The sequence below is a fragment of the Amphiura filiformis genome, chromosome 12 (genome assembly GCF_039555335.1).
Source record: "Amphiura filiformis chromosome 12, Afil_fr2py, whole genome shotgun sequence".
Taxonomy (NCBI): Eukaryota; Metazoa; Echinodermata; class Ophiuroidea; order Amphilepidida; family Amphiuridae; genus Amphiura; species Amphiura filiformis.
The window spans coordinates 45,806,254-45,878,342 of NC_092639.1; the positions used below are offsets into that span (position 1 = coordinate 45,806,254).

Consider the following 72,089-nt stretch of genomic DNA (forward strand, 5'->3'; position numbering starts at 1 on the left):
ACACAATACACAGTGCTCTCACCATTGACGCGTGACCCCTACAAATGATGTATGTTGGGAGAATGGACACTTGCCTAGTTAACATCACTGTGTGAAAAATAACCAGCCAATATTTTATTTATTCTCCAAAACTTCTAGCAAATATATTTCTCTAACATGACCTAAAATTACAGCTAGGTTAGATGTTCAGAAATGGTCGTACTTTTGTAAAATATGAGTGAGGGCAAGGCATAGCTAGCCAACTCCCCGTGTTATTTGAATGGAGATTTGACCGAAAATATTGGTATCGGACCGCTCACTTCTGAAGGATGCCACAAAAAAACCGGTATAAGCTACATTTAAATTATTCTAAATAGGTTCTAGAAAATAAAGTTTTGTAACATGTCCTAAATTTTAGCTAATTTAGGTGTTTGGAGAGGGTCGTACTTTTGTGTTTTAGGAAGGACATGTAAACGACAGATAACACCAAAAATATGAAGAAATTATTTCTAAACCGTGTTAAGTCAAAAATCATTATGTTGCTCATTTTCAAGAATGCTGGTTTACAAAAAGCACGACATTGTCTGATTTCGTGAACAAAGCCACACATAACATTGTTTCCTTTCGTTTCCTTTGTAATCGGTTACCCAACTGAAGCTATGAATACCAGCTTTATTGCGATATCGCACATGAAAACAGTCACTTGTGCACAACCAGAGAAGATCCGATTTAATCAGTTGAGCTGTTTCAATGAGTGTTATCTTGGTTTAATAGCTTTTAATGGGGTTAAGTCCTGCAAAGGTCGAGATGAATTCTACTGTAGACATGACTGCATCATGATAAACGTTAAGTTACAGTTAAGTTTAGCCTGTGTTAAGCGACGGACCACGCTGAATGTAACATCTCCTCTAGGGGCTTTCCTGTAGCCAAATATCATTAAAACTACACTCTTAAGGGGCTCACCATTAGCAGATTAGATTTCCAGGGGGTGGCATGGGAGCTTTTTGAAAAAAAACCCACTTCGCCCACTAGTGAGCAAAAAAACCAAAATTGCCCACTAGTGAGATGAAAAAAAAAATTGCCTCCATGATTAGTAAAAAAAAAAAGAATCTCCACCTAAATCTGTATAACGGTATACATTAAAATTTTTTAAAAAATACCAAACGTTGTGGCGTCGACTTTGCAATGCGCCGTTGTCCAAATTCTACAACACGCGAAGAGTCTGACAATGGTGTTTTACCGTCGCAGAACCATCTGTCGTGGAAATCGAAAACTCCCTATTGTATGTTCAAGAACTCAAAAAGTCCTCTATAAAGCCAATAAGGGTTCTAAAGACCTTTCGCAGAACCTTTAATGGTTCTTTGAAGAGTCTTTAAAGGTTCCCCTAGGAGTAGGAGGGCAGCCTAAGAACCCTTGTAGCACAATTATTTTTCTAAGTGTAAGCTAGTGATACAATGTTATATTTTAAGAGCCTCTAATCTGATTCACTTTAAGATACGCATCCCATTACGTCAAAAAGTACCGTGCACTGAGGCGAAGAGTGATCAAACAGGTAACAATCCATTGGTTCCAAACGAACTATAAGAGCAACGACGACACGCGGGAAAAGTACCTGGACAGGAGAGTTAGCATTGTTCCTACTGTTGCCTGTAAACACCATCGGTGGCTCATCACAACTGCTCCTGATATAATCTATCGAGCTCACATCAAGGCCCGTTTGGATTGTCAGTTTTGATGCCCAACACGGTGCCGAAGTCGGACCATCATATCCCTGAATCACTACTCCATGAACATAACTGATTTCGAGGAGGTTTGCTTGAATCCAAGGATTAGCATCTTCTCGGGCGTTTCGCCAATAGTTGCCGGAATCAAGTTTGCTGAATTCGGCATTATGAAAGCCATCAGCCGACGATGCCTCTATATTCTGATCCGGGATCAAATCTTCGTCACCGCCGAGTGCAACTGTTTGATTGCACTCGACGGTTTCTTCAAAGTTATCAACGCATGTTGTAGTTGCTAGTACAGCTGTGACAATGGGTGACATCGATGGTGTCAACACCGTTGTCGACAATGTCGTTGTCGACAATGTCGTTGAGTCAGCTCGGTCGACTGTTGAGAGCTGTGCTTGGGTTGATTGCTGTGAAGAATATCCACCTACGTCGGTAATGTAGGTACTGGTTTCTTCTTCACCAGTTACAGCCAGTATTTCAGTAACATTATGCATTGAACATCCAAGAAATTCTCGCAATCTTTCTGATCCCCAAACGGAACGCTGAACGAGCAACCCAGGCATATCTGTAAACCAAAGATTTCCCAATTTTGGAGCCGCAAAATAGTCGCATGCTTTCTTATTGTCTGTGGATGGTGAAGGTACAATTTTAGTACATGAACAACGAATGGAGTTATCTGCTGGTAAACTCCAGCTATACAATCCGCTTGCGGTATTCAGACGTTTATCTATAAAACATAAATGACCTACAGCCAAGTTAAAATAAGTAAGAAGAAGAAACCACAGTACGATTTGTATTTTGTCTGCCATATTAATAGTCACTGGGTTGCGGCCCGTTCTTAAGAATTTGGAACAGACAATTAGATGCAATGCATATGCATATCTCGTCGTTATTTTACTCCGGTGAAGCTGCTGCATGTGCGCAATGCCAGTCTTTCAAGCTTAAATTGTTGCTTCTGTATATTTCGTTTTTCATTAAATCAGTGCTGACTTTGCGCCAATTTCCGATCAGTGAAAGAGTAATCACGAACTCCGTGAACAATGGCAGTTTTATTGCCTGTTATTATTATTATTATTATTATTATTATTATTATTAAGGGCACACACGTTTTCTTTCCCTTTCTTTTTCTATCGCAGTCTCTCTCCTGCCTCGGTTAAGTTGCTTGCCAATTGAGCACATTTGCTGATTAATTAACTATTAAAATACTATTAAAGCGGTATTAAAAAAATTAATATGCGGTATTGTCTCCCAAGGATTCACTAACCTAACCTTATATAACCTGAACACTAACCTTAACATAGCCGCTAAATCTTAAACTCAATCCATAGCCCTTATCCTAACACACAAGGTGTGGTGCAGATGGTGTTGTGTATTTTAGCTGTCCAGTACCATGAGTACTGTGCATAGGAAGTGTATGGTACTGCGGTCATCCAGTACACCGTAAAAGTACCTTGTTTTGTAGTTTGCTTTCCTTTTTTAGACAGTCAAAATTTGACTGTGAAATCTGAAATTTTTTCGTCATTGTTTTATATTGTATGCAATATTTTGCCAGGAGGGGGATGGTCCATTCACTCATTCCCCGCAATGTTGACGCCTGTATGTGGGTTTTTGACCAAATTAACCTCATATTTGGCCATTTAAGCCCCAAAAGTGCCAAATTTTGTGCGCTTCGCACGAATTTCTTCCACTTTTCAACCATATTATACCAGTTTTGCTATATGGCAAATTTTTTCCCGCGCATTTGTACCATAAACTTATTTTGTCGCCAAAAGGTGCGAGATTCGCATTACTTCAAGAAAATCCCCCATCCCCCCTCCCACCAATGTCAAAAGAAAATCTACGCCACTGGCACAAAGTAATAGCCGGCGTGATCATAGCTGATCATGTCAAATTTTGATTTCATACGTTCGGTGTAAATTGTCATTCATTATGTAATTAAATAAGTAATTGCTACCACGTTACCACGAAGCCATAACTAGTATTATGTAAATAAAGCACATTCTACATGCAGCACACAATAATATTAATATTCTCCTTATGTATCAGGCAGGGTTTGGCTGATATTGATTATTTTTTAACACGAAAGAAAGGAAAAGAATTTGATATTATTACAAAACCAGTTGTATTGACATTTTTAATACTTACTTTCTAACATGTGTACCAAATTTTCAACTGAAATAGCAAACAAAACAGTACGATCTGCACATTGCGATTCCGCATTTGTGTCAGTAGCAATGGGAACCCTTTGAAAAGATACAGATTCCACTTATTATTAACCCATTGTTTGTTGGTAGAAGGGGAATACAAGTCTTCTGTCGACTTGCTGAAGTCTGAACGCATCTGTCAATAAAGTGGATCAGTACAGAAATAGACCGTGTACTAAACAAAGGGAGTGATTGGTGAAAGCAGCACCATTTTGGAAATGTGCGAGGATTTTGTACACAAAGGATATATAAATTCAAGTCTTCAGTGGACTTCGCTGAACAGTGATCTTCGCAGGACAGTTTGAATCAGGATTACACATCAGTCGTCTGGAACACTGAGTGGAACATCAACAAGAAGACTGTCGTTTAAGTAGTAATTATTCGTGTGATCTATACTAAAAGTGTCAGCTTTTATGTTATTTTGCAGTATCATCGAGCATATCTAGGCATTAACAGTTGAAATTTAGCCGATAACGCTGACGAAACTTCGGCCATGCACAAGTGACCTGGTGAAGGGGGTCACCGTAGATAGCTGGTCAGGGTATTTTTACAGGACAGGCAAGTGTATCCGACAATCGCGGGCGTTACCCTGATCGGAACCGACTCTAACGAGGTCTTTTATCATGAATCATCTGCCCCGCCATTACCAGATGAACCACGGAGATTTTCATTAAAGCTTCAGATTTTGTTATCTTATACAAACAGTGTGTTTTATTGTGCATTCTGAAGCGAATTAGGGTAAAAGGTGTTTTTTTTTTTTTCTTGGATCGTTAACGACTCGTAACACCTTAAATGAATAGGCCTATAACAAAATAATGTACTGCGCTATAGACCACTTGACATGTGACGTCATTGCCCGGCAGTATGCGCGCGAATTATGGCAATTTCCATTGTTCTTTGCCCTGCAGCGTGCGTATCGTAGTTTGCTCAGGGCACGTGCATTTTAAATCGCCCACCACATTTCATATAGTACAAGAATGCAATTGAACAGTGTAGCGGTTCGTTCGAGCATATCGATAGACGAGTCCCTCGCCTTTGTCGATAAACAATCATGTCAAGTGGTCTATACAAAGCTACATACCTGGCAGCATTGATACGGGAATCTATCGGTGGTAAATAACTGTACATTGACGCTAAAGTGTGCTTGTTTGTGCTTGCGACGACACACCTTTGGGCTGTGTGAGAACAAAAGGTGCCACTTTCTCAAGTGGGCTCTTTCACATGAATTTCTTTTGATCACTTATTGACAGTAGCTATCGGTAGCCTGCCTGGTAAGGCGTTTTGCTAGTTAACAAATAAATGGCGGAACCCCTTTGTCCGAATCAAAAGGCAAAACTTTATAGCTTGTCGACAAATCAATTCGGCATAAAGGAACAATGCGTTATGTAATATATGTTTTCTTCGTGTTTATAATATCTCCTTGGCCCCCCCGTCATCAAAGCCAACTTTGGAATAGGCCTAAATGTTTCACTGGAGCATTATGAGCTACCAAAGTGTCCAGAACAAAAATTGGGCTTCTTGCCATTTCATGCTGAAATGCAGGTGCAGGTTTGAGTAGTGGTCTTTCAAAAAGGGGGCGATTATACTTTTGTCACACGTTGGAGATGCATTTATTACCGCATATTGACGACAGACTATAAACAGTCTGCACTGACCACTTTGTATGGACTACAGAGGGCGCCAGTGGTCGTTACCTGCGCTCGTCGTCGAACAGTTTTGGGAGTCGTCGTATGCGGCGTTCACAGCAACATATTGAGTACAACGAATTACCTACTACACTCCACACCCAGACAAATTCACAATACAGCATCATTTCGATTAACAATAGTACAAGATTTTTATTTCAAAAACAATCTTTGAAAATCAAATCAAAACATCATGAGCCGCATGAGCTGAAAATTTGTAATCAACAAATTGCAAATATAGCTACCGATACCAAATTTGTGAACTTATCATTGATAAAATAATTCTTTTAAAAATCCATAATATAGAATGCGGAAACTAGCATCATAATTGCAGTCTTCTTTTCTTTGGATAAACCAAAACGATTCTAGACAAAAATCGGGTCAACTTTATATTATAACATGTATAAGAATCTATAAATGATAATGTAAAGAACATGGAAAGATCAAAATCCTTTGGAGCTTGGGACTAAAGTAATTTGAACATTGCTATAATAATATCATTAATGTCCTACAATCTTTGTAGAAAAGGTTCTATCATTGGTCGTGATCAATCATGCAATAACATTAGTGTACATCCATATCAAAAGGAAGCACTTGTCGGCTGCTACGTATGTCTTGTTACATAATAGCTAGGAATAAATACCAGACTAATCTCAAGTGGAGGTCATCCCCAAGTCATATGGTTTAGGAATGTTCTAACTGTGTGACCTCCACTTGAGATGAGTCTGGTATTTGTTGATCCTAGCTAGTTATGTAATAAGACGCATGTAACAACCGACAAGTGCGTTTTGACATTCTCTTTGCTTTTCCTGAAACGAGTGAAGAGAAAGCAATACTTCCATACCTGCATGTTACATTTCCAAATTCATGTCACGCGTCAGTGAATTGTTTTGAATTAGAGAACAGAAGATCAAGACCAGTGATTTAGCCCCAGAGGGCATATCAATTTTGTTAAAGGTGATCAGCGTCGACCGTGCTGCGTTGCACCGGTAGCTTTCCCTGTATGTCGCCCTCTTTCGCTACTTATCACATTGAAAACCGTTAAAAATTGGTGATGCCCTTTGGAGCTACAGCGTGATCCATTACTCTCCGATTAAAAATCATTCATGCGTAACATGAATTTACGAAAATGACGAATCCGGAATCGGCCGCCCATAGTGCAGTTATACTGCACAGCAAACATGATTCGACCTTTACAGTACTTAAACCTGGTTAACAGGAAATTACTCCAGCAAAATCAATCCGTTGATAAAGTCTAGCCCATCCTCCACATTGAATGGTGGACTGCACTTATGCCCAAATATGGCACTTGCCAATCAATAATCACCTACTTAAATCCCCTGACTCGCTCCACTGACCAAAGTTATGGACAGATATGGGAGTTGTTTTGCATTTATCTTTCATTTACATATCAGTGAGGTACGAACATATCCAGATGCCCCACCTACTCAGTTTTTAGCCTGCATGTAATGTATACATTATTCTTGATTGACAGGAAGTACAAAAAATATCTGACAAGTGGTTTAGCCTTAATGCCCTTCGGAAGAGAGCGGTCCACAAGTGAGTGATAGTCGCCAAAAGTTGCATTCAATTTACACAGGGAATTTTGCAGGCCATGCCGTGCCCTTCCTTACTAAAACACCAAAATGCGAATATTTCCAAACATCTAAATTAGCTAAAAATTTAGGACATGTTACAAAACTATATTTTCTAGAATTTCAGAACCTGAGTACAAAAATATTAGCCGATTACTTTTCTCTCAGTGATGTTAACTAGGCAATACCCTATAGCTCTAACATACACTGTTTGTAGAGGTTACACGTCAATGGTGAGAGCACTGTGAACAGTAACTGCAGTTAGTCTAGTCCCCAGGATGGCTTCCCATGCACCCAATAATATGAGATTTTACTCAACTTGCGTATTATTAATTAACTCAACAGAAAGAGCAGTTCTTATTATAAACGTTAAGTTACAGTTAAGTTTAGCCTGTGTTAAGCGACGGACCACGCTGAATGTAACATCTCCTCTAGGGGCTTTCCTGTAGCCAAATATCATTAAAACTACACTCTTAAGGGGCTCACCATTAGCAGATTAGATTTCCAGGGGTGGCATGGGAGCTTTTTGAAAAAAAAACCACTTCGCCCACTAGTGAGCAAAAAAAACCAAAATTGCCCACTAGTGAGATGAAAAAAAAAATTGCCTCCATGATTAGTAAAAAAAAAAAAGAATCTCCACCTAAATCTGTATAACGGTATACATTAAAATTTTTAAAAAAATACCAAACGTTGTGGCGTCGACTTTGCAATGCGCCGTTGTCCAAATTCTACAACACGCGAAGAGTCTGACAATGGTGTTTTACCGTCGCAGAACCATCTGTCGTGGAAATCGAAAACTCCCTATTGTATGTTCAAGAACTCAAAAAGTCCTCTATAAAGCCAATAAGGGTTCTAAAGACCTTTCGCAGAACCTTTAATGGTTCTTTGAAGAGTCTTTAAAGGTTCCCCTAGGAGTAGGAGGGCAGCCTAAGAACCCTTGTAGCACAATTATTTTTCTAAGTGTAAGCTAGTGATACAATGTTATATTTTAAGAGCCTCTAATCTGATTCACTTTAAGATACGCATCCCATTACGTCAAAAAGTACCGTGCACTGAGGCGAAGAGTGATCAAACAGGTAACAATCCATTGGTTCCAAACGAACTATAAGAGCAACGACGACACGCGGGAAAAGTACCTGGACAGGAGAGTTAGCATTGTTCCTACTGTTGCCTGTAAACACCATCGGTGGCTCATCACAACTGCTCCTGATATAATCTATCGAGCTCACATCAAGGCCCGTTTGGATTGTCAGTTTTGATGCCCAACACGGTGCCGAAGTCGGACCATCATATCCCTGAATCACTACTCCATGAACATAACTGATTTCGAGGAGGTTTGCTTGAATCCAAGGATTAGCATCTTCTCGGGCGTTTCGCCAATAGTTGCCGGAATCAAGTTTGCTGAATTCGGCATTATGAAAGCCATCAGCCGACGATGCCTCTATATTCTGATCCGGGATCAAATCTTCGTCACCGCCGAGTGCAACTGTTTGATTGCACTCGAAGGTTTCTTCAAAGTTATCAACGCATGTTGTAGTTGCTAGTACAGCTGTGACAATGGGTGACATCGATGGTGTCAACACCGTTGTCGACAATGTCGTTGTCGACAATGTCGTTGAGTCAGCTCGGTCGACTGTTGAGAGCTGTGCTTGGGTTGATGCTGTGAAGAATATCCACCTACGTCGGTAATGTAGGTACTGGTTTCTTCTTCACCAGTTACAGCCAGTATTTCAGTAACATTATGCATTGAACATCCAAGAAATTCTCGCAATCTTTCTGATCCCCAAACGGAACGCTGAACGAGCAACCCAGGCATATCTGTAAACCAAAGATTTCCCAATTTTGGAGCCGCAAAATAGTCGCATGCTTTCTTATTGTCTGTGGATGGTGAAGGTACAATTTTAGTACATGAACAACGAATGGAGTTATCTGCTGGTAAACTCCAGCTATACAATCCGCTTGCGGTATTCAGACGTTTATCTATAAAACATAAATGACCTACAGCCAAGTTAAAATAAGTAAGAAGAAGAAACCACAGTACGATTTGTATTTTGTCTGCCATATTAATAGTCACTGGGTTGCGGCCCGTTCTTAAGAATTTGGAACAGACAATTAGATGCAATGCATATGCATATCTCGTCGTTGTTTTACTCCGGTGAAGCTGCTGCATGTGCGCAATGCCAGTCTTTCAAGCTTAAATTGTTGCTTCTGTATATTTCGTTTTTCATTAAATCAGTGCTGACTTTGCGCCAATTTCCGATCAGTGAAAGAGTAATCACGAACTCCGTGAACAATGGCAGTTTATTGCCTGTTATTATTATTATTATTATTATTATTATTATTATTAAGGGCACACACGTTTTCTTTCCCTTTCTTTTCTATCGCAGTCTCTCTCCTGCCTCGGTTAAGTTGCTTGCCAATTGAGCACATTTGCTGATTAATTAACTATTAAAATACTATTAAAGCGGTATTAAAAAAATTAATATGCGGTATTGTCTCCCAAGGATTCACTAACCTAACCTTATATAACCTGAACACTAACCTTAACATAGCCGCTAAATTTTAAACTCAATCCATAGCCCTTATCCTAACACACAAGGTGTGGTGCAGATGGTGTTGTGTATTTTAGCTGTCCAGTACCATGAGTACTGTGCATAGGAAGTGTATGGTACTGCGGTCATCCAGTACACCGTAAAAGTACCTTGTTTTGTAGTTTGCTTTCCTTTTGTAGACAGTCAAAATTTGACTGTGAAATCTGAAATTTTTTCGTCATTGTTTTATATTGTATGCAATATTTTGCCAGGAGGGGGATGGTCCATTCACTCATTCCCCGCAATGTTGACGCCTGTATGTGGGTTTTTGACCAAATTAACCTCATATTTGGCCATTTAAGCCCCAAAAGTGCCAAATTTTGTGCGCTTCGCACGAATTTCTTCCACTTTTCAACCATATTATACCAGTTTTGCTATATGGCAAATTGTTTCCCGCGCATGTGTACCATAAACTTATTTTGTCGCCAAAAGGTGCGAGATTCGCATTACTTCAAGAAAATCCCCATCCCCCTCCCACCAATGTCAAAAGAAAATCTACGCCACTGGCACAAAGTAATAGCCGGCGTGATCATAGCTGATCATGTCAAATTTTGATTTCATACGTTCGGTGTAAATTGTCATTCATTATGTAATTAAATAAGTAATTGCTACCACGTTACCACGAAGCCATAACTAGTATTATGTAAATAAAGCACATTCTACATGCAGCACACAATAATATTAATATTCTCCTTATGTATCAGGCAGGGTTTGGCTGATATTGATTATTTTTTTAACACGAAAGAAAGGGAAAAGAATTTGATATTATTACAAAACCAGTTGTATTGACATTTTTTAATACTTACTTTCTAACATGTGTACCAAATTTTCAACTGAAATAGCAAACAAAACAGTACGATCTGCACATTGCGATTCCGCATTTGTGTCAGTAGCAATGGGAACCCTTTGAAAAGATACAGATTCCACTTATTATTAACCCATTGTTTGTTGGTAGAAGGGGAATACAAGTCTTCTGTCGACTTGCTGAAGTCTGAACGCATCTGTCAATAAAGTGGATCAGTACAGAAATAGACTGTGTACTAAACAAAGGGAGTGATTGGTGAAAGCAGCACCATTTTGGAAATGTGCGAGGATTTTATACACAAAGGATATATAAATTCAAGTCTTCAGTGGACTTCGCTGAACAGTGATCTTCGCAGGACAGTTTGAATCAGGATTACACATCAGTCGTCTGGAACACTGAGTGGAACATCAACAAGAAGACTGTCGTTTAAGTAGTAATTATTCGTGTGATCTATACTAAAAGTGTCAGCTTTTATGTTATTTTGCAGTATCATCGAGCATATCTAGGCATTAACAGTTGAAATTTAGCCGATAACGCTGACGAAACTTCGGCCAGGCACAAGTGACCTGGTGAAGGGGGTCACCGTAGATAGCTGGTCAGGGTATTTTTACAGGACAGGCAAGTGTATCCGACAATCGCGGGCGTTACCCTGATCGGAACCGACTCTAACGAGGTCTTTTATCATGAATCATCTGCCCCGCCATTACCAGATGAACCACGGAGATTTTCATTAAAGCTTCAGATTTTGTTATCTTATACAAACAGTGTGTTTTATTGTGCATTCTGAAGCGAATTAGGGTAAAAGGTGTTTTTTGTTTTTGGCCTTGGATCGTTAACGACTCGTAACACCTTAAATGAATAGGCCTATAACAAAATAATGTACTGCGCTATAGACCACTTGACATGTGACGTCATTGCCCGGCAGTATGCGCGCGAATTATGGCAATTTCCATTGTTCTTTGCCCTGCAGCGTGCGTATCGTAGTTTGCTCAGGGCACGTGCATTTTAAATCGCCCACCACATTTCATATAGTACAAGAATGCAATTGAATACCTGAGTGGAAGAAGGGCCCAACTCCATCAAAACTGTTTTTGAGATATTAAGAAAAACTTAATATTTGGAAAAGTTTTATAGACAGAATGTTTTCATCTTCAGGGGACCTTTAATACATGAACATACAATATTACATACATTCGAAATTATATATGATGCTTCCATGGCAACGGTACAGGTCTTAATACGAGCTGGAGTTGGGCCCTTCTTCCAGTAATATACTGCAAGTGCCAGTTCCGTAAGCAGATGTGTTATAAATAGCTACAGAAATAGGTACTTACCCATTAATTGCACAAGTAGAAGCATGTAATATGTTAGCAAGAAAGTTTATTGTAGTAAAAAAAGCAGATTTCATGGATGTACAAAATTCCTCTTTAATCCAATATTTGTGGAAGAAGGGCCCAACTCCATGGAGTTGGGCCTTTCTTCCATGAAAACTCATGATTAAGTGTACGTGAAAGACTATTTAGAGAGTGAATTTTGGCTCATCTTTCACACACAAGGAAGAACAGTCTGCTGCCAATAAAATGCTGGGTCTAACTCATTTTTGTAAAAAATTGGAGTTGGGCCCTTCTTCCACTCAGGTATTCAATTGAACAGTGTAGCGGTTCGTTCGAGCATATCGATAGACGAGTCCCTCGCCTTTGTCGATAAACAATCATGTCAAGTGGTCTATACAAAGCTACATACCTGGCAGCATTGATACGGGAATCTATCGGTGGTAAATAACTGTACATTGACGCTAAAGTGTGCTTGTTTGTGCTTGCGACGACACACCTTTGGGCTGTGTGAGAACAAAAGGTGCCACTTTCTCAAGTGGGCTCTTTCACATGAATTTCTTTTGATCACTTATTGACAGTAGCTATCGGTAGCCTGCCTGGTAAGGCGTTAATACGCTGTCAGGCTAGTTAACAAATAAATGGCGGAACCCCTTTGTCCGAATCAAAAGGCAAAACTTTATAGCTTGTCGACAAATCAATTCGGCATAAAGGAACAATGCGTTATGTAATATATGTTTTCTTCGTGTTTATAATATCTCCTTGGCCCCCGTCATCAAAGCCAACTTTGGAATAGGCCTAAATGTTTCACTGGAGCATTATGAGCTACCAAAGTGTCCAGAACAAAAATTGGGCTTCTTGCCATTTCATGCTGAAATGCAGGTGCAGGTTTGAGTAGTGGTCTTTCAAAAGGGGCGATTATACTTTTGTCACACGTTGGAGATGCATTTATTACCGCATATTGACGACAGACTATAAACAGTCTGCACTGACCACTTTGTATGGACTACAGAGGGCGCCAGTGGTCGTTACCTGCGCTCGTCGTCGAACAGTTTTGGGAGTCGTCGTATGCGGCGTTCACAGCAACATATTGAGTACAACGAATTACCTACTACACTCCACACCCAGACAAATTCACAATACAGCATCATTTCGATTAACAATAGTACAAGATTTTTATTTCAAAAACAATCTTTGAAAATCAAATCAAAACATCATGAGCCGCATGAGCTGAAAATTTGTAATCAACAAATTGCAAATATAGCTACCGATACCAAATTTGTGAACTTATCATTGATAAAATAATTCTTTTAAAATCCATAATATAGAATGCGGAAACTAGCATCATAATTGCAGTCTTCTTTTCTTTGGATAAACCAAAACGATTCTAGACAAAAATCGGGTCAACTTTATATTATAACATGTATAAGAATCTATAAATGATAATGTAAAGAACATGGAAAGATCAAAATCCTTTGGAGCTTGGGACTAAAGTAATTTGAACATTGCTATAATAATATCATTAATGTCCTACAATCTTTGTAGAAAAGGTTCTATCATTGGTCGTGATCAATCATGCAATAACATTAGTGTACATCCATATCAAAAGGAAGCACTTGTCGGCTGCTACGTATGTCTTGTTACATAATAGCTAGGAATAAATACCAGACTAATCTCAAGTGGAGGTCATCCCCAAGTCATATGGTTTAGGAATGTTCTAACTGTGTGACCTCCACTTGAGATGAGTCTGGTATTTGTTGATCCTAGCTAGTTATGTAATAAGACGCATGTAGCAACCGACAAGTGCGTTTTGACATTTCTCTTTGCTTTTCCTGAAACGAGTGAAGAGAAAGCAATACTTCCATACCTGCATGTTACATTTCCAAATTCATGTCACGCGTCAGTGAATTGTTTTGAATTAGAGAACAGAAGATCAAGACCAGTGATTTAGCCCCAGAGGGCATATCAATTTTGTTAAAGGTGATCAGCGTCGACCGTGCTGCGTTGCACCGGTAGCTTTCCCTGTATGTCGCCCTCTTTCGCTACTTATCACATTGAAAACCGTTAAAAATTGGTGATGCCCTTTGGAGCTACAGCGTGATCCATTACTCTCCGATTAAAAATCATTCATGCGTAACATGAATTTACGAAAATGACGAATCCGGAATCGGCCGCCCATAGTGCAGTTATACTGCACAGCAAACATGATTCGACCTTTACAGTACTTAAACCTGGTTAACAGGAAATTACTCCAGCAAAATCAATCCGTTGATAAAGTCTAGCCCATCCTCCACATTGAATGGTGGACTGCACTTATGCCCAAATATGGCACTTGCCAATCAATAATCACCTACTTAAATCCCCTGACTCGCTCCACTGACCAAAGTTATGGACAGATATGGGAGTTGTTTTTGCATTTATCTGTCATTTACATATCAGGGAGGTACGAACATATCCAGATGCCCCACCTACTCAGTTTTTAGCCTGCATGTAATGTATACATTATTCTTGATTGACAGGAAGTACAAAAAATATCTGACAAGTGGTTTAGCCTTAATGCCCTTCGAAGAGAGCGGTCCACAAGTGAGTGATAGTCGCCAAAAGTTGCATTCAATTTACACAGGGAATTTTGCAGGCCATGCCGTGCCCTTCCTTACTAAAACACCAAAATGCGAATATTTCCAAACATCTAAATTAGCTAAAAATTTAGGACATGTTACAAAACTATATTTTCTAGAATTTCAGAACCTGAGTACAAAAAATATTAGCCGATTACTTTTCTCTCAGTGATGTTAACTAGGCAATACCCTATAGCTCTAACATACACTGTTTGTAGAGGTTACACGTCAATGGTGAGAGCACTGTGAACAGTAACTGCAGTTAGTCTAGTCCCCAGGATGGCTTCCCATGCACCTTGAATGATGTATTTTTCTATCCTATTTCCTCGTAATCCTTAAAGTCCCTAGAACACAAATTGTGTTATTCCAAAACAAAATATTGTCCCATGGGTGGGGTGAGGGAAAGGTCATTAAACTTTACATGGGGTCAAATTTCAAACTTCGTTAAATTGTGTCGAAAACATTACTAATGTATTTCTCTGGTCATAAGGATTCAGAAATTGTATAGTTTCACCTATCTAAGTTGTACCGTTCTTGAGATATTACCAAAAAGGTCAAAGGTCAACCGTTGACCTCCGAAGGGTCAAAATTTTAAACTTGCTCCGATTTTGATGAAAATGTGGTGTCAAAATCTTCGTTTTGAAAAATGATCTTAAAATAATACTAGTTAGCAATATGTAGGATATTTCATTACCTAGATTTCGCATCAAAATAGGTCAATGACCATAGAAACCCATTGGCCTTGACATGTTTTGATGTGTACATTTTGATGTGTTTTTGGATTGCGCTGCTGCTAAAGACTCCTGAAATTTACCAAGAAAGAGAGTACTGAATGACCCTTGATTTTAATAACTTCAGCTCCAATCCAGCAAATAGGCTGGGCCAATAAAGTCCAATACTGGACACCGGTATTGGGCCGATGTTTGCATACCAACGTTGAATTGGGCCAGTCCTGGTACTAAGCTGGACAAATTGATATTATTTTCTGGCCGAACATCCAGTGTGTGGGTAAGAGAGTGGGAGTCATGAAAGAGTAAGAGAGAAAGGGGTCCAATTATGGGGTCCAGCATTGGCCCAGTTAAGTAATGATTGCTCGGAAAAGACCCCTGAATTGCTCATTCTTTACATTTGTGGTTTTTTCCCAGACAATTTTAAACCACAAACCAAGAAAGACCGTTGATTTTGACCGTTTGCAGCTCCGAAAGGCCCCTTTTTATGGTATGCCGTCAGCTCTCAAAGACCTCAAAATTCCGGGGAGCGTACGAAACAAAACTGATGCCCCGGCTTGTATAATCATGTTAAGCATGCATAACGCACTATTAAATTGTGTCGATATAATCAACACACAAAAGCGTATTGTTCTTTCACAAAAGATGCGCTATGTTTTTACTCCCAACACGATAAAAAAAAATATAAAAAATAATAATGTGGTGTCTACCTGCTTTAAATTTAAGCGCGGATTTTGAGAAAATCATGCGTAACCTTAAGTTAGTCTGCATTATATAAGATGCAGTTTATCTGGATAATCAGAGATTGACTGTATAAATATTAATGCTAAATATTCCATCATGATCAATATTAACAACCACAAATAGGTCGATTTGGCTCGTTTTGGCTCGGCTAATTCCAATCAGGCCGGAATTAGCGAAGCCAGGCTACACAATCATTCCCGCTTTCAATTTTCAGGCTCACAATCGTCCTTGCTTTCAATTTTCAGTGTCGCTAATTCTGGCCTGATTCGATTTAGCTGAGCCAAAACCTCTAAAACAGCATCAACGCCGGGCATCAACGACTGGAAGGTGCCAATTCTATAACCCATACAGATTTCATTTATCGTGTTTATGGTGAAGTATTCTGTTTTAGCAACTCACTGATTGTATCTTTAACATAAACTCAACGAATTTGGTAATCAAACTTACAAATTAATACAGACTCGGCACTTTTCTTATCTCGATTAACGTTGATGAGATGATCAATGCAATGCAAATAATCATATTAAAAATAATTCTGACATCATTAGACCGTATACCGACGTAATATAACGTTATTCCAACGATTTGTTGAAATAAACTGAAACTAAAACCAGGCATTATAATAATAAGCCCCAGGGAAAAAAAGTGAACGAATCTTTAAAAAATCGTAAAATTGGCTAAAATGGCCCAAATCAGGCTAAAAATAAATGAAAACCCAATTTAGCTATAAGAAAATAGGAAATTCCTATTTAAATAGGAACATTATATATCATGCCTGTAAAAACACCAGTCTTCTGATCATTGACTGTTTATGGTTGCTGTTTTTGCTGAAATTAAAACTATAGACGCGGTCTCTTGATCATCATCGACAACGAAACATTCTTTGTATGGGTGCAAATAATGTTCATACAACATTGTTATTGCTGTCACTGTCGACCACCACTATCCTGGGTCTGTTCTCCATCTCAGTGAGAAAGCGACGGGGGCTTGGTTCGATCGGCTTCGGTAGTCTTCGCAGCGTTTCTGCGTAAAACGAAAAGAGACGATACACTTTATCATAACATATGCTTATCATGCTTATCGGTTTTAAAAAAACCCATGCAAGTCGAAATAGCCAATGAACAGAGAATGGCATAAATCATATTTGGTTGCTAAAAGGACTTTTACATTCATGAAAGAAAGTATGAACTAGAAATGCAAAGTGTTTGGTTTTCGCTTTGCAGAAGTTTTTACCATGGATGGTAGATACTGGGTTCAATAGTAGACGGTGTTTAAATAATAACCGATACAATAACAAACATATACGCCATTTTTATACGCCATCGCTGAGGTCAGCGATGGAGTATAATTCATAGTTTTCAACTCCCACGTCAGCTATCAGATTTTCAGTTTTAAATATACTATTTGATTGATCTGCTCTTTCATTAAAAACTGCATTGCACATTCTAAACATTTGTTTTGTGTCTTTGAAGATAACATTATCATAAACATCATTATCAACATCAGCTATATACTGCTCTTGATATGACCATCGTGGAAGGGTTTTTTATCCCCATGTTTTCCCCTCCTTTCAATCTTGATGAACTTATCATCCAAGTCAAGTCTAAGTCAAATTTGCCACTAATTTTTCAAAAACCCTAAGTGTGAATCTAAACCAGTTCCCATGTATGTTTTGGCCGGAGAGTCCGCCAGCACACTTTGGACACAACAGCCTCATGTTGTGTCCATCCTGGGAAGAGCAGATGTTGGTGGGTATCATCTTTCGGACTTTGAACAAGTGTTAAGAGCACTATCACACCGAGTCGACGTGACCATTTTGTGTTGACCGCTGGTTTTCTTCGGCCGTCCACTTTCCCATCAACGGTGGTTTAATACATAGTTTTATTTTCTTATTGCACAATGAACTGTTGATGAACTGTTCAGATTTATTTTGAAATTGTGCTCCCCTCTGATTTGTCTGATGAAGATGTTTAGTACCTTGTCACAGATATAGCCTAAATAGGTTTTTGATTCCAATGGTTTCACATTTACTGACCGGTCAGTCCGCGCTTTAATTCTGTATGGAATACGGGATTTTAAAGATCGCATGAGTCTAAACAGTGGATACTGTAAAATAATTGTGTGTTATGCCAAAACAAAGTGGTTAATGAACATTGTTTGTGGACACATTTCTGTCAGTGTAAGTTCCTTCCATCAACAAAATAACCATCTTTCCTATAATGAAACATTTCTACTCACGAATTCAATGTCTCAACATTTCTCACTTCTTTTGTTTCACCAAAACAAAACAATTGAGAACATTATTCACATAGTATATGGGAAACCAAACCGCAGATCTCTGGGAGAATCTGTTGCCAAAACAGATCTAATATCGAAATTATTTGTAAATCCTTACGGAGGTAATGGGATTCACCATTTACCAAATGTCCCAGAATACATCTTCGTTTCAACCTGTAAATACGTCACACATACTCAACGCGCAATCTTTTCCAGTGACATACCGCGTCGATAGTAAGCATAAACTCAACCCAGGAAGTATCGAAACGATTATAGATGGTCAGATACCAGGAACTGAATTATATAGCAAAACATTATTTAATGTATATAAATCGCAGCTTTCTCCTGCGCATTTGATACCTCTTTTGTTACTCTACGATATCATTTGGTCGAGTTATGGGCGCTTGAGTGGCTTCAAGTCGGATTTTGAACGTTGCACTTAGCTCCTATTCAAGCCAAATGCGTTGTACTGCGACATGTTGCAGCCCTAACCAGAGAGTTCTTGGAAACAGAGCGGTGGATACTCTCGACTGGCCTGCAAAGAACCCTGACCTTAATCCACTAGAACACTTGTGGGACACTCTTATGAGGAAAGCTAACAAGGCAATCAAGCCTGACACCACCTTAGAAGGCCTTCGGCGCATCCTGTTCAGGAAATGGCGAGACATTGGACAAGGAAAGATAAGACATCTTGTTCAGAGCATGCGACGACGAATCCAGGCAGTGATGGTGGGCACACTAAGTATTGAGATGTCAGCAGAAAGAGTTCATGAGATAAGTAAAGGGTAGCAAGTATTGAAGTTGGAAGTCGAAGGGGTAAAATAAAGTAAAGTTCATGGTTAAGTAAACAGAGCAAATCGGTGTCCTCTGTCTTGATTTTTTGTGTGTGTGTGTGTGGGGGGGGGGGTGGGGCGTGTACACGACGAACGCATTTGGCTTGAACATTGTTGAATAGGAGCTAAGTGCAACTTTCAAAATCCGACTTGAAGCCACTCAAGCGCCCATAACTCGACCAAATGATATCGTAGAGCAACAAAAGAGGTATCAAAATGCGCAGGAGAAAGCTGCGCTTTATATACATTAAATAAGTTTTTGCTATATAGGCTATTTCAGTTCCCGATATATCTGACCATCTACAATGATTTCGATACTTTCTGGGTTGAGTTTATGTGCCTAGTAACGAGTTGCACTGACAAGAACGAATTTTTAAGGTAGTTTGTTAAACTTTTTCATTTTTTTCTTTTAATTTACAGTAAATGTAACACAGATATTTTTACAAATATCTGTAACACAGATATTCGTAAATCAGAAGAAAAAAATTAACAAAATTAACAAACTACCCTTAAAAAATTATTCTCGTCAGAGCAACTCGTTACTAGGCACATGCTTATTATCGAATTTTTACGGTTTGCGTGGTATATTAAGAGGTTTACAATCAAGATGCATTTTGGGTAATGGAAAGGCCAGTAAAAAGTTCTCGTGCGTGCGTTTTGGCGTTCCGGAGAACCGAGAATTACCACAGAGTATTTTTTAAAATTCAATTCTCACCTTGAAATTCTGCGAGCCAATGTAGCGTGGGATTTGGATGTCCTGTGCCGGCAATCATTGCTTGTGTAGATGCCTGGAGACACAAAGAATAAGAAAAAAATTGTATGGTAAATGTCATATTGATATAATGGCTTTTCTACTGAATGAAGAGTGCTTTTCGAAACTCTCACACCAAGCCAATGTTACGCTAGTTCGTAATGTTTGAATGTGTCTATGTTCCAGTGAACGATGCGTAAGCCTCTTCCCTTGTTTTAAAACGGTTTTTTTAATGAAAACATTGTACAACATTTATGTTGTCAAAAATGCTATTGTAAAGTATTTTCGCAAACTTTTTGTCAAATATTTTGATAACACTTACGTTAATAACATTATGTTTAATTACGTTAATAACGTTATGTTAGAATATTTTGCGGCAAGTTTTCAAAAAAATGTTTTAAAATGTTATGAAAACATTTTATACCTTCCCGACATTTAAAGGGAGTCTCCGGCAATCATAACATTATGCTTTATATGTTAGAAAAATAAATATCAAACACGAATCACATGGTTTTATTTAAAACAAACTCATATTGACCATAAAAACAAACAAAAACAGTCGGCTCTCAACACGCTATATTCAAAATTCCCGCAAGTGCAATGACGTAATGGTTATTTGTGCTCATTTGTCGTCAGTCTTAATTGTCTTAATTGTCTTAATTGTATTACTGGGACGTCATTGCACTCGACAATTTCGGCGCCCGGGAATTTTGAATATCGCGTGTTGAGAGACGGATGTTTTTATTCCTTTTTATGATCACTGTGAGTTTGTTTTAAATAGAACCACGTGATTCGTACTTTATAAATATTTTTCTTACATATAAGGCATAATGTTGTGATTGCCGGAAACGTCCTTTGACGTTTTCTGCAGCCTTTTCTAACCTATTGCGAATAATGTCTAAAACGTTTTATGTTTGCTGAATATCTAGTCTGTCTCTCCCTTTCTCATCCAGTGTATGTTTTTTTCTCTCTCTCTCCCCCGAGTTTTGTGTCCTTTGATACGTCCATATAAAATATTTAAGTGTGGTTCAATTCTAACATGAAAACTTACATTACTTTTGACACAAACCTCACCTACTTCTATATTCGTCATAAAACACCAATGAAAGACTATTTTTACATCGAACTTCGTTGAAACAATAATTCGACCCAAAACTTAAACATGGTTTAAAAAGTTTAACATTGTGTCATCGACCGGTCTATATGAAACCCCACATAGAAACCCAACTGCCGTATTGACGTAGCGCGCCTGTGGCTCCGAGGACAAAATAATTTTCCTCTCGTTAGCTCTCGTTACGTGAAGTACAACAAGCTAATTTCATCAGCTTGCTCCGTTTTCAAAAAAACTTAAGTGGACAAACCGATACCAATGTTTTAACATCAGGTGAGTTTAATTGTCGCAATTGGCGGGCTGTGTCTCACATGTTGGTGGGCCGGGTTTGGAGTACGAACAGTTTCCCCCGTTACCGTACACCTGGCGTATGCTTAAACTCTAAGGGCAACGAAATTACCGGCTTATTTCGTACAACTGTATTCCTAATTAATGTCAATAACTGACACACATAGGTTTGAACCTGGGTTTTATCGTGTTTATTATTTCAGACCAAAGGTCGGACGTCTGTTCTTGTATATTAAGAGTAATAACAAGACATAAGAGTGTGATCATGTTATGATGATATAACAAGTAAAGTTACATGTATTGTGTTACAAAAAGCGGATACGATTGAAGTGTTCAATTTGACTACTGTATTGCATATTACAATTTGTCAAGAACTCCCGATTATTATGTTCTGTCGATCAAAATACGAGTTCTTTCTACTTCTAGGGTCTATGGTGAAACATACACTTTATACTATTATTTTAACTTTTCCGATTGAATATTCAATCAAAAAGATTGGTTTTTCAATCTTTTGCCGTTTGCAGTGAGGGAGGGACAAATTGAATTTTTAATCATTTTTATTCTCAATCTTTTAGCGATTAAAGTTAGGGACAAATCTTTTTCGATCGAATTTTCAGTAGAAAGGATTGATTTTCATATTTTGCAATCTTTTGAATTAGACTGAAATTGAAAAAAGATTGAAAATTTTCACTCTAAAACAGTTTGAAATCTCATTCCAACCATATGCAACACATGTCATTTGGCTGCAACATATGATTGGATAGTGAAATCAGTCTACAAGAAGAGTAAGAGTAAATCCAAAAATCCATTTCAATCTATTTAGATTGATTTCTGTCATTAATCGTTAATCGGTCAATTTAAGAGAGTAGTTTTCTAACTCATTCCTGGAAGAAAGTGTCTGACGATTCTTAATTCTGCACCCCGGCATCCGCATTGTGCCGGCCTGTACAAGCTGCCAAGCTATGTTTCTTGATCTCTTCATGTAAAAAGAGTGAAAACTCGCTTTCCAAAAGAGTGAGGGAAGGAAAAATCACTCCAAAAGAGTAAAAATCAATGTTAAAAGAGTGAAAATTACTCCTAAAAGAGTAACTCTTTTAAGGTATGATAAAAGGAACCACTTTTCAAGGTATGATATAAGGGACATTACCCGAAAAAGAGTTAAGTCCATTACTCGAAAAAGAGTAATGTCCATTATATCATACCTTGAAAGAGTGGAGTAGGGAGTGGTGTCACTCTTTTGGAGAGTGATCTTTACTCACCTCTTTTGGAGAGTGAGTTTTCCACTCTTTCACATTAAGAAAGAAGACTTATGACGTTCCAGGGTTCGCAGGTTTTTGCCGCAGGTGGAAAAAACCGCGGTTTTAACCACGGTTTTAACCGCTTGGCAAAAACAGTTTTTGCCAGTTTTTGCCGGCAAAAATGGCAAAAACTAAAAAAGTGATTTATAATTCAGTTTTTTCATCTCAAAACAAATTATTAAGTTCCAAAAATAATTTCCTGAGTGTTACAAGACCAGATTTTGTAATTATGAGTAACATTTAAGAAATTAAATTCATGTGTTTTCATTGCTCAAATGCATTTAACCGGAATGTGGCGTATACCAAATTCAAAACTTTTTCATTTTAAGGACTTGATGAGACAAAAAATATGTTGAATGATTCATTAAAAGTTGTGTGTTACTGTTTATGAGCTTTCTGTGTTACTTTTTTAATATTTGAGTGACTATATGTGAGTTTTTGCCAGTTTCTGCCATTTTTGCCGGTTTAAACCGGGCAAAAACTGGCAAAAACAGGTTTTTGCCACTTTGCTGGCAAAAACAGGTTTTTGCCGGCAAAAACCGAACCCTGTGACGTTCTTATATCGAAACTGATTTTGAGACGTCACATTTCAGGACGGTGATGAGAAAAATAGTATCTAATAGGTGATGAGAAACCGCCATTTTGTTCCGCCATGTTTACTAGTTTCGAGATCAGGACCGAGGGACTCATGCTACGTAGGACACCAAGCTATCGAGCCCATACCCTCCCCGTCAAAAAGGATTTGACGTCCTAGCTCATCCTATACATGCTATAGATAATACAGAGGTGTAAACTGGCACTGGCTTGCCTGCAATGTTCATAATATGAACAAAATTGCACATAAAAAGAAAATGATATCTGCCTAATATCAGTTTCCCGTTACAAAACCTCACCTTATAAAGCAGCTATACAAATATTTCAAAAATATGAGGCATGTTCTATTATGTGATCGCCTGGCTTCCCAGCTGCATGTCATGCGTATAGGTTCTTGTTCTATCCAATTACTCCATACCCCGCTCTATACACGAACATTCAATATTGCACTCGCGTTCAAAACATTACAAGATTTGTTCAAAAATATCACAATATTAGATTTGCATCGAAATATCATGACCAATAACGGAATAGAACCAAATTGGTTCAAGCTTTCTATCGACCCTCGATGCTTGGTCGATTCTTATTATTTATAAAATCAATTAATTTACTATTGTTAATTGTGGTAAAATTTATGAATATTTGTACGAATTGCATTGATATTAACCAATCCAAATTTACCATTACTGCTTGTTAATTAGTTGGTAGTTAATTAATTACAAGCATCAAAGCGACATCGATGGTTGATCCAAGGATCGAACAAATTTGGTTCTGGTGCCTGAATGATCATAACTATGACTACGAATATAGCTTTTGGCAAAGGGTTATTGACCTGTTAACATTTTTAAATGCCTTGACGGGTTTTTTTTTTTTTTTTTTTTTTTTTTTTGCAGACGATGACCCTTGATATGTCAAAGTAGCCTCAATTCTAATAATTTGCATAGGCCTAGTTTACTAACTCGTATTTATTAGTCAAATATTACAAGTTGACCTCGTGCATGTCGTGTAATACTGAATAAATGCCAAACTAAGCCCTTCTATGCCATTCCACGACTATGAAGACACTTGGACCTCTGACTTAGACACATATGAATCAAAAGAACTATTATGCCTGGGCATGAGAACTTAAGGCTGTAGTGAATAGAGCGCAGAGTGCAAAAAAAATATTTAGGAAAACCACGCCTCGTCCATGTATAGCACATCATCAGTCAATCGTGGAGGTATCTGAGCTGAGATCTTCAAATGCGCCAATTACCGTCATCGCATTTGCGCAAGTCGTTTTTAGCGTCCACCTGGCTCGCTATTTATTACGGCCATACCATGGTATGATGATGTTATTATTTTGTCTTGTTCACCTCTCTACGGGAGCAAATTACTATTTTATCTTTTCAACTCAGTTCAAATATGTAACTCTGTCCATGTATCATCATGACCATTAGTTTAGGCATATGCATAGATATATCTCTGCATACCACAGGCTGAGGAAGATCAGCGGTAGTATTTTCGAATGCCAAGGACAGACAAAACGAACACGAACATTTTTTCCACGTTTACTGTCTATGGTTTAATGATGAGCTAGAAAGATCATCATAATACGTGATTGATTCTGACCAATGTAATGTTGTTTCGTTTAAATTATTTTTTCTACCAATGTACTTTACAGCGGGGTCAATTTCGTTAAGCTTGGCAAGAGTTGGGCTCTATAGGCGTTAGCAGTCTAAGCACTCAATTTCTCCAGTAAATAATTGTGAAATTGGCCCAGAGAATATCGCTCCCTAAAACTCGTCCAATTCTTTGGGAGAATCTGAATCCGAGTTCTCGACTAAATTATCGCAGATCTTTTGCAAGAATCATTGCGTCAAATTTGAACTGTCTTGTAACAAACATTAATAATATTTTATGGTATGATCTGACAAAAATGACAAATAATTAGCATATCAAGTCACATCAGAAACAGCATAATAAGTCGCATAGATTCTCACAGATCTATTTTGTAAGAATCATTGCGAACGTTTTTCTCGTCAAATTTTAACAATTGCAACAAACAAGGCAAATAAATATTGCAAACAAAACATGACATTTTAGCATATCAAGTCGCACCATTTTCGAATAAATACCGAATTTGACCAGAATGCCCGCGGATTACGGTGACAATTGTGTTGTTTTTTAAACATTATTTACATAAATCGCGTGCCTATAATACTGTCAATCCGAATAATTTCGTCATAATGCTTATCATCATGTATATAGTCTTTAATCCAGATGAACCCAACAAAACGTGACAAATACTCATCAAACTTTGCTGTGATATTTTGTAATTTGACCATCATTTGTACATTTTTAGGGCAGACGACCATGGAATCAATTGAACCTGCTATACCACGAATGCCAGCCGCGCACGTAATGTCTTGTCACCTGACGACGAGTGGACCAATATGGTACTGTAATTTGTTGATGTTACTACAGATGCCTCAGCGCAGTCTGACGGCCTAGCCAGGCCATAAGGAACGCACAGTTTGTTACCCTCAAAGGTTTGACGAAAATCGGATAGGTGTAAATTTTATTCGAAAATAGGTATAAATTATGCAGGAATGTCGAATGTTTGTAAACAAATATGAATTGTGTAATCAGCAATGTTGTTGGAGGTATCTTCGTCGGCGTGATCTCTTTGAAAGGTATGGAGGTTTTTAACATGGAAGGATTTGGACTAAATATCTACGAAAGATATATCACATATGTGACCGTACAGCACGAATGAGCCGTAAATGTCCTCAATTGTATTCTGAGTTACAGTGTAAAATGGGCATGAAGGTCGTATTCATAGGTACCTCAATTTGGTGCTACGTGTACCTCATTTAATGAGATACACGTAGCACCAAATTGAAATACCTATGAATATGACCTTCATGCCCATTTTACACTGTAACTCAGAATACAATTGAGGACATTTACGGCTCATTCGTGCTGTACAACGGTCACATATGCTTCATTAGCTACAAAAATGTATCATTATGGAACTAAATGAAATGTTAACACACGCCTGTGACGCCATGCCATTGTTTCTTCGCTTCATTATTTTATACGAATGAAGCGATAAATTAATAATACGTCTTTACGAATGTCTCAGGGCCGTCGCTAGAGGCACAATTAGAGGCTAAATACACAATTTTGTCGGCAAAAATTGACTGTTGTCTTCAAAACCATGTGATTGTCGGCAAATGTAGTCAAAGCTATGTGTGATTGTCGGCAAATTGCAAGAGTCCATCTAAAATATTAAGGTGTTACCAAATTGTGCTGTTGTTACGTAAGATACGTAATATAGCTATTGTTAATGTGATTGTAGTTACTCATGAATAAAAAAAATCGTCGAAAAAAATTTTGGGCTCCTACGTTTAAGGGCTTTTAGGGCGCGAGCGCTTATAATCCTTTTTTTTTTTTTTTTTGCTCTTCACTTTTTCAAACCACCGTACCGGGAAAAAAAATTGGGTCAACCTTTTCAGGCTGTTGAGGAAGGGGCGGCAAAAATTGATTTCCGTCGGCAAAACATGCTCTACACCACCCGAATCATATTGGTCTAGCGACGCCCCTGAATGTCGTGTTATTATCAAAAAATTCGTTCCAAAAAAACAAGAAACAAGAACATGTACAAATTATGACCATGACTGCGTCCTCAGATCATTTTTATTTAAGAACGGCGTAATCTTTGCCCATTATCCTTATCATAAATGTCCTTTTGATATTGCATGTGTGCCATTAGAGCAAAGGAAGAATTCAAAGCCCACCATTATGTCTAATTCTATAACAATGAAGATTTACAAATTTTAACAAAATACTTGAGTCACTTCACTCTGGTCACTTCATGAATACTAGATGTATAATAGTTGTTTCTTAAATTTCCTTAAGCTTTTAAAGGAAGTCTCCGGCAATCACAACATTATTCCTTATAATGTTAGAAAAATAATTATCAAGCACGAATCACATGGTTTCCATAAAAACGAATAAAAACATCCGTTTCTCAACACGCGATATTCAAAATTCCCGGGCGCCGAGTGCAATGACGTCTCAGTAATACAATGAAGGCTGACGACAATTGAACACAAATAACCATTACGTCATTGCACTTAGAGAATTTCGGAGCGGGACTTTTGAATATCGCGTGTTGAGAGCCGACTGTTTTTATTCGTTTTATGGTCAATATGAGTTTGTTTTAAATAAAACAATGTGATTCGTGCTTGATAATTATTTTTCTAACATATAAGGCATAATGTTATGATTGCCGGAGTCCCCCTTTAAGAATATGGATTATGATTTTTACGAGATTTGTTGCAGTAATATACGCAAAGCAAATGGGTGTTGTAAAACATTGCCTTTAATAAACGAAAACCACCATTCCGTTTTTGTTTTCGTTTGTATATCATAAATCGAAACAGCATACAAAGGTTTGAACCAGTTTCAATTATTAATCCTTGCCAATAATCCCAAATCAAGAAAACGTATTGAGAAATAATAATAATGTACAAATTAAACGAATGTGAATAAACAACTGCATTTTTCTTATCATTTATTTCAAAAACAAACTTCAAAAGACTACACAAATGGCGTGTAACATTTACTTTTCAAACATTTTAAATAATTTTAACAAACAAAACCAGTTTTGTACTTTCTCGCAAACAACATGCAATTTTTAACGCCATAGCGGTCGATTTCTATAAATGTCATGGTTGCTTGCATAGAGTCCCCGCGATGTACATACCACGAAACCTTCAACGTGAACAGGTGAAGCTCTTGGGCGGCTTGCCGTGTATAATTGACTACAGGACACGGGTTATAAAGTTTGCATCTGGCATGGGTCTAGGCTTTCACACCAAAACCAATTGATTTTCTTATCCTGATGGTTCGACCCCACTGCTGGAGCTGTTTAACATGATACCAAACAAACACATTCCAAAGTGCGCGTATTTTGTCAATTTCTTGATACTTCACTAACCATGCAGTGCCCTTTAATCGTGTTTAATAGCCGGAAAGGTTCAGTGTTTCAGATTTGAACTTGGGTTGTTTTCCTAAGTAATTGTGCGCGCACGATGCGATCTGTTTACATTGCATCGTTGTCAGTTTTGAAATTAAGGACCTTAGTACCCAATTGTGGTCGAAAATGGATCATTTGTATGTTGAAACATTCTAAATTCGTTATGAGATGTAAAGTGTCTTACAGCGCCAATATGCACACGCCAATATGTACTTGGGACAGGGAAGAGACGCTAAACTTCCAAGCATACCACCCTTGGACAACAATAATAATAGTAAAAAGAACAGTATACAGATCTAAAGGTCGCGTGTATAATTTCACATAAATAAATCATGTTTTCTTATTATATCATTAGTCACAGACGTTTTATCTTTACACAACCAAGACAACGCATGCAATGAAATTGTCCCCTAGTCGCGGCCGGACACCAAAACCTCCCATCTCGTTACAGCTGCTCCTCCCCGCGTCCAACCGTGCCCGGAATTCGGCACTACAGCGGGCGTCGATTGCATTTTAACAGGCGAATCGGAGACCTCCAATTGGCAAGCAACTGGATTCCTATCACTATGCTGAGCACATCGTCTAACGGCAATTGAGTTTTTGAAAGTGTTTCCAACGATATAGTGACAGCGAAATAAAAAAATAGTTTGATTTCAAATATGCATGTATTTATATATCTAAATGTAGTCACGGAAGACCCAGCTTGTTTAATTTGGTATATGTTTTAGGAATGTGATTGCAAAATAGTTTGCGCATGCCAGTAATAAGTATTGAGACCAGCTTTTAAATTGAATTGAAATTGTACCACTTTATAGTCGAGTTCAACGAAGCAATTGCATTTGGTATCTGTCTGGTAAAATTTGAATTCTCAATCTTTGTCGGGAGACATTTTGTTGCCTCTGTCATCATTTTATTCCGGAATTGTATTACCTCTTGTCATTATGGCCATGATAGCCCGTCTTTTATTTTAATCCAATCTGGTCCTTCTCTTGGACATGTTGGAAGCGTGATGTTACGCTTAGACATTTAAAAATATTGTCCAAACACATTTCCTCTTCAGATCATGCCATATCACATGCTTGGCAATACTAGCAACTCTGTAGTAAATAACGGGACCACATTTGGGATTTTCATAGAAGTATCTAAAGCGTTTGATACCATTGATCACAAAATATTATCAGGTCCTTCCTTTGCAAGCAAGATATTGTGCTTGGACATGTTTGACATTATCCACACACAGTTTAATTTAGATCAAGTCACTCCACGTGCATGGCAATTTTAGACTTAAAGATACGATGAGTAAACTCAGTAGAAAACAACGAAACAAATCTTGGCATCTTCATAGATGTATTTAGAGCATTTGACACCATTGACAATGATCACAAAATATTATCTGGCCCTTCTCTTGGAAGCACGATATTATGCTTAGACATTGCCCACACGCATTAGTTTCATTAAGACCAAACTACTCCACGTTCATGGCAATTTTTGACTTATATAGATACGATTATAGTAAACTCAGTAGAAAACAACGAAACAATTCTTGGCATCTTCATAGATGTATTTAGGGCGTTTGACACCATTGATCATAAAATATAATGTGGTCCTTCTTGGAAGCACGATATTATACTTAGACATTGTCCACACGCATTAGTTTCATTCAGACCAACCCATCAATAAGACATTAGATATACGGAAATAGAAAACAAAGACACCCATCTTGGAATCTTCCTAGATTTATCGAAAGCATTTGACACCATTGATCACAAATATCATACGGTTTTTATAATGATGAGCCTTAGAAGACCTTGCACTGTAGAGGAAAGAAATAGAGCACGCCTACGAGAGCCAAGGAAAATTAAATGTTGATTGGCAGGAATTCGAACAGAATCAAAATCAGGTGCAGTTGCATAACCTAACGTGTTGAGAAAAGTATACATGCGTTGTCAACATTCTGTAGAATGTGTTAATATTAACTGAACAGACCTGGTCCATGCAATGTTAACCTCTCTTCTAGATACGCGTCCGAGGGGTGCTTAAATTATTTTTCTATGGGGGTGTTTGGCTCGAGCTGCCGAACTGTTTCCCATTTCTAACATGTCTACGGGTAACTTTACCCAAAATAGGGAACCAGTATCTAAAAATTTTGGTTCACATAATATGTCCAAATTGTTACCGATTGTATATTTTCCTTTCCCGCGTAGCGCGAGATAAAAACAGACCAGGATTTTAGGTTTTAAATTAGTGATTATTATATTATTTTTAATTATAATTTAATTGAAAAATTCTGACTTATAAAAGTAGATCTTATCAAATTAGATCTATGTCCAAGGTGTTTTGTTTTTGTGGGGTTTTTCTTCTTCAAAATATAGATACACATGTCTACATAATCATACAAAAAAAGCGGCACATCCACGTATGCCACATTAAGCGGAACGCGTGAGGGACCGTTCAATATGGGCGAGAAATTTAAGGAAATACCTCCAGAAGTTTCCGTGTGTCCTCCTCAAGTTTCCCATTCCCTCCCCTGGCGCGGCGTAAATATTGAACGGTCCGTTATGCGGCCCATACACGTTCAATTTATTGATCAATATCAAAGACCCTTGATACAAGATTGGGTATACAAAATCTACCATTGTACACGCACAATGGTAGATTCTGTATCCTCTCCTGCATTTAGGGTCCGCAATATTGATCAATAACATTGATCGTGTATGGGCCGCATAAGTCAGTTTTATATCAATTTAAACTCAGTCACAAAAGGGTGATTTTGAATGTCTTTCTCCGTAAAGGTTAACGTTGAACCCAAGCGTCTGAGACAGAATCACAGAAATCGCAATCTGTGATTGGTTTGTACTGCGATGCTAAATTGTTGTCAAAAGTGACATGGCATTTGTTCACAACTTGACATCGATGTTATCACATTATAAATGTCACGACTCACGTTAAGAGTGTTCGAATGATTGGGCATATACAAATAATATGCGTTGTATAATAATACGTATCATCATCACACTTTAAAAAGTAGGCCGTGTCACAGATGCATCGGTATAATTTGTTATTAGATTAAACTGAAATTGTAATCTCACAATATATATGTCCAACAGAAAATCCCCTGGTCATGTTTCGGCACACCACCGTGTCGATTTTGAAATCCAGATGCGAACCATTCATATCCAATCACTTTGACATAAATTTGTAATCAATTTCTTACTAATTAAATTAATAATTTTGTGCCTTGTTTCTTTTTCAAGAATATCCAAGTCGTGTGCAACCTAAGACGACGGTTCGGTATCAGTACCGGGCGGTGTCGACGGGAACAGACGTCGATCTACTGCCCGCGAAAGCAGCGAGAGAGTAAACGAGTCGTGGATCTCGTTTCGCACCTCGCCAAGTCCCGGTAAAGTATACAACCCCAATTGACAAGTCCTGCCGTGAAAACGCTCAATAAGGCGGTGAAAATATTCTGGAAATTTTAAAATTTGAAATCGATTCACTGAGATAAAAGTTGAGACAATCGGACCCTGCAGCATTCTTTAATTTGTACAATGAAGTGATATATTGAATGTTATTTGCCGTTTAAAACATCGCGTGCGTTATAACGAGCATGCTATGAACTCAGTAAATTACGGGACAAAACTATACGCGGCGCCAAGGCAAATTATACTACCAATGTGCGGTCTCTGTCCATTCTTTTTGATAATAAAAATCCACCAAGACATCATACAATGAAGATGATTGTTATATTAGAAACTTTATATCATTTTAATAGACATTATTTATATAAAGTTTCAATTCAAATTGATTTCGTTACATACCTTTGTTCTTATATAACATTCTCAAGTGCAAGATCCAAATTGGAAGAAAATGCTTATGGGGACAAAAAGGACATCTCCGTGTGGTACAGAAACATGTTGGGTTAGGCAAATCAAAAGCAGATAAAACAATTGAAAAATGATCAGTCATATCCAATTGCCGTCCTCGGTTTATTACAAATAACATCCATTTGCCACACACTTACTACAAACTATAGGCAGTTTAAAGTGCATAAAATTGCTCTCCCGAACAAAAACGTCATACAAGAAAATGCATCTTTGTACAAGCTAATGGGCTCCAAACATAACTGAGATGTTATTGACTAAAATTTATTATGATGGAAAATCCTAATACATTTGCCTCTATGTTATTATGACATCATTCACTTTTTTGCACATCTACTACGGTTTTATGCCAGTAGATCGCGATAAAAGTTCGGATTTTCGGGCTTTGGCAAACTAATGCCAAAGAAGGAAACAAACAAACCGAAGAACATGAAACTAAATCTGCAGCAAGAGCTTTTCATTCCGACCCTTACCATGCTTACTGTGCATGAAATCGATTCTCTCGCCCTTCACACGACAATTGCAACTTTCTGTAAAAAGCATTAATTATTATCTTCAGGGATAAATTGGCCTCAATAAAGAGTACTTAGGCAGTACTGCATAATTTTACCACTGACTTCCGTGGCTACCACAAAGTAGCTATGTAGCTCGTGGCCGCGCCGAATCCTATGCTTAGCCGCTAGAAGCTTTAACACTGTCAAGTATTTATTACTCTAAAGTAAGATTGCACTTGAAATATTTGAGGCTATCATCGACTACAAAGGAAAACTTATTGACCCAACTAGAGTGCTTATTGTTAACAGTATTTGGACATTTTTTTTCGTGACCGCTGTCTTTTAAGTTGAAGGCCGCTAATATTGTAGTGGCCAAATATAGTGGCCACCACACGAGTAAGGAGCGGAATTATGCAATGCTACCTTATACATGTTATAGTACCATTACCGTTACGTTAGTTAATAACCATATTTTAGGTGTAATATTGATATTTTTGTCATTTGGTTTAATGATTGCATATGTCTTGGGGCCTTGAAGTAATCTCCATCTACAGGCAGTATAATCAATAAGGTAAGCAGTTCATGAATCATGACATTACAGCCAAAAAGAAGGTCGATTACGAAAATCAAGGTGATCATAATGACCACAAGGATGTTTTCTTAAATTTGACGGCACAATAATTTGATGCAGAAATAACCAAGTTATGAAACTAAGTCGATAGAAGGTACAGATTCAAAAGTTGCAACCCTATTGATTATATACATCATGCATGCCATGACATTAACCTTATTCAATTACTGTGAGTGCAGCGGACAATGGGACTTGCTACAGTAAACGTTGGCGGAAAGTGAAAAGGGCAATTTTTGAATTTGTACCTTCCATCGGTTTTAGTTCCATAACTTGGTTATTTCTGTATTATTTGCCTTCACTTATATCTCAAATTTATGAAAACATCTTTGCGGTCATTATGGTTACCTTGATTTTTATAATCAATTTTCATTTTGGCTAGAAGGTGATGATTCGTTTAAAGGGGGGTAACCCTATCGGTTTAGGATATGGATTCTCTTCAAACTTACACACAATGTCAAATATTGTCCCCTTTATCAATCTATGTGAGAAAACGGGAACAATTTCAGCATAAATGTGAATAATTAGCATATTAGCAAGCCAATACACTGGTACGCGTGCATTGCATTCTGGTCAGGCATCTCGAAACAACGGCCGAGCGCATGTCCCGGTGGAAACAGGAAGTGTTCGCCTTGGTACTGAAAACCGGCTCGCCCCTGTACACTTTTATACCCTCTATTCATACTGATTAATCTTAAAAAACATTACATATCACTGCGCTCATTATCATTCTTGACAAGATAGCCCGTGCTGTATTTACTTCGCTTAATTATTTCTTTATTTTTAGCTATATGATGCACATTTTCACATATTTATGATTTTTCTTTGTTTTATTTTTTAACTAATTTTTTAATGGGGGAGGTGCTCTCATAATTTTTTTTATATTCCTTGTATCATGCTTGACAATATAGGTTATGTTTCCTTATTTATTTCGCCTCTTATGTATTTCTTTATTTTTGTTTTTGTTTTATATCATTATAGCGCCATCTATAGTTTGACATTAGGGGCCTATTTGATGTATTTTTGCGGACGAATTGGTACTGGGGTGAAGTCTTCCGAATCTATTCCGATTTCATTCTATGACTACCCAAAACTCCCGTGTCGTGTAAAATGCGAACAACTGGTATACCTGTAAAAACCGCTGTGTTTCATGATTTCTCCGGAAATACATCGACTAGGAGCGTCAAATTTCAGGATAGTAATGAGAAAAATAGTATCTATTATGTGATACCAAAACCTCATCAACAATGAAAAAAATCGGGGGGATGATGCTGTCGATCGGGTTACGGACCTTTAACTCCATTCGAAGAGAATAATTATTACATTACAAGTTGACACTCGTTGCAATTTTTTATGCGTATTTCTCCTGAAAAAAGAGAAAATGTGTTGGTAAAATTCGGGCTCGGTACTTCCCCCGTTCGAAGCGAAATCAATTTTCAAGGCAGAGGGCTGAATGACGTAAGTCAATGAAGCGGACACTATAGGGGAGAGTGGGGGTAATCCCGAACACCTTTTCATTTAAGCCTATTGCTACATATTAAAACAACGTAAGATAGAATAAACATACCAATATCAAGAGTGGGATTATCCGCCGTTCCCCTATGTTCACGATAACAGATGAGCCTTGAGCTCTTTTCATGTTCATTCATTTATAAATGCGCGACCTTCAATGGTCAACAAAAGGTTAGCTACTGACCCATTGAAATTCTAAGCTCAAAATATTTTTCTATTTTTTAGTCCAAATATTTCTCATGATGTTGATATATATGAATTGTAATATCACAATTTACTAATATATAATAAAGAAGCGGTTGATTTTATCCATGTTTATAAACCATTAAATTTGTAATACTTGATTAAAGGTTTTTTTCTGAGAACAACAGTATACGTTCTGTGCATTGAGAGTGTGTACAGTCCATTTTCTCAAAGCGGGCACATATCATTTCATGACGTCAAACTTTTTCTAGGTCAAATCTGTCTTGTTCGAAGGAACTCACCGCTTACAGTTGTTTTTTGCGGAATATTAATTTAAACCGTCTTATTTTCTCAAAAGAAGGAGTCATTTTAATTGTCCTCATAATATTAGCTTGCCAATGATATGATGTTGTCCGAGCAATATATATGCCCTTTTAACTTCAAAACAAGTAAGACCTAAAATGTTATCAATCTTGCCTAAAGGTAGAGGTGCTGTAAGCTACATAATATTACAAAAGTAAAATAAAGGTTTTACAAGTTGGATTTCGAAATGGGACATGTTTACATTCAGAACGCCCTCTGTTGTTTAAGGCAAAATAATATACACATCATAAATGATACCAAAATGTTATTTCGCCTCGCTGGATACACTCATATTTTAGATCACCTGGTCGCCTTTTGGGAAGCAACATAATTCGAAACATGCTGATGGGATTTAACACATTATTTTGTTTTGATGAATCCAGGTGTGTGAAAATATTGGATCCTAAACTTAATAATGATAAAATTGAATGCTTTGCGCCCAATATTATTTTATTGGTCGAGCTATGAATTTTAAAATATTGGACTCGACTACCTCTCGTCCAATTTTTTAAAACTCATAGCTCGCCCAATACATATTTGAATAATCTATCCATTTTTATATCAAAATGTATTTAAAAAGCTGAATGTAATTGTAAATAGTGTTAATACGATTTATTTTTCTGAGATCAGTTGCAGTTTATTTTAATACTAAATATTGTATACAATATAATAACAAAATACTTTACAGAGCAAAGCTCAACATAAACGGTCACCTAAAAAGAATTTTAATGCTTACTTGTTGTCTAACTGACACAACAACAAAATGCACTGACATGGAACATCTTCCTGGACCACATTCACAGCCCAATAAATGGCACCCAGTACAAAAAATCTGCGAGTAAGTGGAATAGTATAGAACAAGACCTATTTCCTAAAGAAAGTGCGTGAAAAACAGAAATCAGCCCCGTTCCACACTATTCCACTTATTCTTTGGAAATTGTCATCAGTGTAAGGATCTTATAAGCATTCTCACAGATTTCTTGTGCTTGGTGCCAATTATTGGGCTGTGAATATTGTCCAGGAAGCTGTTCAATGTCAGTGCATTTTGCTGTTGTGTCAGTTACAACTGCTTGGTTACTGACATGTGTTTAGAGTAGAGTATTGAAGTAATCCTTTGTGGTTCATTTCGATGCACAGGATTTTAAGATATGACCTTGTGAAAAATTTTAAGTTTCTTTTTTGGCACAGTGTATATATATTTGCCTTCAAAACGTTGTTTATGTTAGTTTTGTTTGATATCTTACACGCATCCTTAAGATGCCCACGGCTTATCTTAATAATAACTAGATAATAAACCACTTCCATTGTTTTTATCACAACTTACCTGTCCCCCTCCCCAGCGGCTTAGCTTTTTGTGTGGTACCCACAAATATTCCAGGTGCTGCACCTAAATCCACAACTGTATGTCCTCACATTAAATGCACCTTGACAAATTTTACCCCGTATCCCTTGGCATCTAACACGCCGGCCTGTGCATTTGACACGGGTTGAACGCGGACCACCGCGACACTTATAAAACGGGCACAATTGCCCGTAAATTGGCCAGGTACAGGTGTGTTAAAAGGTATGATGTGATCAAATTCGATACCAAAGGTGTGCGCACCTGAGGCAATTTGGACTTGGCGGCAATCTTCTGCCTACCTTTGCATTGGTTAGTCGACATGGTTTGTCATTACCGATACAACACCTTGTAAGGTTATACATACAGTGCCTGGGAGGTGCAGTTACGCGGTGAAAGTGCTATTATCATATCAAACATTTATAGTGGATACAAATTATGCTTTCTTAACTGTAACGGTTTGGCAGGAGGTTGCAAATGTAATCGAGTTACATTGACATCCGTATTAAACTAACAAACATAATTTTTAAAAACTATTTTAAAACGACATTATATGAGGCTTCTTAACTTTTTTAAACATCAAAATTCCCAGACAATAACAAAATATGTCTTCATATTCTAGGCAAATTATTCTAATAGTATGTATTATAGACTTAAAGTACCCTTTTGGGATAACTTGAATGCAGTCTATATAATATTCTGAATTTGAAATGGCACAGGTTCCATTTTGATACAAATAATGTAGTTTGAATCATTAACAGTAGCATGTCACCCTTTTCTAGCATCATTGTCATCAGAAACTTGGGAGATGCCTTTGCCTATCTGTCACTGCTTTCACTATGACAGTTTGCAGATGCACGTACTATTTTTGTGTCCAAAACATCAGTAAGCAATTATGCAAAAAAATAATTTTAGATATTTAAGTTGAAATTCCCACAAATGAAGTCAAGGACCTTTGCGAGAAAAGTCAGATTACGATTTTGCTGTTGGATTCCAATAATTGTAACAATAACTAGAGTGTAGAATATTATACTTAATATGTTTGATGGAGAGACCAATTAATTCAATAACACCATTAAGGTCCGTCTCTCAAATGAAATATGGTTGTCAAAAATATCTAATTCTACCATATTCTGTTGTTATATTTGACTTCCATCTACTATAAAACAATTGATACCAACTCCCTGCTCTTTCATGTGAGTATCCCATATCGCTCGCGTTTAGTAGGATTTCGTTCTGATCATTTTTAGGTTTCCAGGCAAGCTTGGAAAGTATTGAAAGTTAAAAAGTACAAAGGATCTTGTCTATTGCTACAACTATAGTTTTCAGCGGTGACTCAAACGATTTTCTTGATCCCTCGGGAACAGTTTCGCTAATTGTTTTGATAATTAGAGTGTTAAAGTATCGCTTAAGGCCTTTGGAAAACAATTTTCGCGAATATTTCGTGAAAGGTACCTTAGTTATATTATAATACATCTCTAGCGAGGATCTTAAAACAAACTTGTCCATCGTTAAGCTGTCGGTTTATAATGTAAAGGTGCACAAAAAATTTTAGTGGACATCTATATTATGGAAGTCGAAACACTAATTACATAATTCATCGTTTCGGAAATCAAATTTATTATTTCAATATTTGGAATCCATTGTTTCGAACAGACGAAAACAGAATGAAGTTCATTATTCTTTATACGGTTCATTCTTGGTAAAAAAAATAAGACTCATTATTCAGAAAGTCCATTACTTAACTCTCTGGTGTAATGATGTCCCAGTAATACATGATCATGACGTCATTGCACTAAACAATTTCGGCGCGGGAATTTTGAATATCGCGTGTGGAGAGACGACTGTTTTTATTGCTTTTTTTTAATGGTCAATATGAGTTTGCTTTAAATAAAACCATGTGATTCGGGCTTGATAATTATTTTTCTAACATATAAGACATAATGTCGTGATTGCCGGAGACTTGTACCGTATCACGTACACTGGATATGCCATGCTCAGACTGGCTATTCCAGAAAATAAGTGCACACCCCTATAGAGGAGTAACTTTTCAATAAAGGAAATGTCTGGATTTCCTAATTGGCTTTCTGAAAGCGACTGGAATTCCAGTTGCCAATGTTATTGGAAAAAGCTTGGAAATGCAATTAAATGAATGAAAAATCACGGAATTGTCCCAAATAAGTTCTTAAATAAGGATTTCCGATTTTGAACTTATGTTTCTGCTGGATTGTTTTGCCTTTGGACACTTTAAAAGTCTGGATTTCCAACAATCACGACTGGACAAAAAGTCCGGAAATCCGAACTCCTCTATAGTGGGTGTGCATTTATTTTCTGGAATAGCCCACTCTAACAATGCATTTATGAACAAGACAAAGGATTTTTATTATTCGCATTCACATTGATTTCTCAAGTTTGCTTGAAAATTCTTGAATTGAAATTGGAAAAGAAATCCAATATACCTTCATTAAAGATGAGCCCGGGACTGATCCAATTCTGCTCCTCTCAATCTCGCTCCTTTCTGCTGCACCTATACACATGGCTGGTAGTGATGGAGGTGGAAGCATGCCGAACGTCGGCCGAAACTCGACGAACTTGCAAATATCTGTAGTCAGTCCTGGACCTGTCGGTAAAATAAAATAAGCAAAAGGGTATTATATCGTATGCTGGATAACTTATTAAACGATTACCAAATGCCACAACTATTGTTTTGTACCTCCGCATAGCTCCTATAGCGAGGTATCCAATTATGCATGGGTGGGTTAATATAATATAATACCCGTCAACTGGTACTCAATCACCTGTGTTTATGTCTCCATAACATTAGGCGGGGATAATCCTAAGAGTACAGTTGTGTGTGTTTGCTTGGCCTATAGTAAACAAATCAATATCCCAAATGACAGTTCTTATGTGTCATGGTGAATTTTGTACTGTATTAAAAAAAATGGCTCATCGTTTCCCATTGTGTCCTCCACCCGATTTGGACGCGAATAATATGTGACGTGTCATGTCAAAAGCAGACACTTTTGGGCAGGATCGTAAATGGCGAAATAGCCAAAAATCTGTCTGGGGTGATTTTTTTCACAATTTGGGTTTGTTGCGAATTTGTGATTTTATTAATGTTTAAAATATTGTCTGATAGTTTCAGACTGGAATATAACTGGCATCTGGTATTTTTTGAGACATTTTTCCAAGATAATTCCTACTCTTTTTATAATACCATAACTTACGTTGTGGAGCAAAATATCTCTATATTTAAGATATGTAAAAACCTCAAAATTGATAACCTGCCCAAAAGTGTCTGTTTTTGACATGACACGTCACATATAGTCTATAATGTGCTTGGAACAAGCACCGTAACTCTTTACCCAATTCCAAATTATTCCCTTAAAGCCATAATTATTATAACATTTGCTGAGGAGAACGCCCTCAATTTTCTTTTTAAATTCTGGTTTTTACACGATTGTAATGTACTTTAGTCAATAAAGATACTCTGCAAAAATCAAGACTTTAGGTGCTGTAGTTTTGTCAAAATCCGAGATTTTGAATAAAGCGATGGAACCGGCGTTTTATTATTACGATGGAAATATTGGTCGAACACGTATGCACAGTACGTACACGGCGTGCGGGATACACATACACACACACCCCGAGGATCGTACCGTATTACAACCGCGGGAGTAACATGCATGGGCGCTAGTAGTAAATTCCAATTTTCTATGCTTTACCTCACTTGTTCGGCTCAAAATTAAAGGGGACATATCTGACAGTAAAAGCTAACATTTTATGAAAAATAAATACTGATCTATTTTTACAGAAATGTTATAATATGGCTTTAAGGTTACTAGCCACTATTTTAAATTGTTGCGATTTGGTAGTTCACAGCATCTTACGAATGGTAGTGAGCTTTGGCAAAAATTGCATTGATCATTTCATAGCGAGTGTGTAGAAGATTCAAATATCATATACTTTTGTACATGTAGGTCATATGGTTCTTGAGTTATGTTGTAAAGAGGACTGAAACAACAACACTTTTGTAAAACGTACATAACTCATTAACAACAATAAATCAAGCAAGTTTTCAAAGTATATGATTTGTAGAATAAACTGTTGCAAAACATCAAAGTGTTATTTTTTATTCTTAAACACTTGAGAACGTTCCTGCAATCTTATTGGTTCATACCCAGCTTTACCCGTGTGATATGACACGATATCACACGGGTCAGCGCGTGTGCGTCGATGCGATACGCGTACTCGCTATTTGGACCAATTGGAGGCGCACAGCACCAACGGGACTGATCGATTTTAAGCCCTAGGTAATTCCTTGCAAAATGTAGGATTTAACTTGATTAAAATTTGTATGATATTTTTATTTGAATTGCAGTGTTTAAGAATGAGAATAAAGGTATTGTTTTTTAGCCGTTTTCGTGCATCTATCGTCTCATATAACACGGGCGACATCATTATTTTGGGCGTAAAACAACTCGGCTTCGCCTCGTTGTTTTACTTAAAATAATGATGTCGCCCGTGTTATATGAGACGATAGATGCACTCCAGCGGCTAAAAACAATATCTTTATTTTCTAAATAATATGATTTTAGATAATGAAAGTCGATTTCTTTTGGCTGCTTGACCAATAATACATACTCTGCCCTTAAAGCAGGTAACAAAAAGCACTGCCAAATATGTTGCTCATAATAACATATTTTGTCAGTAGATTAATCAATACAAATTAATATATTTTCAGTATTGTAAGGAGCATGGTGGCGGACCGAATAAGTTTTGGAAAGCATTCTTTAATCATGTTGGATCGCACTGGCATATAGGAGGTAGATTGTCGCTGACTGAACTCGGTTCATTGCGCCCTCGTACGTACATATAGCCTTTTAGATGCAATTAAGAGTATCAGTAAATGATGGCTCTACATGTACATGTACATCCATGAACATTCAATTTTCGAGTTTTACTTCGCTACTACAGCAGTGTCGTTTCCACTGATTGATATACACATTTGATAAAATATTAATTTCACAAGTCAAAAAAGTTCTAATCACCAGCGTGCAACACTTTGAATTGTTTCACCGAATGTAAGTGGCCCTACAGACTTTTTATTCGACGTAGAATATTCGATGTAACAAATTTTCCCCCAATACAATCGGACATTCCTAAGCAAAGATATTGAATTCGTAAGTTATGGTATTATAAAATTGGAAATTGAGATATCGGCCTTTAAAAATATTATTGACAATGTTGAGAGTAGGAATTACCTTGAAAAAGTCTCAAAAAATACAAGATGCCAGTTATATTCCGGTCTGAAACTATCAGACAATATTTTAAAATTAATAACATCACAAATTCGCAACAAACCCAAATTGTGAAAAAATCACCTCCGTGCAGATTTTTGGCTATTTCTCAATTTACGTTCCTGCCCAAAAGTGTCTCCTTTTGACATGACACGTCACATATAAAACCGGTGAAATATAAATTTACATAACCCATCAACTTTATACCAAAATAATATGACCTCGCACCTTGCATTTTATACTGTTTTTATGAATGATTGCTTAAAAAAATGTACAGCTGCACCCAACTTCATGTGAAATAGAGGACATCGCATTCAATGGAAATTAAATCATATTTCATTATCACTATCTTAATTATAAATCATAATTAAGAGTCTCTAAAACAAATACACACAAACCAGTACATGTATGAGTGAATTATTTGTCCACTGGTTTGTTGAATTGACCAACTAAAACTAAAGGAACTTGAGCACAACTCCCTCCATAGCTAAGGGGCGCGAGAACAAGCTTGTTAGCAAATGTCATGGAAACGGCATGATTTCACCAATGGGTATTATTAGCATCAATAACATGTAATAAGGAGGAATAATATAGGAATCGGGTTTCTAGTTTAAGGGCATTTACATGGTTGCTTACAGGACTAAGGGACACACCATTAGATTCTCAGGGTGGGGGTAGGAAGTTTAAAAAAAAAAAACTTCACCCACTACATGAGCAAAAAAAAAAACTTTCCCCACCAACACTAAAAAAAAAAAAAAAAACCTTCCCCACCTAACTGTGTATAATGCATGAAATTAAAAAAAAAAACTTAGCCGCCTTCGGCGGCGAAAAAAAAAACTTCAGCCGCCTTCGGCGGCGAAAAAAAATTCTTCCCCGACCCTAACTTCCTACCCCCCTGAGTATCAAATGGTGCGTCCCTAAAGCAAATAATTGTTGCAAAAACAAACAGAAGCACGCGGGCGATAATTAGTGAATGTCACTTGTTAGATTCAGTGTTGATAACCAAAAAAAAAACACCCGAAACTATGAGGGAAAACGTACGCATATAAAGCGATGGTCAACTGAAAAGTTTCTTCTGCACATTTTAATGCATAGCAGAGCCTAACGTCTCACAAATATGCACGTATCATTTACATTATTTGACTTCGAAAAAAAAAAGCCAGACTTCATCATGCACTATTGTTGAAATTATATAGACAAGTCAGATGAAGATTGAAATTGCAAACGCTTAATTAAGACTTACAAATATGATTGCTGATATCATAAACAAATTCAAGAAACATGTCATATCTCCACAAGAAAATACAACTACATTACAATACAAATTGTGAGAGGTCTAAAAAAGGAAGAAGCGACATTGAAAGGCGATGCGCAACAAAAAGGGAGAAGGGATAACGCAATGCACTAAAATGACACCAAATGGCTCAATCTAAACATGGAGTCATCCTATGCGCTCATTATACCCACCACCATTACACCTGTATGTAGGATGGGCAATCAAGAGTAAGGAAGGGGTGGGTCCAAACCTGGCATTATACTCGTATTTTTAAACTGGTGGGTTACTTGCATTATTTTCCTAATACTGTTCTGAAAATGGCATGGGTGTACTATAGTGGGCAAAACAAGTATCTGTACACTAAAAGCAAGTGCCATTTAAAACAAAATTACAACATAAAGTGGTCAATAGATGGAGAATTTTGTTCTACATATTTGAAAACCTCATTCGGCACGATACGACTTTATTTGCCCAACTTATAGCAATTTTAATGCAAAAAAGAGGACTGGCTATTGTGACGGGCTCATTACAGCGCGACAGTTCAACACTCACTTGCCGTGCTCATAATTAGCATATTTTGAAAGAAAAGTCTATGTAAATTGTGTTACTTTAGAAATGCTCTCTTTTTCATTCAAATTGTATAATTTGACAAATAAGTTACATCGTGCCGATTGAGGTATCAATATACGCAGAACCAAATTCTAAATCTAGGTTTAGGTATAGTTTTTTTTTAAATATTAGGCAAAATAAAAAATACTTATGTCTCAAAGCCCATGGCAGTTTCAAAAACAAATGCCGAATGCGGTTTTTTTTTAAAGATTTTTTTAAAGATTTTGATTTTGAATTAAGATGCCATTTTCGAGTGTTCAAAAGTACACAGCATAAAATTGTGGTTGATTTACACAATTGATGTACAAATCTCAATTGTTTTGTACCTAAACAATGCGAGTATCGATTCAAGTAACTTTTCTTCGAAATTTGTCTCAGAATTCATGATTTTATGGCAAAAAACTATTTAATAAAAAGCAAGGAAATAATAAAAAATGAATTTGCCATTTCAGCTGACATGGAAGCGCTAAAACCCAAACACGCGCGGCGGCTTTGAGACATAATAAAACAGGCAAAAACCATCCCTATATGTGACCGTACACGTCGAATGAGCCGTAAATTCCTCCCCCGGTCAATTTTGTTTTATTTCGTGTTTAGAAAATATACATCATAAGCTTTAAAATGATATATTATTTGACTTCAAACGATATCCAGAAGTGGGGTTATGTTTTATTGAACTTTGCCCCTTCAACAAAATGGTAGCTTTTTTCGTTTCTACATGTGCCTCTTTTGTCACATTGCTGGCAATAAATATCAAACAGTCATAATTGGCGGTCATTTCAAATCATCCCCAAGTCAACGAGGTTCAAGAAAGTTCTCTCATTGTTAATTGTTGGTTATACATACCTATACAAAATACAATGCCCACTACTTGACCAGGATTTAGCCAAAGCAAACAAAGACCAGGGCTATTAAAAATTCAATAGCCATCTAAGGTAGAATCTTATTACCCTCTTCAACAATAGGATTATTGATTGGTGTTTGACTATCAAAATGAAATGAGATAGATGTCGCGCCAGCTAGAGGGACCGATGGATACGACCTTCATACACATTTTACCCTGTAACTCAGAATACAATTTAGGGAATTTACGGCTCATTCGTGCTGTACGGTCACATATTAGAATTAAGTTAACCTTTCGGTTTTTAAAACTATACATTAAGAATGCTATATTTTTTGTTGGTAACTTTGTGGAAAAAATGTAAACTAACTAGCATTGACCGTTTCTTATTTATGAACCATCAACCATTAATGTTAACGATACCCATTTTCTATTTTTGCCCACGGAAGCTGATTGAAAATACAATCTACGTAAGATCTTCAATTTCATTAATCTTGATTGGTACTGCAGTAGTACGGGTGGTTCAAGTGGCAGAAGCATTATTTGTAACTAAACTGAGCTCAAAAAGAAACTTATAATTTTTCACAAGGTCATATCTTGAAATCCTGTCCATCAAATTGAACCAAAATTACACACAGATTTACTTCAATACTCTACTCTTAACACATGTGAGTAACCAAGCAGTTATCCAACTGACACAACAGCAAAATGAACTGACATGGGACAGCTTCCTGGACCACATTCACAGCCCAGCCCTGTTTCATAAAAAAGTGTATGAAAAGCAGAAAGCAGCACCGTTTTATCATCTGTGCAAGGATCTTGTGTGCATTCTCACAGATTTTTTGTCCTGGGTGCCAAATGTTGGGCTGCGAAAGTAAAGGAAGTCCAGGAAGCTGTCCCATGACAGTGCATTTTGCTGTTGTGTCAGTTGGACAACTGCTTGGTTACTGACATGTGCTTTGAGTAGAGTATTAAGGTAATTATGGTTGATTTACACAATTGATGTACAAATCTCAATTGTTTTGTACCTAAACAATGCGAGTATCGATTCAAGTAACTTTTCTTCGAAATTTGTCTCAGAATTCATGATTTTATGGCAAAAAACTATTTAATAAAAAGCAAGGAAATAATAAAAAATGAATTTGCCATTTCAGCTGACATGGAAGCGCTAAAACCCAAACACGCGCGGCGGCTTTGAGACATAATAAAACAGGCAAAAACCATCCCTATATGTGACCGTACACGTCGAATGAGCCGTAAATTCCTCCCCCGGTCAATTTTGTTTTATTTCGTGTTTAGAAAATATACATCATAAGCTTTAAAATGATATATTATTTGACTTCAAACGATATCCAGAAGTGGGGTTATGTTTTATTGAACTTTGCCCTTCAACAAAATGGTAGCTTTTTCGTTTCTACATGTGCCTCTTTTGTCACATTGCTGGCAATAAATATCAAACAGTCATAATTGGCGGTCATTTCAAATCATCCCCAAGTCAACGAGGTTCAAGAAAGTTCTCTCATTGTTAATTGTTGGTTATACATACCTATACAAAATACAATGCCCACTACTTGACCAGGATTTAGCCAAAGCAAACAAAGACCAGGGCTATTAAAAATTCAATAGCCATCTAAGGTAGAATCTTATTACCCTCTTCAACAATAGGATTATTGATTGGTGTTTGACTATCAAAATGAAATGAGATAGATGTCGCGCCAGCTAGAGGGACCGATGGATACGACCTTCATACACATTTTACCCTGTAACTCAGAATACAATTTAGGGAATTTACGGCTCATTCGTGCTGTACGGTCACATATTAGAATTAAGTTAACCTTTCGGTTTTTAAAACTATACATTAAGAATGCTATATTTTTTGTTGGTAACTTTGTGGAAAAATGTAAACTAACTAGCATTGACCGTTTCTTATTTATGAACCATCAACCATTAATGTTAACGATACCCATTTTCTATTTTTGCCCACGGAAGCTGATTGAAAATACAATCTACGTAAGATCTTCAATTTCATTAATCTTGATTGGTACTGCAGTAGTACGGGTGGTTCAAGTGGCAGAAGCATTATTTGTAACTAAACTGAGCTCAAAAAGAAACTTATAATTTTTCACAAGGTCATATCTTGAAATCCTGTCCATCAAATTGAACCAAAATTACACACAGATTTACTTCAATACTCTACTCTTAACACATGTGAGTAACCAAGCAGTTATCCAACTGACACAACAGCAAAATGAACTGACATGGGACAGCTTCCTGGACCACATTCACAGCCCAGCCCTGTTTCATAAAAAAAAGTGTATGAAAAGCAGAAAGCAGCACCGTTTTATCATCTGTGCAAGGATCTTGTGTGCATTCTCACAGATTTTTTTGTCCTGGGTGCCAAATGTTGGGCTGCGAAAGTAAAGGAAGTCCAGGAAGCTGTCCCATGACAGTGCATTTTGCTGTTGTGTCAGTTGGACAACTGCTTGGTTACTGACATGTGCTTTGAGTAGAGTATTAAGGTAACCCTGTGTGTAATTTTGGTTCATTTTGATTGACAGTATTTTAAGATATGACCTTGTGATTCACAAGTTGTAAAAAATTATAAGTTTCTTTTCGAGCTCAGTTTATTTTCACATTGTCATTGCTTCAGTGATGTTTATTGTTTATATTCAAAGTGTACAGAGTGGTTACTATATGTGGGGTTTTTTTCAAAATACCGAAAGGAAATGCGTGTAGATTGAAGGGGAGTTCATTACGAATAACAAAATAAATTATACACTAAGCCAAAAAAGGAACTTAGGCCTATAATTTTTCACAAAGTCATATCTTAAAATCCTGTGTATCAAAATGAACCAAAATTACACAGCACAGGATATTTTTTATTTTTGTCTGGTACCAATAGTATTTTAAGACAAGTGCGATAGCAGAAGCCATATTTTTTCCAAGTATGTTTCAATGCATGCGCAAGATACAAATCTGAACTGACTTTTAACTCAAAATTAAAGACTCGGATAGCGACATTTTCACGTATTTATTGTGGGACCAGAGAGCACATCGGACATATCCAGGGGCGTAGCCAGCTTTCTTGGTCAGGGGGGGCAAAATAAAATTTTGGGGGCACAGACGAAAAAAATTGCAGTTGCATCATACAATACATAGAGACTGTATGTCTTCGAGCTTCCTGAAAAGGGCCTTACTGGGATGATGTGCGCGCGTAACGCGAAAAAAAATGGTATTTTACACTATTTTCGCCCATTATCCGGCTAAAAAGGGCTTTATTGTTACAATTTGCGCGCTGTAGCGCGGAAAATTTTGTATTTTACACTATTTTGGCCCTGAATTTTGCTAGAAAAGGGCTCCTTGCCCTTTTTCTTTTCCTTTGCCCTCCTGATTTTCTCTTTCATTTTTTGTCAGCGGGGCACTTTTTCTTTCATTTTTTTGTCAGGGGGGGCACTCTGCCCCACCTGCCCCCCCCACCCCCCTGCTGGCTACGCTACTGGACATATCGAATTGCATTTTGAATAGGAATGCACATCTGATATCAAATAATTTTGATTCTTTAGTTAATCTGTGAGTGAGTGGAATAGTGTAGAGCAAGACCTGTTTCTTGAAGATTTCTTGTGCTGGGTGCAATTTATTGGGCTGTGAATGTGATCCAGGAAGCTGTTCCATGTCAGTGCATTTTGCTGTTGTGTCAGTTAGACAACTGCTTGGTTACTGACATGTGTTTAGAGTATAGAAATAATCCTGTGTGTAATTTTGGTTCATTTTGATGCACAGGATTTTAAGCTATTAACTAAAGAATCAAAATTATTTGATATCAGATGTGCATTCCTATTCAAAATGCAATTCGATATGTCCGATGTGCTCTCTGGTCCCACAATAAATACGTGAAAATGTCGCTATCCGAGTCTTTAATTTTGAGTTAAAAGTCAGTTCAGATTTGTATCTTGCGCATGCATTGAAACATACTTGGGAAAAAATATGGCTTCTGCTATCGCACTTGTCTTAAAATACTATTGGTACCAGACAAAAATAAAAAATTGGGGTTGCATTAAAAGGTTCATAAAAATAAAACGATTGATATGATTCACTTGATTTTTTCCACCCACTGTCATTATAATAATGTAACATTGATACGCTTCAGCAACTTAAAAGCTGAAACTTGTTTCTGAAATGAATACGGCTACTTTGCCTTACTGTACTTCTATTTCGACTAATCTCGTATTAAGCAACGGCATCATTGCAATTATATTGAAATTGGTTGTTTTAATGAGAGTTTTTGATGTTCTGAAACAGTCAGTTAGTTTGGATCTCATTTTCTTCTCAATATGAAAATCTGAGTGTTCTCTGGGGCAGTTTGTCTAAGGAAGTTTTACCGGTATGCGGTATTACAGCACATGGACCATGTGGACGCATGAGTCATACATGTTAACTAAAACATTATTGTGTTTTGATGAATCCAAGTGTGTGAAAGTATTGGATCCAACACATAATGATTCAGCAACTCAAGGCAAGTAGTTATTGATTTATTGATCAAATATTGGGTTTCCCTCATTTTTGACTGTAACTCCACAACTGTTGTTTGTGTTGAAATAAAATTTCAAGTGCATTAGTTGTAGTCCTTGCCCTATAATATACATATCTTACTTGTCACCAATGCGCTATAATTTTTGAGAAAAATGCAAAAATAGGCACAAAATTGGGCAGGGGTGTAGTACCCCCTTAACTAAGTGAAAAGGTTACAATATTCCTTTATTTGGTTAGATTTTACAGATTTATTGGCGTTGTTAAAGTTTTTAAAAAAACCTATTAAATTACTATCATTTTTATGATTCCATTCAACAATATTTTGACACAATGTTGTCTGACACTAATGGGCGGTTATTGTTCAATGAGGGGAATACTATATCTATAGACAATCCATGGTTTTAGGGTTTTTATTATTATTAATTACCATACTGTTATGCTTTAGGATTGGGATTAATGTTAGGTTTAAGGTTAGTGTCAGGGTTTGGTCGAAATAATAAACTAAAAGGCAGAGGAATATTAGTGCCAATGTTATTCTGTTTGGTACAGTAAAACCATAATACCTGTATCATTCGAACTGAACTTAAGCTTATTGAAGGCCTAGTGCAATTACTGAACCCAATTCTAATTTTAAATGCTTACCAACAGTTACAGGGCCTCCTAAATAACCCGCATGATCCGCTTCCCAAAGTACCCTCGAAAGATGATCAATATAAGCGATGGCAGCCCGTAATGTGTCAACCTTACTGGTACGACGACTTTGCTGTACCCAGGGCAAAACTCGCCGAAGTTGCTCAAAACCTGAGTTTAATTGAGTCACTCTGTCTCTTTCTCTTGCATTTGCCTGTCTACGTCGCACTTTTTGCGACTCGGGATCCTCGTCAGCATGTTCAGACAATTTTGAGTTCCCAGAATGTCGTCTGCGACGCACAATACGTCGAGTTTCGGCACTTGTAGCGAAAGGCGGTGGGATAACGCGAAGACCCGGCAGATTGCCGGGTAATGTTCCTCGTAGGCCTACGGTGCTGGGGAAAGATGCGTTGGGAAATGGAGGTATTGATGTAATTTTACTTTGTGGTGAAGTAAAACCTGGATGAAGTACTCCGAGTGGACTGGCAAAAACAGTCAAAGGTGGTAGAGTTAAAGACGGTGATGTATGAGCAAAAGAAAACCTGGATAAAAGTTGATGATTTAGGCCTGCAAAAGGGCCAAAACAAGGCCGAATTTGTGGTACTGGACGAATAGGTGAAGTCTCACTGTTGCAACTGTCATTTTCTTTGAGTAAAATCGACGAAACGCTGTGTAAAATTGGTCCACTTTGTATGTTCTCTTTTTTGTTTCTCTCTTTATTAGCATTTAGCGGTGTAGAGTCTATTGCTTTTGATATGACGGCGGGCTCCGTTGCCGCGAGCGATGTGCCTTTAATGCCCGGTAAATTCGGCAGCGGGGTTCGTGTAACTGGTGGTGGAATACGGATCAACGGGCAGTCATCAGCAACGCCGCAAATTGGCATTGGATTTGGTGTCCGTTTACTGTGTTTACTGTCATTTCTTATTTCCAAACGCACTTCTTTGTCATTTTCGGAGTCCGATGAGTTCAGACTGTCAGTTTTCCTATCAAATCCGTCGGAAGACATGCTTTCGGAGGTAGTCTCAGAGTCTATAGTCATTGTCGAATCAGGCCTACCACTGCTGATAATATCATCCACAACTTCAATATGAATTTCATCATCATCATCATCATCACGGTAATTATGTTTATCAATACACATTTTAAATTTAACCATGTTTCCATGTGTTTCAGGGCTGACTATTGTAACAACATCAGTACCCATATCTTCTGGTCCAATATTACTGGCAATACAAGCTTTTCTTGTAATATCTACCAAATCAGTCAAATTATCATCACTTCCTCCAGATGTTGCTGCTAGAGGTGATTGTATCCAAATACTTCTTTCATCTGAAACATCTTCTGTTGGCATAAATAAAATCTGGTGGCTATCAGCATCATCAATTTCTAACACAGAAGATGTTAAAATGGGTACAGAAATCGACTCGGGTGTTTCTGATGTTAGTACCACCGAATTTCCATCGTAACTGCTTCCTTCAAGCACAAGCGTGTAATATGTAGTAGTGGTAGTTGTGTCCGCTGACGTCGCGTTCTCCTCTGGCGGCGATACAACCACCGCGGTGGGTTCACCCGAGGCACTAGCGGCGTGATTGTGAGTGACAATTTGCTCATAGAAACCCGCCTCATTCGGCCCTGCTAACTCTACCATACTTTCACCCACACCAATCACTGCACTCGTTTCCGATTCCATCTCAAGATCAGCCACTCAAGTTCAGATCACCTATCAATAAAATTGTTTTCTAAACTTTCTTGTCGTCTCCAGGTGATAGTTGAGAAACAGTTGTATTAGTTGAAGCACTGGGGTAAAGAAGAACGGCGTATGTTTGACACAGGTGGAAATAGCGTTTATCTGAATGTTGTACACACGTTGTACAGGTGATAGCTAGTTGTTGATAATAATGTTCTGTGATATGATGAGGTGATTGAGGATGTTGTATTTTGTGGAATGCGGTCGCTATTGTTTAGGTGCGAAACACAGGTGCAAACTGCAAAGGATGATTACTTGTTTTGATACACACATTAATATACATTGAAGGACTTGCTTTGTAATTACGTTTGCAACATCAGACTAAACTGAAATCTACTAATTTTGTCGTTTTTATGGCGTTAAAGGCCTACTACAATTTCTGATACCTTATTTATAATTTTTTTGATAAATTATTTCCAAATAAAATAAAGACTTTGAAAACAACGAATGAACGGATTTTTACAATTGATCTTGCATGAGTTCAGAATCCTGATGGTCCATAGGTGTATATCCCAGGGGATGGGGGATACTTTTATTTTATGCAAATTAGCAGTTTCCCCAACATACCTTTTTGATGTAAAGATACATCATACTTGCAATCTTTTTGTTTTTTACTTGGGTATAAAATAATTATGTCCAGGTCAAACCAATAACTGGTCTAAATGAAACCTCTTGGTTACATTTTAGTAAGTGCTTCTGCATGGAATAAAACCTGGAATATTCAATATAACAGAAATAATTATACTAAAATAATTAGCATTGTATGTGTGTCCGGCTATGCGTTTCGCCGCGCTTCGCGACGCATCGATCCGATATTTGAGACATGGGTAGGTGCCGGGAAAATCAATTTGACGGGGTGGTTTCGAAGGTCATGTCCGATGTCAAACTCAAAGGTCACCAAATTGGAGGGTCAAAATTTCTCACTTTTTTCCGATCGGGCTCAAAATTATGTGGGTGGAATCCTGGATACGAGGGAAATACGTGTGCGAAATAATTTCGAGTTCAACGGAGGTCAAAGGTCATCTAGGGCCTAAATTGGTCAAAATTTAAACTTTGTCCGGTCGGCCTCAAACTTGGTTGGTGGAATCCTTGATACGAGGGGAATAGATGCGCAAAATAAAATCAAGGTCAACCAACGTCGTATGAGGAGACCTCATCCGAGGTCCAAGGTCATCTAGGGGCTACATTTTAAACTTCACTGGATTGAGCTTAGGCCTACACTTGGCAAAAGTAATTCTCCATATCATATCACGGGAGCAAAAACAAAGGTCACTCGAGGTCAAAGGTCATATGGGATCAAACGTTAAAATATGTCCGATTGGGCTTAAACGTGGTAAAAAGAATCCTCAATATGACGGGAACATGTCAAAAAGTCAAAAGGGTCGTCAGGGTCGTCAGGGTTCATACAGTATTGCTATAATTGAAGACCGCAATAAAAAGACTAGTTCGCGTATGACGTCCTGTCAAGTAGACCAAAAATGCTGTACTGCGCAGGTCAGCAATCAATTACGTTGCGCCTTTGCTTTGACGTCAGACGCAAACTAGTCTTTTTAATTCGGTCCTTAATTATATCATTCTGTGTACTACTAAAATAATGAGCGGTGTCTGTGTGTGCGGCTATGTGCTCTGACGCGCTTTGACGCATTGATGCGATATTTAGGATATAGATCGATACCTGGCATTCCATGTTGACTGGGTGGTTTATAAGGTCATCGGAGGTCAAAGGTACCGGGCTTGCGCTGTTTGTGGGGTGTTTTGAAGGTCATCGGAGGTCAAGGTCAAAGATCGTGATTTTAAACTTGGTCTTATCGGACAAAAACCTGGTGGGTGGAATACCTGATATGAGAGAAATATAATTATACACAAAATAAGATCGAGGTCAACCGATGTCAAAGGTCATCCAGGGGCTAAATTATAAACTTAGTGGCTTGAATCCTTGATATCAGGGGAATATAATGTACAAAATAAAATCGAGTCAACCGAGGTCAAAGATCATCTAGGGACTAAATTTTAAGCTTCACCCGATTATGATATAAAATTGGATTGATTGAGCCCATATATATTGGTCGAGCTATGAGTTTTAAAATATTGGACGAGACGTAGTCGAGTCCAATATTTTAAAACTCATAGTGAGACCAATACATATTGGGCGTAAAGCATCCAATTTTATCATTACTTATGTTTTGGATCCAATATTTTCACACACTTGGACTCATTAAAACATAATAATGCTTAAACTTGGTGGGTGGAATACTTCATATGAGGGGAGCAGGAGAAAATTAAATCGAGGTCATCCGAGGTCAAAGGTCACCCAGGAGCTTAATTTTTAAACATTGCCCGATTGGGCTTAAACTTGGTGATAGTAACTAAATTTAATTCTCCTTATCACGGGAGCATCTATGCACAAAATCAAAACAAGGCAACTCGAGGTCAAAGGTCAAATGGGGTAAAACATTAAAGTACGCCCAATCGGGCTTAAACATGGTAAAAAGAATTCTCAATATGACGGGAACAAAAACTCAAAAAGTCATAAGTTGAACTACCTGATATCTATAATTAGCGATTATAAAAACGAGATAGAGTATACCTAATTTCTAAAAAAAATTTTGGGTTCAAAATATTTTTTATGCCTGTGCCACCAAATAATCAGCAATTATATAGATCAGTCGATTTTATCACAATTATCATGACCATTGTATAAAAAGTGAAAATAACTCTGAAAGTATGTCTATCTTCGGTGTCTATTGCTTGCGTCCGTGCCAAATTCGGCAGCCTTATCTAAATAAAAGTACTTATTAATGTCATTTTGATGTCAGATTTTGTCTTTGTTAGATTGCTTACACGTTGGCCATTTGTTTAGTTCAGTAGCACATCTATGGTTATTATAAAGATACAAAAATCTTAATTTTACTAGGGAGTTCTGATTCAGCAAATCGTTGGATGCGCCTTTATGACGCAACCGAACGATCGTCTTGATTCCAAGGCAACAGCAAGGAATATCAAATCTGGAAATGGTGCTATTTAAAGAAAAAATAGCATAACCATCGAGCTACTAGAAGCTCGATGATATAACCTATCGTTATTAAAGTGACCCATTGACTTCGATCATAATTATGTAATACCAGTTCTAGCCAACACAACAATACTATAACATATTAAAAATCCAGAAACACACGCAACATGCTCGAAATGTCTTGAATCGGCGATAATTCTTGACCAAAAAGCCAACTACGTTCGGCATGTCATCGTTTTGTACCAATTTTTCACCAAGGGGGCCAAAGTGGACCAGGAATTTACCAGTGTATGTTGGAAATAATTGTTAAACTTTCACTCACCGAAATTTTAATTTCCTCACTTCTCGTCAACCAAAAATACACAAATAATATCTTTTTCTACTCACAAACGACGGTAACACAGAAAAATTGCCGTTACTTTCACAAAAATCGTCCGATTTTGATGTGATTTTCCGACTGAACGCTAAAATGTCCTTCAATACAAAAATGTCGTCGTTTGTGTACATGACTATATGCCATGCACATCGTCATCATCCCTATATCTTCATGTCAAAAATTGCCGTGATAGTACTGCGAATTTCTCGTTTTTCAATAGCTACGCATGGCGATTTTGTTCGACAGTTCGAGAGAGGCCGAGCGACTCAGGCTAAGCATATTACGACTATCATATGAGATACCATCAAGTTCTATTCTACACATTATTACGATTTGCGCATGCTCTAGTATCCCATATGGTGTTGCTATTACAAGGAAATTCGATTTGTTTTGAGCTAAAACCAAGGTTTTGTTTTAAATACACTAACTTGAAATTAAATACACTAATTAGCGGTCATCACTGTTTGCTCTGGATACATTTTTACTGCATTTTTGGCGTAACGATTTTTAAATCGAAAGTTAAAATTGTGATATATTTAATTTTGAGAATTACAATTATATAAAGGAACACATTTATGATCCAGGTGCTTGTATAATAGAAAATTCGATCACACGTGTATATCACAATGCATATGTAAACTTTCTTTATCTGTGTCAACAATAGAATATTGATCACCAACGGAGTATGGGGCTTTATGAAATTTTTTTTTATAATATAGCGTGTTGACACTGTGCCATGTCGCCACAAAATAGTTTCAAACATGCTTCTTCCTTTACGTGTCACTTCTGTGTCATTTTATTCCACGGTTGTGGCATGTAGAACTTAGTAATTTTAAAGAAAAGTTGAACAATGATGGCGCTATTTATTTCAATTCTTGTTTGCATCGTTACAAGGGGTAGACACTTGTAAAATGGTATTATAGAACATCAGCAAACAGACTAACAAATGACAAGCGAATTTTCAACAAAAAAAATTATCATGAAATGTAAAGTATAACTCATATTATTTGGCTAATTTCAATTTATGTAAATAGCGCCTCAATTTTCACACGAATGTACAACGCTAAAATGTCCTTCAATACAAAAAAATCGTCGCTTGTGTACATGACTATGCCATGTCGCCACAAAATAGTTTCAAACATGCTTCTTCCTTTACGTGTCACTTTTTTCTGTGTCATTTTATTCCACGGTTGTTTGATGGCATGTAGAAGAAAAGTTGAACAATGATGGCGCTATTTATTTCAATTCTTGATGACAAGGGAATTTTCAACAACAAAAATTATCATGAAATGTAAAGTATAACTCATATTATTTGGCTAATTTAAATTTATGTAAATAGCGCCTCAATTTTCACACGAATGTACAGTTTATGGAATTAAAATTACCACAAAAAAGCAGAAAAAGATGAATAATTCGAAATAGAAACGAAAATCTATGTTAAAAATTGCTACAAAATAATGTGTATAATAAGCTGTTGGTATTATTCAGGTCTAGAATAAGAATTGAACCTTATAATAATGTTTTGTTAAAAAAAGTTAATAAATGATCATATCAAACAACCGTGATTCGAAGTAATGTGGAGCCGAAAGTGGAAATGATGCCGATTTAGATTAGTAATCTTTTCATGATCCCGGCGCATAAAATTAACTGGTATTTTCGTACAGCCTCTTTTTTAAGAACTAACCAAAAGTGGCACTTTGCACTATGCAAATGACCCTTGAGAGGCATTGAGAAACAAAGAAATTAATAAGAAATGTGTAGTACCTATGTGGTACTTCTCACTTTTATCTATATACAACGTTGGTGACACAAAAGCCCAAGATGTAAGAACCCCTTTTTAAATTTACCCAACATTGGGTAATTTTACCCAACATTTGATCATTTTATTATTTTCAGTAATTTACCCAATTACATTTTACCAAACCCATTGTTGTGTAACATTTTACCGAACATTGGCTAAATTACTGAAAATACTAGTACTAAAATTATCAAATGTGCAAAAATGTGACTATTTTAATTTTCTTATTAATTCATATGCTCATCTTTGCACGATCACTGCAACATTAAGTTGGTCCATATTTCTATCTATTCTTGAATTAATGGTACTAATGTTTTTAATGTCAAGCGTTTGATGATTCAGTACCGACCATTTCCAAGCATCACAAAAACAAGTCAATTGCTCATGTTCCGTAATTATTATTTTTACTAATTAACAAGTCCTTTAGAAAATACACTACACCGATGAAAAACAATTAAGTACCGCATTGTTTTGTTTCCCCGCCTTTTGGTTTACTTGCCTGTAGCAAATTAAGTTCTTGGTTCCGTTGGTTCTGCTGAAATGTTGATGACCGAGTGTAGGGTAAATTCTAAATAAGGAGTGGGAGCCACACAAAATATGTTAGTAAAGGGCGTAATAGCTAGCCCATCTTTTATTTAATAATTAAAAGTTTTTTGTGGATTATTTATTCTGCTGCAGAAATAGTTGATGATTTTATGTGATGTAATAATATGTATTTATATGTAGTTATGTCAAGGTCCTCTGTGTAGTAGCGTCAGTGTAAAATAGTAATTTTGATTTATCTTTATTTATCTTGAACGAATTCTCTTGAATTTAATTTTAATATAAAAATTAGTGTCATCTATCTATATTAAAATGTCTTAAGATCTTCATGTCTTCGAACAAAATATACTTTGGATTCAGTTACATCTTTGCTTATATGCCAATGAAAACGTGTCGGTAAAATAACGGAATATTCAACGATTTTGAAAGATAAATAACACTCTTTGTTGTGTTTGATCTCATTTCGTTGATTTAGAAAATGAGGTAACAGGATATCAGTAAATGATGAACATAGAAAAATGAAAGAAATAAGGTTTGAATGTTTACCTCCAAATAAAGGCCTGTTATCCATCTCATTTTTGCAATGACCACTTAATCATAACAACATGGTCAGCGGAAAACATCTGGGCACTTCAGCCAATGCTAGACCAGTCCAGGGAGTAGTACAGAGTGGACTGGCCGGCAAATATCGAATGGCAATCGCCATGGTCAAAACAAGCTGATTCACTTAGTGTGTATGGAGCAAAGATCATTGACCGAGCGGTGCTTAGCGAGCATTTTTCAGTACATGTAGGTTTCTCCGTTAGAGCATTTATCTATAATGTTAGAGTCTAACTTTAGACCTGGTCTTACTTTGGAGGTTAGACTTAGGGAGGGATCCCATCAATCATTTCTTTTCCCCTTTTACTTAAATTAAAGTGCATCCATTTGATATTAGGCTACATGCATTTGCCCATATTATAATATAATACAATAATAATTATAGAATAAGGTATGTAAATAATATAGAATAAGGTATGTAAATACTAAAAAGTTCTTTCTCCATAGTTCTAATCTCCATAGTTAGACCAGGTCCTAAAGTTACACCCTGACTAACTAGTTTTGTACATACGGATCAAACAGACAAAATAGCATTTGATACTTAATATGAAAATACCAATTTTTATCCAAAAATTAAAAAAATAATGCGATTTGATTAACCTTTCATTAAGGGTAGACGAGGTATTGTTGGTCGAAGAAACCAAAAATCGATTTTCATTATCTAAATCAATATATTATTGAAAAATAACACTTTGATCTTTTGCAAAAGTTCATTCTACAAATCATATACTTTGAAAATTTGCTTAATCTATTGCTGCTAATGAGTTATCTACAAAAGTGTTGTTGTTTCAGCCCTTTTTACAACATAACTCAAGAACCACAGGATCTACAAAAGTATATCAATGATATTTAGATTCTTCTACAAGCTCGCTATGAATTGAGCAATGCAATTTTTGCCAAAGCTCACTACCATTCGCAAGATGCTGTGAACTACCAAATCACAACAGTTTAAAGTTGTTGCTAACCTTAAGCAATTTGCTCATTTCGTCTTCAAGTCTTTTGACCATGTTGACTGCACATGCAATAGCTTGGTTCAAGTCTTTTGACCATGTTGACTACACATACAATAGTTTGGTTCAAGTCTTTGTTTTGCAAGTGAGCCTTTTCGTACACGGTTTTATAATCCGTTAATTCCATACGTTGTACTGCCACTGATCATGCATAATAGTACATGAACTTTTTTCTTTTGTTGAAACAAAAGCCCTCCCCACCTTGGTATATGTACAACGTGAAGAGTGCTTGTTGACAGGATTTACAAAAATATCGATTAATATGGGTGTGTGACCAGCATGACACCGGAGCATGACCAATGACGCCCTACATGTCTTTTGTTATACCTGCCAAGAAATGGTCAATGAACGCATATATTCAACACAATTAGGAAACTATATAAACCAGGGATTATATTATTGTTTGATCCACGTGGTTTTACAGGCAATTTGAATTTTTCATCTGCAAACACAACTTCAGGATTTTCTTTGGAGTGGGTCCATTAAAAATTCCAGACAAGATTAGTAAGAAGAAGGATAGTAGTTGACATTATTTTACGTAACGTCTTCCAAATGTTTTTGTATAGACGAATCCAACGAGCCAAGTGATGGTCAGAATTTAGTTGGCCATTACTGGGTCCCGTCTGCACCAAACTGGTGTTGTTATTGCCCAATTGGGTGGATTATATCCGCTTAAAAATCGATGTTGAATAGTATTGTGTTGTAAACTTTCATCATTCTTTTGTCTATGTGTAACACGGGTGATGGAATGCAGTTTAACATCCCCGCCAAGGCCACATCATTTCACATTTCAGGTGGAATAGACCTAAGGGGGGACCCAGCTATGACTACCATTGAGGTGTAGGAATGCGTGAAAATGGATTCGTCTATATCTGAATTCGCCTGCGAAGTGACGTAATAATCGGATTGCTATGGTAGTTAATCCGATTATTACGTCACTACACAACACGAAAGAAAGGGATTAGGCTAGTCATCATCTTACGTAGGCTGTAAAACACTTTTATTGGAGTCACAAATTACAAAAACCAAACGCAAACTAAATCAAACATTTTAGTCAAACTATTGTAAAATTGTATTGTTATTATTGTTTTGTTCCAAGATAAATTCTTCTTTTTATTGCCTAATAATTTATTTTAGCTTATGCATTCACCCTTTTTAGAATGGAAATGCTATGTTGCTCATAATTATAATCATGTCAATTGCGGGTGCGTATTAGCAATGCCCGTAGCAATGCAGACTTACATGTATCCGGATGTGATACTCCTTCAAGTCTTTAATTTCTTAATCGTACACATGTTACTTTCTTATGTTTTTGTTTCTACAAAGCTGTTAATACATAATACACTTTCGTATACCCATTTTTCTTTCTATCCACGCTTACAACAGCTTTTCTGTTTCTTCTCCAATTACCTAACTAAAAGATGCTTTACGAACCTTTACAAACGCTATAATATAAACCGTAGCCGCATTTCCAGTAGCGCATTTCAATAATCCTCATTTATCAATTATTGCTCAAAATTTGACCTCAATTTGTGCAGTATGAGTTTTTGTACCAAAGACATTCAAAGGTCATTCTATTAATGTACAAATACATTAGGAGTTAAAGAACTGTGTCCTGATAGTTGCGAATGTTTGAGATCCTATAACCTGTAATCTTACGAACAAGCCATATTACGAAGGTGATCAAGGCTCGTTGCCGCGAAAGTCGACAAGCAAAGCCGGCGCGTTTTACACAATCGTACCGCATATTAACGATTTGGGTGGCCTTGCGGATCAGTTGCACAGAGTTTAACAACGACACCGATCTACTATAGCTACTATAACATTATAGCGTGCAAACTAAATATGAAGCTTTCTGTTGTTAGATATTATATTATGTTATTAAATGATCTCACCTGGAAATGCCAAAATAGAAAACGAACACTTTGAGTATCGAATCTTGACATCAGAAGTATGGTTTTCTTTTTAAGGCTAATATTCTTTACCCGATTGTAAACGCCTTTTCATTAATTCTTAATTATAATTAATATTTGGTTTCCATGTATCGAGATGGCACTTATATAATGGTTAATGTCTTCCATTTCTTCGAATTTATACTTTTGTTTCAGGGCATTATATTTGGCACCAGGATAATCAGGAAAAAATTCACAAATAACATTTTTTAAATCTTAAATCTGCTCTTCAAGTGAGTACATTGACTGCTCATTGCCAGAAGTGGGTAAGTGCAATAGCTGCCCTGTGAACATTTGGCAATTTACACACAGTTAAACTATATTGTACTCGGCTATATAGCAGCTACATATGGCAGTTATTGCACTTACCCACTTCTGGCACTGTATGCACTGAGCAGCCGACATACCCAATCTGCACATAACATGAAGCAAATCAGAGCTGAATTTATAGTTTCATCTATATACCCAATGTCATACTGTAACAAAATTATATTACCTTTAATTTAACAAATACTGCCGTTCTAAATTATCTTATATATTTTAACAACCGAATAATCTTTAGTATAAAAGTATTATTTTGAGGATGCACATTGATAGTAACTTTACTACGCTGATTATCTGATAATGCACACGATTGACAAGACAATATAGCCATATGTATAGGCTACTCTTTGAATAAGAAGAGGTACTAAGGTGGAGAAAAAATGTCATAGCCTTTTCCTTGCCAATGACGTTTCTATAATGCCCAACAGATAGCGTATGGGTAACGTGAGATGTCATCCGATTGCGCTACAAATTACACATAATACTATTGAATTATACGTCTATTCAAAAAAGTAAATTTATGTTTTCAAATGTGACCGTCCACGACGAATGAGCCGTAAATTCCTCCCCCGGTCAATTTTGTTTTATTTCGTGTTTAAAAAATAAACATCATAAACTTAAAAATGGTATATCATTTGACTTCAAATGATATCCAGAAGCGGGGTTATGGTTTGTTAAACTTTGCTCCTTCAACAAAATTATAGCATTTTACGTTTTTACATGTGTCTCTTTTTCCACATTGTTGGCAATAAATATCAAACAGTCATAATTGGCGGTCATTTAAAATCATCCCCAAGTCAACGAGGTTTAAGAAAGTTCTCTCATTGTTAATTGTTGGTTATGCATACCTGTACAAAATACAATGCCTGGTAATCCACCACTTGAACAGGATTTAGCAATATAAGCAAACAAAGACCAGAGCTATTAACAGTTCTAACCATCTAAGGTAGAAGCTTATTATCCACTTCAACAATAGTATTATTGATTAGTTTTTGACTATCGAAATGAGACGGATGTCGGGCCAGCTTAAGTTACCGATGAATATGACCTTCGTACACATTTTACACCGTAACTCAGAATACAATTTAGGGAATTTACGGCTCATTTGTGCTGCCGGGTCACAAATGTCAATTGCGTCGACTTTTAGAAGACAATTGACTGAAGTCACAAGAAATAATTTGCGATCAGCAAATAGAAGCTACCAATCAGTACCAACGATATTGTCCTCTTATTATCTAATACATCCCCTTTCTTGTACTTTCCTGTAAATGTGCAACTTTTGATTTTGTTTCTTCTTTCGGTTCAGATCACCGTTTCTAACCAATTTAAACAAATGAGGCCTTGAATCAGAGCTATGTTGACGTATTTGTCTTTGTTAAGGATATACACATAACTGGTGTTTTAAATATTTTACGCACTGTATGGTAATGTTCTTTGCATGAAATATTTAAGATTAGGCTAATCAATGGGATGAGCGGTGTCCACTGTATACGCTGGCGAAGTTACGTAATAATCGGATTAACTACCATAGCAATAGGTGTAATTTTGAATATACCGAGCTGCACTGATACTTTCACGCGGTACCTCTGCATTGAACCATATCATGCTGATCATTTGCACCTGTAAGATTAGTATCTTTGAAAAGACCAGTATTGTGTTCAATCTATGATTGCAGATATACACAGGTGACTAGTTCAATCTGCTTGTAGTGCAGCGCGATATGTTCAAAATTGTTTTCACCTATTGCTATGGTAGTTAATCCGATTTATTACGTAACTTCGCCAGCGTATTGACCTCATGCGCCCATTCCAGTGATTACAATGGCGGAAAGACGGAAAGACGAAACTTTAGTGCCCAAAATGTTCAGACGCTTTTACAATGGCCGGCAAACGTATTATGAAAATGGTGGTGGGAGAATGATTCATGGATGTATCGTGTAAGAAATTGCCTGCCTTAGACATGTTAGAATACAGAAGTCCTTCAAGATATGAGGGACTCAATCCCGGGAGCTTACCTCCGTGTTACCGTAATACGGAGGTAGTGCAAGGTCATGACTTAACACGGATACTTGTCCACACGGTCCTTCCTCGTGGTCTTTAACTCTAAGCACTCAGTGTTAGCTGCACGGCTCGGTTTTTACTTTGTGGTAAATATAGTAATTTCCTGGAAGTTTTAGGGCCGTTTGCTATACTGCAAGTCACTGTGAGCCTGTGGAAGCTGATGTCTCTTAGTTTCAGGGCAATTATGTCCTACACATGTTTTAGCTGTTATTTTCTTCTCCACTCAATTTCTTTGTCTTTCAAGACACTAATATCAGCTCTTCCGTTTCTTCTTTTGACCAGTTTAATGTTTTGTTTGGTTAGGTTTTTTATTTTGTTTGTTTGTTTTTTTCGTTTTTGTGGTGCTTCTTTCATCATGTTCATTCTCGGTGAGAAACGGAGATAAATTATTGTGAATTTATGCTAAAAAAATTTAAAATACTGCGAAATTGTAAGTGTTGTATCCATAAGGTCAAGCTTACCCCAGAATCTTGTTCATACGGGCACTAACACGGAACGATCGCTTCGTGTTAGCGCGCTACCACAGAGATTTCTCTGTGGTAAATCTTCCGTGTTAAGCTTCGAGGTAGTTAACATGATACTTGTTCAGACGGTCGCTAACACGAAGCTACCTTAGAGGTAGCTTCGTGTTAGCTTAACACGAACTTACCCCTAAGCCCGTCTGAACACGGCTAATAAAAAGAAATGTCACTTGACTACCCATAAGGAAACGGATGACCTTGTGCCACACCAAAAAACATTATCTCTTGTGTTTATTATGTGTTTAAATGTCTATGTCCTTTTGGAGCAACCACAACCACGTGACCTTATCATTGCATTTAAGACCCAAACATTGCAAGATTTCGGCCAATCACAAACATTGCAAGATTTCGGCCAATCACGAACATTGCAAGATTTCGGCCAATCACAAACATTGCAAGATTTCGGCCAATCACCACATTCTTTCGTATCTATATTCCTGATTCCCGATTGCAGATAAGCCAATTAAACCATTTGGTGACAATTCTAAAGGTATCTGAACATGTGGACAAAAGATTCTTTATCTTTGCGTTCTAACATATTTCCATTATTCCACCATTGCAAGCACAAGCTATCACCACAGGTAACACCGTCCCGGGCACCTTCCATCCTACTGATTAGCCTAATCTTATTATTTCATGTAAAGAACATTGCAATCTAGTATGCAATGTGAAATTGGCAGGATATTGGTGGGCTATTCCATTTAAATCCACACTGTGGAAGATTTTGGAAATATCTCCCACAGGGGGAGTACGAATTTCAAATTATATAAAATGAATACATTACGCAGCTCCATTTGAATTTCATACACCCTTTGAGAATGATTCAACCCAAATCTTCCACAGAGGGAGGGTGCGTTTCAAATGGAGCTGCCTAATGTGTTCATTCTATTTGAAATTCATACTCTCCCTGTGGAAGATATTTCCAAAATCTTCCGCAGGGGTAGTGTGGATTTTAAATGGAATAGCCCAATGCTCAACTTGCAGTGTGCCGAATTCTTCTTTTTCAAGTGATGTTGCAATACGTTTGGCCAGTGTGTGTAGATGTTGATTGCTTTGTATTAGAAAGTCCAACATTAAATCTTTCATAATTTAATGCTCTGCGTGCTAGCCATACGCTTCAACGGGAAAAGTTGAAGTTTTGAAATATTTTCTCAAAATATCAAGATCTATCTTAAGAACTACTGAACCAATACTAGGCTTGTTTGTACTCATTTTAATGCATTTTCCATGCTGATTCCAAATATGGTCATGAAAATTTACATTTATGAAATTTTTGCATTTTTAATTTATTTTTTAAACATATCGTCTGCAGTCGACACCCGCGTGAAGAGAGTTAATTGACATTACCTATAGAGATCAAATTTCAAGCGAATTGAATAGAAACAAATTGAATACAATTATTATTCATTTTCTATTTATTATACCCAGCGTTCCTGGAAAACTCTTATACGATAAGGTAACACCGAATTCGTCGTGTGAAGGTATGTTTTTGTATCAAATTTCACATCAAGATAGATACACGCCAATAGAACTCGCCTCACCTGGTGCAATGGAATGTACCATCCAATTGATAGGTAATGGGTTAACATTGCCAACACACCTTTGTGTGTGTCTCAACAATGATTTAATTTTCGTCATTCTAGGTCGCGGGTTCAAAGTGTTTATTAGATCATATGATGAAACCTTACAGACTTAAAGATTGATCATGGTTAAAGTTCATAAGTACTGTTGCTATATTATTGATATTTTCAAGGGGAAGTCCATATTCAAAGAGACCAAGAGTATTTCTAATTGTGTCCGATTTTCGCAGATAAAAACATTAGATGAACGTAGCTATTAGCCTGTGACCTTACCCTCTCGAGACAATGGGATACCCCCTCAATGTGTGCAATATACCATGATGTTTGAAAGGAAAGCTTAAATTAAATATAATTATAATCATATCGTAACTTTTTGATCATGTTTGGGAGTATTACCTCCTCTGATGATGACCATTTGAATATTTAGAGACACAATGGAAAGGCTCAGTGGATACAATTGTCCGGGGGATTTGCCTGTTGCAGGTCATTGACAAATTATTTGCCATGTTTTTCCTACCGTTCATATGTCATATGTATATGTTGTTATAAACAAGTCTTAAAATTATCCATGGCGTCCAATATATTGTTCTACTTTTACGCTTCAGGTAAGAAATGTTTAAACTTTAGTTTTATTCGTCTTACTCACTTACACTAGACACTCACATCCTCACCCTCAAATCGTCTGAACACAACAGAGTTCAATGATCTCTCTGATAGGTGAACTAAACCGGAAGTATTTACACATCAAGCAAAAGACTAATAGCAAAATAAAGCAGTTGGATTGTCAATAGTAAACCAATTTACACGCAGGTGCGAAACATCAAAATGGCGGCAATGATGGCCACCCAATGGCCAGGAATGTAATCGGTGCATATCGGCACGGTAGGTCGAACTACTGCCGGTTGAGACCATTGTACATCTGTTCCCTACTGCCAATGTTGCGGCGTCCGTCGAAAGAGTCTAGTTGTTGGTGTAACAAGCCTAAGCTGTATGTTTGTGGTACATGTACTTTACCAAGTTTGTACTTTGCATTGATATTAAGGCAATAGGGTTAATGACCTGAATACATCTAATTTGATCAACAACATCTCATCGGACTCTCGGTCCAAACCGAAATAAAATGGCTACTATTTTTTATTTCCATCGATACATCCAACTAGAGACTCATATGACATTGGATTTATCTGGGGATTTATCATCATCAATTATGCTATTAATGTTTTATTCCAACATTCTCTAACCCATCTGGATTTCAATCTAACCTTAAGGGCTGGGGTATGAACGTTTGGACAGTATTTATTTTGGGACATTAGAGCACATCAGACATATCGAATTGCATTCTGAATACGAAGAAAGTCATTCTGATATCAAATAATTTTGATTTTTGAAATTGCAATTTAATACACATTTTATGGCAAATCATTAAAATTGATATTTTTGATATTTAACAGTACTTGAAGTAAACTTTATAAATCTGATGATTTATACTTAATGTATATATGTAGGTGGGATGAAAAGCCGACGATCAATTGAAAATTTTGACCTTTCGTATTGAAGATATGGATTTTTTCCTAAAACACCAAAAAAAAAATTAGGTCTTTTGGGAAAAAATCCATATCTTCAATATGAAAGGTCAAAATTTTCAATTGACCGTCGGCATTTCTCCTGCTACATACACTTTAAGAATATATCATTAGATTTATATAATTTACTTCGAGGACTGTTATATATCAAAAATTTGAAAAATATCAATTTTTATAATTTGTCATAAAATGTGTATTATATTGTGATTTTCAAAAATGAAAATTATTTGATATCAGAAAGACATGCTTCGTATTCAGAATGCAATTCGATAGGTCTGAGGTGCTCTCATGTCCCACAAAAAATACTGTCGAAACACAATAAACGCTCCTTTTAGATCCCTTAATGCTAAATTAAACTACAATCCTAAACTTAAATCCTAATCATAGCCTATACCTATACATTATTATAATCATAATCCTGAATTTCAATTTAACCTTAATGCTAAATTAAGATATAATCCTAAGCTTAAATCCTAATCGTTAGCCTATACATTGTTATAATCATAATCCTAAATTTCAATCTAACCTTAATGCTAAATTAAGCTAAAATCCTAAGCTTAAATCCTAATCGTAGCTTATACATTATTCTAATCATAGCCCTGATTTCAATCTAACCTTAATGCTAAATTAAGCTACAATCCTAAGCTTAAATCCTAATCGTATAGTCTATGCATGCATTATTATAATCATAATCATGATTTCAATCTACCTTAATGCTAAGTTAAGATATAATCCTAAGCTTAAATCTTAATCGTTAGCCTATACATTGTTATAATCATAATCCTAAATTTCAATCTAACCTTAATGCTAAATTAAGCTAAAATCCTAAGCTTAAATCCTGATCGTATTATAGCTTATACATTATTCTAATCATAGCCCTGATTTCAATCTAACCTTAATGCTAAATTAAGCTACAATCCTACGCTTTTAAGCTCCTAAAAATCCTAATCGTATAGTCTATGCATTATTATAATCATAATCCTGATTTCAATCTACCTAATGCTAAATTAAGCTACAATCCTAAACTTTTAGGATTTAAAAATCCTAATTGTTGCCTACACATTATTATAATCATAATCCTGAATTTCAATCTAACCTTAATGCTAAATTAAGCTAAAATCCTAAAACTAAAATCCTAATCCATACATTTATATTATGATTATACATTATTATGATCTTATGGTGAATTACAATCCTAATCATATGTTACTTGTAACAAAGTGGAAATCCCATCCACCGAGTTTCACGACAATCAACAATGCGCTATATATTCAGATGACTTTTATCATCTTAGCATTTTTCAAAAACATCATTAACATTGTAAATCAGATTAATGTCGTTTCATTCAGTAATATTCAGGCAACAGAACACTTACACTAAAGAATACTGAAGACCCATGGCACTGAAGCACACTTTGTTCAGCAACACAAGCATTGACAGAACAGAAACGAGAAAATGCATCATTTTGATTTTCAGATTCTGATCCTTTAATATTTTTAGTAGTATCAACATCTTGAGGAAGTCAATGATGTTTGTTGTGAGCACTCTGTCCACGGATAGCAAACAGATTGGTTGGGATGGCTCATCCTGTGGAGTGGCCTGCACGATCACCAGACCTCACACCACTTGATTTTTATTCTTTGTGGCAAAATCCAAGATCTTCGCAAACGTATTACTGAATGCATTCGCAAGTATCCGGCGCACAAGGATGGTACGCAACGCAATTGATGCAATGAGGACTAGGGCTGAAACCTGTATTCGCCAAGGAGGCAACCAGGTAGAGGGCAGAGCAGCACAGTAAACTCACTTCAGAAGAACCAAAGACAAACCAAACAGCCTTTTAGGACTACCTTTTATCCTAAAAAGAGAAATGACTTATGTTGTAAATAAAAAAAGAAAGCAAGAAACAACAAAGTAAGAAAGCAAGAAACATAATAAAAAAAAAGGCCAAGAAAAAAATAAGTAATTGCAAGTAAAGCAAAAGAAGTCCCATTCGGCATTCATTTTATCCACAAATTAATGACACTATTAACAACATCCATTGCCCATAAACCCACCGGTAAAGCCCATTCCATAAATAAAGTTATTTTTATAAAGTTATCATTGAGGAATGTTTGATATTCATGTATGGTATGTGTACTCCTTTTCAATCTTTGAAGTAGCCAAACCTTCTCCGTGGACAAAGTGAAAACGGGTACATTTCTTTAAAAAAGCATATCTTCCAAAGTTGTGAGCCGATTGATATAATTGTTTTGGTTTATTAAAGCTAACGACTCAAGGTTTCTTTACATATCAAAATATATTTGATAAACTTTTCAGAAATAGGAGAAAAAGAGGGCGCAATGAGGGGCCTCTTTTTTTTTGGGACACCCTGTATGAAGAGCTTATTTCAGTTGGATGCGCCATTACAAAGCAAACAGTGGATAGTCTGCATATTGTTAACCAGCACTGTTGTGGTAAATAATGCCTTGTTGATGGTACAACCCATTGTTGCTAATGTCAAACTTGTCGAAGTATAAATTGTGATTGAGAATGTAAATGAGAAACTTGTGGTTGTGGACTTAACACGGTTTGGAAACAAGCTCTTCATATGAAGAGCATTGTTTCAAAACCCCTTACATCCACTTTTGGCTGAAATTGAGTTATTGACATGACATTATAGTGTGGGTAAAAATACACATTTTGATGGTTGTTTGACCTTCATACCACTTTCCCTTCCGGAGATATGGTATATTTCCCGTTTGGGAAATCCTAGTGAATTTCCGGAAATCTGAACATAAAATTAATATAGAATTGTTTTGTTTTAATTTTTTGATGTATACTAGTAGCATGGAATGTTCTTTACCTATTAAAACCAAAGGGAACTGTTTTTTGGGTCACTGTTTTTGAAAAAAAAGTCATTTTAATTAACAAAAGGTGTAGCTTCGGAAATACTCAAAAAATGCCATTTTCCCGAATTTAATTAAAAATTCATAATTAAAAAAGTAAATGAGATATTTCATTTTTCTTTTTGATTTTGAAAGCATTAGTCAAGTTACATAAAGTAGTGCAAACAAATGGGCTCAAATATGATTGTAAAGGTGGTTTCTAGAAAAGGGTAAATTTGTTTTGTTGCAAAAAGCCCTTACATCCACAAAAGGCGCGATATAAAAGATATAATAAAATAAATAGGGAGGCTTCAAAATTGTACCAAACCTATTCTTTTAGTTTCTATTCATCAACACTTTATCCAAACCCAAATTGAATCAAATCGAACCAGTAATACTTGAATAATATAATTTAAAAAAGCTGTTTTTCTCAAAAAGTCAAAAGTGGATGTAAGGGGTTTTGCAACAAAGCTCTTCATATACATCATAAATCACTATCTGTTCCAGCTCCAGTGGCACATTGTGCATTATTTGTCCTGGGTAGAATAATGTAAACCGGAGGGGCAAGTGTTGATTTTATTTGTCAATATCAAGCTCTGTAGTGGCTTTTATTAATTTGTCAAAGTAAAATCCTAATACCTATTACAATGCATCCAAAGCTCCAAGGAAATTAATGAGGTATCACTGGAGCTGATGGAACAGATAACATGTGTAAGGGCCGCTACAGACTTTTTAGTGGATGCAGGCTATTCGATGTAACATGTAATCGTTACTTTATCTAAATATCCCATTCTATTTCCAGTAATCTTGACTGTTTGATGACATAAAATCAATAATATATTTCCACCAGACATTCGACTTAACATATTCTCGATTTTACGTCATCAAACATTCGTTAAAAATTTGAAAATATTATTGGAAATAGAATGGGAATAGGGATAGAATAGGAATGGGAATGGGAATGGGAATCTTTAGATTAAATAAAGAAGACATGTTGGGCATTGAATATTCGGAGTATATGGCCACTTAGTTAGGTAATGTGTTTAAATTGTACTCAGCTGTTACTTCATAACAATTCCATTTCAAAATGCGATCAATAACATTTTAAGGAGAAAATCTAACCATTTATTAAAATGCTAACAAAAATAATAATCATAGCCAAACAAATCCATGTTTATAAGCATATGTATCATTGAGCTCATAGAAAAGAATTCCCCTGGAGGTATTCGCATTCTAAACCCCAAAAGTTCAGAAAGGTGCACATTATTTATGCAAACACCTGTGATTACATAGAGCCCTCGCGGCCATTTTGACTTCTGTACTTACCGATGTTAACAAAATAATGATACCTGTATACATGCCGAAAGCACATGAATTGCTAGTTTCTGTTCACATGTTTGGATTCTTGTTTAATTAGCTTTGCTTCTAGTTGTTTTTGATCCACCTGGTTTCCTCTGGGCTTTATATCAAAGGTATTTTATGGAATCCGCTAAAAATGCTTGTCGTTAAATGAATATCGATTTTAAGTAGTGGTTATATGGTGCTACAATTTTGTCTGAAGAAAAAATAGCTGGTATGTTCGGTGAGATGCGATCTCATTTACACCTCTCATACTATGCTATCAACCTTTACACTGTCTTGTGGTAAACTCATTTTACGCATTAGAAAAGCTTACCATATTTAGCCACACTTTTAACACTAATTTCAGCCAAGAACACGTTCGATATTCTTATACGAAAATAAGCAGTCAAAATATCCCAATATGCTACAATCATGACAATGGGACTAAGCATGATGCAGTCATGTCTACAGTAGAATTCAATTCGACCTTTGCAGGACTTAAACCCCATTAAAAGTTATTAAACCAAGATAACACTCATTGAAAGCAGCTCAACTGATTAAATCATATCTTCTCTGGTTAAATACACACATCATATGTTTCTGCTTTTACACGTACAATGGAGCAATGGCTGGGATTATAGTTTCAGTTGGGTGAACGATTATAAAGCGAGCGCTAGAGAACAATTCTGTGTGGGCTTTTGTTTACGAAATGAGACAAAACTCTGCTTATTGTTAACCAGCGTTCTTGAAAATGAGAAACATGGTGGTTTGCAGACTTAACACGGTTTGGAAATAATTTCTTCATATTTTTTGGTGTTATCTGTCGTTTACATATCATTCCTAAAACACCAAAGTACGAATATTTCCAAACATCTAAATTAGCTAAAAATTTAGGACATGTTACAAAACTATATTGTCTAGAATTTTAGAAGAGTACTTTTAATATTGGCTGGTTATTTTTCACACAGCGACGTTAACTAGGCAATGTACTATTACCTAT

General features: G+C 36.8%; 2 protein-coding genes across 2 annotated transcripts; both read right to left on the minus strand.

Moving 5' to 3' along the window:
* Positions 1-8,206: 8,206 nt before the first annotated feature.
* On the minus strand, positions 8,207-8,761 carry LOC140166844 (lactadherin-like). The gene has a single exon (XM_072190332.1). It carries the CDS (start codon positions 8,759-8,761, stop codon positions 8,207-8,209), a length of 555 nt encoding a protein of 184 aa, XP_072046433.1.
* A 7,390-nt stretch (positions 8,762-16,151) lies between these two features.
* LOC140166282 (uncharacterized) lies at positions 16,152-51,450 on the minus strand. Its single transcript, XM_072189693.1, has 4 exons — positions 49,787-51,450; positions 39,048-39,208; positions 19,836-19,908; positions 16,152-17,033 (listed from the first exon to the last, which is right to left on the minus strand). Exons 1-4 carry the CDS (start codon positions 51,420-51,422, stop codon positions 16,915-16,917), a joined length of 1,989 nt encoding a protein of 662 aa, XP_072045794.1. The 5' UTR covers positions 51,423-51,450; the 3' UTR covers positions 16,152-16,914.
* Between the last annotated feature and the right edge of the window lie 20,639 nt (positions 51,451-72,089).

Excerpts from the sequence above, each read along its gene's own strand:
- LOC140166844 (XM_072190332.1), bottom strand. The coding sequence starts at position 8,761 with ATGTCACCCATTGTCACAGCTGTACTAGCAACTACAACATGCGTTGAT.
- LOC140166282 (XM_072189693.1), bottom strand. The coding sequence starts at position 51,422 with ATGGTAGAGTTAGCAGGGCCGAATGAGGCGGGTTTCTATGAGCAAATT. Across the intron at positions 39,209-49,786 it reads AGGAGGCCCTGTAACTGTTG|GTCCAGGACTGACTACAGAT; the intron begins GTAAGCATTTAA and ends TTTTACCGACAG. Across the intron at positions 17,034-19,835 it reads TTGGCTCGCAGAATTTCAAG|AAACGCTGCGAAGACTACCG; the intron begins GTGAGAATTGAA and ends CGTTTTACGCAG.